At 37.2% G+C, this 62730-nt stretch overlaps 5 protein-coding genes across 7 annotated transcripts in view; 2 read left to right on the top strand and 3 right to left on the bottom strand.

Annotated features, from left to right (window-relative positions):
• The first annotated feature begins 1183 nt into the window (after positions 1–1183).
• On the top strand, positions 1184–14509 carry pptc7a (protein phosphatase targeting COQ7 a). Its single transcript, XM_081348224.1, has 6 exons — positions 1184–1688; positions 4894–5073; positions 6920–7118; positions 10645–10768; positions 10856–10985; positions 12173–14509. The coding sequence occupies exons 1-6, from the start codon at positions 1487–1489 to the stop codon at positions 12229–12231; spliced, it is 894 nt and encodes a 297-aa protein (XP_081204350.1). The 5' UTR covers positions 1184–1486; the 3' UTR covers positions 12232–14509.
• Positions 14510–18490: 3981 nt separating this feature from the next.
• Positions 18491–30166, bottom strand: rad9b (RAD9 checkpoint clamp component B; the record flags this gene model as incomplete). The annotated part of the gene is made up of 10 exons (XM_081348561.1): positions 18491–18818; positions 20023–20320; positions 22836–22937; positions 23051–23115; positions 27456–27562; positions 27925–28031; positions 28673–28772; positions 28994–29108; positions 29347–29484; positions 30155–30166. 10 exons carry the CDS (start codon positions 30164–30166, stop codon positions 18642–18644), a joined length of 1221 nt encoding a protein of 406 aa, XP_081204687.1. The 3' UTR covers positions 18491–18641.
• Positions 23624–33944, top strand: srrd (SRR1 domain containing). Of its 2 annotated transcripts, XM_081348227.1 has the most exons (8): positions 23624–23669; positions 30998–31113; positions 31345–31385; positions 31465–31628; positions 31713–31811; positions 31880–32031; positions 33410–33455; positions 33568–33895. In XM_081348227.1, coding segments are annotated over exons 2-8 (699 nt in total). In that variant the 5' UTR covers positions 23624–23669; positions 30998–31111; the 3' UTR covers positions 33763–33895. The 2 variants fall into 2 exon arrangements, with proteins under 2 accessions (XP_081204353.1, XP_081204352.1); XM_081348226.1 differs by lacking the exon at positions 23624–23669 and having other exon boundaries at positions 30731–31113; positions 33568–33944.
• Positions 33945–33980: 36 nt separating this feature from the next.
• Positions 33981–57169, bottom strand: LOC308680212 (clustered mitochondria protein homolog). Its single transcript, XM_081348225.1, has 26 exons — positions 56966–57169; positions 53361–53470; positions 53001–53172; positions 51586–51717; positions 51313–51467; positions 51063–51217; positions 48424–48546; positions 48216–48348; positions 47250–47342; positions 44799–45496; positions 44069–44142; positions 43857–43961; positions 43192–43292; positions 42561–42713; positions 42415–42477; positions 41512–41747; positions 41340–41424; positions 40160–40313; positions 39949–40088; positions 38372–38452; positions 38150–38275; positions 37950–38059; positions 36922–37015; positions 36712–36837; positions 36226–36299; positions 33981–34644 (listed from the first exon to the last, which is right to left on the bottom strand). The coding sequence occupies exons 1-26, from the start codon at positions 57009–57011 to the stop codon at positions 34170–34172; spliced, it is 4014 nt and encodes a 1337-aa protein (XP_081204351.1). The 5' UTR covers positions 57012–57169; the 3' UTR covers positions 33981–34169.
• Positions 57170–62170: 5001 nt separating this feature from the next.
• dhx37 (DEAH (Asp-Glu-Ala-His) box polypeptide 37) overlaps positions 62171–62730 on the bottom strand; it is a 22374-nt gene continuing 21814 nt past the window's right edge. The window contains exons 28-29 of one of the 2 annotated variants that reach the window (XM_081349381.1): positions 62584–62633; positions 62171–62480 (exon numbers count right to left, since the gene is read on the bottom strand). In XM_081349381.1, the coding sequence (XP_081205507.1) occupies positions 62250–62480; positions 62584–62633 (281 nt within the window). In that variant the 3' untranslated portion in view covers positions 62171–62249. Of the gene's footprint in view, positions 62634–62730 lie in introns of both variants that reach the window. The other variant, XM_081349382.1, reaches the window with a different exon arrangement.

The following is a 62730-nucleotide window of genomic DNA, read 5'->3' on the forward strand; positions in this document are numbered from 1 at the left end:
AAATTATTTAGTCAAAAGAAACAACATATTAGACTTTCCAGGCATTTACAGTTAAAATACCAGCATTTGCAGGCCTACACTGCTGAACATTATAGCAAAGTGATACAGAAAAAGAGAAGAGTATCTAAAATATTTAGTCACTAATTGATGTTCAAATTATTTTTTAACACCATTTCAGCAGCAGGAGAACAAAATCGAGTATTAACAAAAGTTGAATAATTAAGATTAATGCAAGAATTCAGATGACACTTTAAATACATCAGTTATAATAAAAACGTTGACTACATAATCTTTTAATCATCTGATAACATTCTGGTTTGTGTCAGCTAATTAATCTCGTTTGTCTAAAGCTGCACTGCGCCAGCACGACCACTAGATGGCGGCAAACACTTCATTAGTGAACTCATCTGTTTCATAACACCAGCACTCCACTGGAAATAGACCGAACTCAGTATTATAAACTACAAGACTTAGGCCTGGTTCCACAGACAGGATTAGGCATGGTTCAATTACAACATTTAAGTAGCTTTTATAAACATGCCTAAAAAAACTTTACTGTTGTGCATCTTGAGACAAAAAAATTAAACTTTTTAGTTAAAACAGCTCAAACATGCATTTTAGTGCAGGGCTTGGTGTAAGCCTTGTCTGTGGAACCAGGGGACATTACTGACATCATAAGGTTTAATTGAAAGTACTGATGCTAGTTTGGCATATGTGTGGTCTGAGAGCTGCAGAAACTGGCCTGTGGCCAGAGGTTAGGAAGTCCATGTTCTCGTACTGACTGAAACCACAAGCTGTTAACATGCATTATCCCTCCAAAATTCTCTATAAAACTCCTAAAATGCTCTATTCTGAATCATAAATCCGTACTCAGAAATATGATTGTTTACAACCAGATTCTGAATATTTCAAGTGGAATCTTAATGTTTTTAAGCAAGAAAGAGGCTGCAATGGGCCATTACATGAAGCTCGTTTTTTTTACCTGCATCACCACAAAAACACACAGTAACCCATTTATTAATATTCATGAGTCAAAATACATTATATTTGTAAATATTCTATTAGTTCACTGGTCCCCATTAAACTGTTATATATATATACTCCATTAAATGTACACGGTTGCGTAACGGCGTCTGACGTCACAGCAGTCACAAGACTTCAGTCGCGCGCCGCCGCGGCCTTCAGTGCACGCGCAACAGACACGTGAGCGCGCAGCGATGGGGCTCACCGCGAGTAAAAGGAGTTTTATAAAACCCGGTTCGACTCGGATGTTCTGAATCACATCGGATCGGTCACTATGGAGAGCTGAGTGCGATAAATCGGTGATTGATTCGTAAAGGAAGCGAGATTTTGGAAGTTGATGCCGTTGTAAGGTCGTTTAATAACAACACTGTGGATGCGGTTGCTGTGAGTGACACCTCCAGACGTCATCAAGGGCCGTGGATCTGTTGTTAGTACTGAGTCTAACTAACGTTAACCGGGGGTGATGCTGTCCGTGCTCTCGTACGGTCGACTGGTGGCCCGGGCGGTCATCGGCGGACTCTCTCAGACCGACAGCCGGGACTACAGCCTGGTGTCCGCCAGCTTCGGCTTCGGGAAGGACTTTCGCAAGGGGATTTTGAAGAAAGGGATGTGTTATGGTGACGACGCGTGCTTTATAGCCCGACACAGATCTGCTGATGTGTTAGGTATGTAATGGCTAAAACCATTAAAGCATATTCGTGGTGTATACAAAGATAATGTGCTTGGAAGAACTGGTTTAGGCAAGTATCATCGTGCTTAAATCGCTTCTGACGTCACAACCGTCGCACATCGGCACAACAACAAAAGCCTTTGCAGTGTGTAGCCTATATTTATATTTTAAAAATCAATTAATTAAATCAACTTTAAATAACACTATTTTAATATTAAGGCAATTTTAATGACATGTTTCATAATAGTAAACATTCAGTTTAATTGGCTGCTTTAAAATATCTCCACTTAGCCTAATTTGTTGATATGTATTTGAGTATAGTGGAATAAAGCTTGTACTTTTTACTCACTGCATAAAAAAATAATCCAGAATTGCTTCACCTGTCACCAAACAATTAAACAATTAGCCTAAAGAGTATAAAATGAGTGTGAGCCCGTTTCTAATGTGTTGGTGCTCAACGTGACTGGAGGGAATGAACTGTTATAGTTATTGTAGGCAAAAAGCAATATACAATGCTTTCTATGGAGTGTTCAGAAAGTGATATGAGATTATTTATTAGTCTACACAACTCAGCTCAACGTAGCTTGTATTTAAAATTAAAAAAGTGGGTAGTATTTAATGTAGCTCAGTTATATCGCTGCTAGAATTTGCAGTGGTATAATATTCCATAATCATATAGACCTGTTAGTAACATCAACATTGCTTCTAACCCGAGAATGGCAACTTTTGGGGGTTAACGAGAGTGCACATTAGTTTTAGTGTAACAGAAAATCCATTGTCTAGTTACAAGGAAGTACATCTGAAAAGTGTGGGTGCAAAATAATAGATGAACACTGAAGGCCACACTGAAGGCCACAGACCTGGGTCTCAGTCTTTGTCTTGAAAGCAAATCTTTGCTTGGGAATAAAATTGTGTTTTACAAGGAAATAATATTTTTAGATGTCTCTAAAGAGTTTTTTAGATTTCAGTTTGAAGATGAAGCAGATTAGTCCTTGTCCTGCACCAGTTTCTTTGTCATTTAAGCCACTTAAATGCCTACAAATTCAAAATGTCAGATGTTAGAAGTCCTGCTAACATGTTTCTAAGGCCTACTTGGACAGCTGTACGTCAAAGTCAAATCAACCTGGGATCTAAATCCTCTTCTACAGCTCAAACACATGAGCAGGGTTCTGTGATGGCCCAAGAAGCGAAAAACCAACACTTCTCAAGCCTCAAGCCAGCAAATCTATCTCTGGAAATCCCAGTGCTTTTAAAGGCGACATCACAAGAGGATGCAGGTTGATGCGAGGGGACTTGCCTTGCCTTGCCTTGTATGGTCACGAACTAGGGTTCCTGCTCATTGTCAGATAGGAAGCTGGGAGGGTTTTGTAGGGAAAATTCCCTGTCTGTTGGACTGATTTGGAAATGCATGCACATGACATCAATGGGGTGTTGGCAGTAAATGTTTGCTTGCTTAATATTCAATCAAGACTGGTGCATCTTACAATCTACAAATCACTTAATTTACTTGAGCATAATTCTGGGTTCCCACACCTCGGTTAACTTCAAATTCAAGGGCCTTTCAAGGACTTTCCAGGTCTAATAGCCTCAAATTCAAGGACTTAATGTGGGGACGTTTGTTGTTGTTGAGGTGCCAAACGCCATGGCAATGTACAACACAAAGTACCTCACGTGGGAAACACTTAACATAACGCGTAAATGCGCGTAACTAACGTAAATCAAGCAAGCTAGTGTGCATAGACCACAAAAACACATTAGTGGACCAGAGGGAATAATATGGATTTTTTTTTCCAGAAAACTTCTTGCACAAAATAATTTCAAGCACTTTCAAGGACCTGTATACAGTATATGCATGTTCGTTTTCAAAAACTTTCCAGGGCCTTGAATTTTCTTTTCAGATTCACAAATTTTCAAGGATTTCAAGGACCCGTGGGAACCCTGATAATTAGTGGTTGACAGATGTGGGGTTTTCAATGGTAAATGTGCACAAAATCGCATATTAAAGTGAAATTAATTGAAACTTAGGCTACTCTTTTCATCGTTAAAGCATATAGGGGTGTCATCTAATTACAATAATCTCAAAATGGTCAACCGATAGCCAACATATTAGTCTATCACTAAACATAAGCATTTGTGCATCATATACAGTAGCAGCTTAGAAATGCTATTATCCTACATAATTTAGTGGGAAATGAGTTTATTGTCACTAGACAGTGTTCTGACACAGTTCATCTCAAATCTAGACAATAAACTAACCTACCTGTTTTCTTTAGCATATTGATCTCTATTCTTAGGTTGGTTTTACTATTTTTATTTGAGTCTGATACTGTTTTGCTACTCTGGTTTTAAGGTTGCTCTTAGCTTTTGTTGCTTTTATTTGTGTTTTATGTGTTTATGTGTTATTTTTCTGGTTGTTCTGTAAAGCACTTTGGTCAGCCGAGTGGCTGTTATAAATGTGCTATATAAATAAAGTGAACTTGAACATCTCCTTGTTAACCACTTTTTACTTTTCAAAGTCCATTTTCGCTTGTGGGTCAAGAAGTTTTCCCATCAGATACGTTCACTTTACCTCTTGATCACCTCTAAATCCTACTAGATTGTTTGCAGTTTGACCTTACATGATTCATTTTATATTATGGTAACACAATATAGTTATCCTTTGATGAAAACTCGACTACGGTGTATTTATGTACACTACCATTCAAAAGCTTGGGGTCGGTAAAATTATTTTTTTTATTTTCTTATGCTCACCAAGGCTGCATATATTCAATAATATTGTGAAATATCAGTACTACTACAAATGATTATTTTTGGCTTTATTTATACCTGTGATGCAAAGCTAAATTTTCAGCATCATTACTCCAGTTTTCAGTGTCACATGATCCTTCAGAAATCATTATAATTTGATTTGCTGCTCAAGAAATATTTCTTATTAGCAATGTTGAAAACTGCTTCATAATTTTTGTGTTCTTTGATGAATAGAAAGTTAAAAAGAGCAGCATTTTTTTGGAAATCAAAATCTTAATTACATTATAAATGTCTTTACTGTCACTTTTGATCAATTAAATGCATCCTTGCTGAATAATAATTATGAATTTCTCTCTGTAGATGCAAAAAAGCTGTACACAAACATTACAGCTATTGGAAGTTGTTTTGTCGCTTGTTAACCATTTCTAAAATTGTGTTTCTATCACCTATAGGTGTGGCTGATGGAGTGGGTGGCTGGCGGGACTATGGGGTCGACCCCTCTCAGTTCTCCGGGACGCTCATGAGGACGTGTGAGCGGCTCGTCAAAGAAGGGAGATTTGTGCCAAGCAACCCAGTGGGAATCCTCACCACCAGCTACTATGAGCTACTTCAGAACAAAGTACCGCTATTAGGTGAGCATATTCATCTTTAGATTATGGATTATGAAGTGAATTCATTTCACAAGTAGAAACAGAAGTGTGCAGTATGCTGTACAATGGAAGTCTCTCTCTCTTCACATGAAAGTGTCAAAAGGAGAGAGCTGCACAGAAAAAGCATTTGCATTTTGAATAGCCTATATTTTCATATTTCAACATTTTTCAAATCTAAACTGTAGAGACATTAGATCATAATGTGTTTTGGAGGCTTCGACATTATGCTCTGGCTTCAATTAAGAAGGGGCGATTGTGTTCCGTTCACTTCCATTCAATTATATTTTCATCTTTTGCTACATACTAAAGATCAGTTTTTCTACAAAGTAACTTTAGCATCAGACTAACATTCATAACCTAAGGTGTTCATAACCTAAGGTGTTGATGTGCAATGGCATGTTAACTATGCATGCACTGACATGTGAGACAGTACACACAGATATGCTATAAAACTGAGGACTGGATGTTCTGGGACAGTAAAGTTTTATTTTTCCTCACTTGGGAACGAAATGTTTTTGGGAAGGGCCTTGGCTCATTCTTCTCAGGATAAGATCAAAGCCGTAACTAAAATGTAATGGACTGAAATGAGTCACTTGTACAGTGTGCTGCCCTCAAAAACACACTGTGGGCTAGATGAGTCACGGACAGAGAGTGTATTGGGTCACAAGATTGGATTTTGTTATTAAATATGCACAATTTCAAAGCTAGTACAACTGAAAATAATGTTTATTTAATAATCAATTAATCATCTTTATAAAAAACTTAATGTAATTGTTTCTACTCCAATTCATTGTTGAAATGTAAACATAAAAAAAATAGTTTTCATGGCAGATTTATTCAGGCATAAACGTTAAATAATAAATGTCAAGTAAAAATAATGACCAGTAATATAGTGCATATATTTAGCAAATTGTTCTTTACAGGGTTTCTGCAGGGCATTAAAAAGCACAATATGTTTTAAAATTTAGATAGTTTTGAAGAAAATTCTATATTATCAATTTATTTGAATAGTCTTCATAGTTAATCATTTTTATTTGCTGTCGCAAAATATGTACATTAAGTGTGATAAACATGCGGAACCAGTTTGGTAATTGCTTCCGGTTTTTAATCGATTGACAGCACTAATATACCATCTATATCTATATAGATATAGATATCTGGTTACCGTGATTAGTCATGGGTCATGTATGGCATTAAAAATGTAAAAAATGGCATTAAAAAGCATTAAATTTAATTTGAAGATACCTGCAGAAACCCTGTGCTCTATAGAGTCCTAATGAACAAGCTATAGACACTGAATGGCTTTCCTGAGGAAAATGTAACATTACATATTGTACTCGAGCTGTTTTATTGAAGTCTTTTCGCAGTTGAAACACGAATTGAGCGATTGCATGAGTCATGATACATTTCAGTAAGTTGTACTTTTTCTTTCAACACTTGATGTTCACTCATGTTTATTTCATACAATGACTAGTAGTGAAGGGGAAGAGATGATCGGGTCACGTGCCGTTGGAACTGAGACACTACAGCGATCTGTCACCACATTAAAGAGTTTTAAAACGACATTTATTGTTTGAATTTCGTTAGAAAATAGACGATTTGAAAGCTGAGACTTATTGTGATTAATGGATGTTTTTATACAAATAATGTTTTGTTCGTGCATCAACTGAAAATAGCATAGACAAAAACATGTCGGTTCATCAAAATGAAGATTAATTAGATTTTAGGCTGAATGTTTTCAATTCAATTTTGGTGCATCGCTAACTTAAAATTGTTATGCTTTAAATGACCTATCACGTGACTGATTGAGCATCTTTCTCTACTTTAGGAAGCAGTACAGCGTGTATCGTGGTACTAGATAGGCAGAGTCACCGGCTACACACGGCTAACCTAGGAGACTCTGGCTTTCTGGTGGTTCGAGGTGGAGAGGTGGTGCACAGGTCTGATGAACAGCAGCATTACTTCAACACCCCTTTCCAGCTCTCCATCGCCCCTCCTGAGGCAGAGGGCTCCGTTCTCAGCGACAGGTGAGACCCTCACTCCTCTAGCTTTCTGATTATGCAACAGCATCGTGTCCCCAACCTAGACGCAAGCGAGACGTAATCCCCTGGCTGTCAGTGTGAGAGCATGATTAGGTCCTCACTCTGAGAGCCTGGTTATTAACTCGACTGGATAATCAGTTCCTCCTGGAGAGAAATGTGTCACTCTGTGTGAACACTACAGCGTCTACTCTACTGTCTAGGATACGTAATGATCTCTGTTCTCCTATCTCAGATTAGAACGGCTTTATTTGTCAAAAAACTACATTTCATAATTGTGCACCAAGCTTAATCTATCCTAAAAAATGGATAGGATTTTGAGCCGCAACTTATATTAAAGGGGTGGTATAATGCTCTTTTCACAAGATGTAAAATATGTCTCTGATGTCCCCAGAGTGTGTATGTGAAGTTTTAGCTCAAAATACCCCACTGATATTTTTATATAGCATGTTAAAGTCACTTTTTGAGGGTGAGCAAAAACACACCGTTTTGTGTCTGTTCCTTTAAATGCAAATGAGCTGCTGCTCCCGTTACAGGGGGAGGAGCTTCAACAGCTTGCACTCACACACACATGCACTGAAAATTTCAAACACTTTTAGCCTTTTATGGTCAAACCGGATTTAGACAATGACGGAGAGACTCAAGAAGAAGTGACAACATGTAGAAGCAACAGGACATTTCTGAATGTTAGTTGATGAATTTATGTAGCTTATGTGTAGTTATCTTCTAGTCATTGATTAGCATATTTTGTCTTGATAATCTATAAATCGTGTTCTGGGGGCGGGGTTTATGTAAATTCTAGGGTTGGTGATGTCACTAACCCTGGAGGAATGTGGTGTAGTCCCAACCAGCCATTTGTTGTAGTCCTTAAAAATCTCCCTTTGCTTTGAACTTTGAGCGTTGTAACTTTGCAGATGTTGTTTATGCTCAAACAGCAACATTACACACTAACTAAAGTTAGAAAAGTGAAATCATATTCAACCACCCCTTTAACTTTTACTCTAGCCTCCACATTAACACAATTTTTTGCATTATCTAGATTTATTCTCAAGCTTTTTAAGACATCATGTTAAGGCTGTTTTAATTATTGATCATTAATAATATAACTTTATATTCATAATTCAGGGTGTGCATCACGCTTTGATTCACAGAGCTATGTTGACTGATTGCTGAAAGCACTGAAAAACAAGTGCCTCTTCGGTTATTTCAGCAAATTGAAAACAATGACTGCAAAGATTACATCACTAAATTCAGAATTCAGCTCCTGGTTTAGACGTTCCCCATTATGCTTTTTCGAATATTACCTTTCATGTTTGTGGATGTAAAAGGTCTGCAAAGTTTCAAGGCTCAAAGTCCACGATAAATGGAGTCATCGTCTCCCAAAAGAATAGATTCCGAACTGCCTGAAACGAGACGTCAGCAATTCCAGTCTTTATTCCTGCATGAACCTACGTAGGTTTGTAAAAAATTTGCATAATGCCGCATACATACTGGGAACTATATTCTCAGAAGGCGAAGCACGGCTACTTGGGCACTGCTACTTCGGAGAATATAGTTCCCAGTATGTATACGGTTATAAGATGGCTGTGTCTCATGTGACCTTGTTATTTGTACACGCTGTGACTATACAAATAACAACATGTAAATAGGAAAATGTTGGCGTTATTTTGTCGCTTATTGGGAGCAGTATGCTAGCTGGAGCCATTTACCTCCAGTCTTTGTGCTAAGCTAGGCTAGCGGTGGGTGCACGCACGGAGATGGCACGCACGGAGATGAGAAGGGATACAGTGAATAAGCTGAAGTCCCGTGTTCCTTTAATACAAGTAGAATGCTTATTTAATAAAATTACCTCACTTAAGGACTTATTTTGTAAGATTATACCTGAAAAGGTTTTAATCATATGTTGATTTAAAAAAATCTTGTATTATATGACTTGCTGTTTTTGTTTGTTTGGTTTTTATTGTATTTATATGATATTTGTATTTTTGTAATTGAATTTGTGCCATGAAAATAGCTTTGAATGCTGACATGGCACTAAATAAAACAATCTGAATCTAAATCATTGGCTGCCCTCAAACATCTATTTTGACCCACCCTCAAACTGTAGTTGTAGCTGAGACTGGAAGAGTTCGGTTCATGTGGTCGACATGTCAAGAAAACGCAAATCTACTTTTGCATGCGCTTTCAAAGGACTAGACTTGCTCTCGAATTGATACGATAAAACTGATGCAACCGTTATTGTTTACATCTCTGTGTAATATCACAGTATCGCTGAGGAAGAGCTGAAACTTAGCTTCGTTTTCTTTGAGAAATTAGGTGATGTGCTATGGATATTATCAGAAAATGTAAGTGTTTTTGACCTTGGATGCATGTAAACCTATTGTCTAGCCATTTCAGTCGTATCCAACTCTTGGTGATTCTCTATAAGCCATCTCTCGCAATAGACTCTCAGCTAATTTTCTTAGCGATTATTTTGTTTCAGAGTAGGTCGCCAGGTCTTTCCCCATTATATGACTTGGGATTCCCTCTCTGTCTAGTAAACATGACCCTAAGTCAGTGATTTACAGTGAATTTATCACGGTTAAGCGGTGGTGTTGGGCTGTTTCTGCTCTGAGCTACATCCAGTTAATTTTAATCTTTCCAGACACATGACTTGGCTGCCAAGCTAATGGAGACAACCTTAGCATGGCGTCAGTTAACCCTGACATTAGCTGGGTTCTCTTTGACAGATGAGCTAGTGGAAGTAGTTCTCTGAGGCCAGTTTGCAGGTCTAAATCTCTAATGCTGTTCCATTTTATAAACCGTTTCCACTTCTTAATTCTCAGAATTTTTTATTCAAACTAAGTATCATGTTTAAACCGCATGACCCGGGTCACGGCGCAGACGGAGGGAATGACAGCCAGTGTATTCGTATCAGTGGGCATAATGCCCGCTACTGAGTTCCTGGAACAGAACACGACACTTCACTGCTGATCTGTATGTACTGTAATGAGGATCAAGCTAAAAGCTTCTTAGACTGAAACTGCTTTTATTCTTTTCAACTGTGCTTCTAAATATGGTCAGCAAACAGCAACGCTTACTGTTTATCAGAGCTACAGACATATTTCAACTTGGACGGCACAGAATGTGCACATAGTTGGTTTTGATGGATTGTTGAGGTGACCTAAAGACATTGAGAAACATTGTGAGAAGTGAATATTTAATTTCTTTCAAATATGTCAACATTCAGAATGGGAATATCACATTTCATAACTAAACTATTGAGTTTACTTGCATTCAAACAACAAACACGGTCCTTGTTACATATGTTACATGTACTTACTATAGTAGTAACAGTAAATTATGCATAATTACATGCAACTAACCCTCAACCAAACCCTAGTCCTACCCTAACCCTATAGTAAGTACATGTAGTTCATTAATATTACTCAGTACTTAAATATATAATTACACTGTAACAATGACGCCTTAAAATAAAGTGTAACCCAATTTTGTGTCCTCTTGTTTCCCACAGCCCTGATGCGGCTGATAGCTCATCCTTCGATGTCCAGTTGGGAGACATTATACTCACAGCTACAGATGGTCTCTTTGACAACATGCCAGACTACATGATTTTGCAAGAACTCAAAAAGCTCAAGGTACCGGAAACATCTACGTACTGCACTTCACTGTCCATTTTTTTGTCTTCCAGCGACACTAATACGAATTGTGTGCTCTGCTTTCAGAATACCAACTATGAAAGCATCCAGCAAACAGCCAAAAGTATTGCTGAACAGGCGCATGTTTTAGCATACGACCCCAATTACATGTCTCCTTTTGCACAGTTTGCCTGCGATAATGGCTTAAATGTCAGAGGTGAGATATACTCTTTTAAATATGACTAAATTGTTATTTCATTCATTTTGAACAAGCTACAACTTTTCCTTTTCCTGATTTACTTTCTCTTTACAATATTCTGAGATGCTAATGTGTATACACTTGCTCTGAAATCAATTACGTTTAAATTTATGCATTTGACAGATGCTTTAACTGTACATTGAAGGAGTTTACCAGTTCAATGCACTATAAAATTACATAAATTGTCACAATTTAGTTTTGGTTCAGTTCAAGGTTATTATAGTTACCTAAAACGTAAACAGTTTGTTACTTGAAATAAAAATAAAAAACACTTTTGTTACTTGAAATAAAATAAACGTTTAATAACGTTTTTCATTTATTTAGTTGATTAAAACTAAAACAGAAATAAAAATGAAAACTGTATAGACATTAAAAAACAAAAACACTATTTCACAAACTTTCTACAAGTTTAAAATTAAAGTGGAAAATACAAAAATAATAACTCAAAATATTTAAACTGCAATTAAAATGGCATATCAATTATACTAAAATAACATTTCAATTTGATTATTTTCGTATTTTCAAAATTGTGACGACACGAATGTCTGAAGTAGAAAATGCATGAACTCATAAAAATGCATACTTTAAATGCTTAAAATTAGCTTTGGATGAATGCAAAGTGTCGGATAAATGAACGCAGGATCATTGTTAGTTGGATTATTCCACTGAAAATAGGTCAAGAATTGCATTTTGAATGCAAAAATGAATGCATAAAAAAATTGGGTAATGTGGTCATCTTTGTTATCCCTTATCAATGCATTAAATTCATTATCAGGTAACACTTTACAATAATCCATTTGTTAACATGAACTAACATTGAAAAGTACTTCTAAAGCATTTATTAATCTCGGTTAATGTTTAATTTAACATTTACAGTTAAAAGAGTTACATCTGTTAATATTATTTAATGGACTAACATGAGCTAACAATGAACTATTGTAACAAATAGTGTAACAAATGTATTGCTCATTGTTAGATTGACTAATGAGACCTTATTGTAAAGTGTCACCCATTATCAGATTGATGCATTTTTATTTTCCTGACTGACATGTATTCAACGGCACACGTGAACGTTGTAGATGTCGAGTAAATATGTAGGGTTGATATTTGCCTGACAACGTTCCCTCTTTCTCTTCTCTCCAAAGGAGGGAAGCCAGATGACATCACTGTTCTGCTGTCGATCGTGGCGGAGTACACAGACTAATGTTTGCAAGGGCTGCAAAATGCTTCTCTTGTTGTCTTCCTCTCAGTCACTGGACTGGCAGATGTTTCCTGCTGGCAGGATCGAGGGCTGTTGGAGTGTTCTGTTTCTGGCAGGGACTTGAAGCCCACATCTGTTCCCTGGGTTCTTCAACCTCACTAGACTGTACTTCTGATGATGTTGCCTGCAGGCTCAAGTAAAAGATCACCTTGATACGGACTGAGTTGTGCTTTGCAAGGGCTACGACAGGTGTTCAACCCTTTTCTAGTACGTCTGAAAGAATCACCCGTGTTTCTGCCGTCCAGTGATGATGATGTGGATGAGAGTTGGAGGGTTTAGAAGGTAAAAATGGAGAGAGAATGAGAGAAAAGCAAAGCAAAAAGAAATAATTTGATTAGGGACAAGTGTACCAAAAAAAAAAAGAAGAGAGTTTCCGTATCAAGTAGAAACATTAATGCCTGGTTCAGATTACACAATTTTTTTTTTGTCTGTTACGATAGTCACTGTGTCAGATTACTCGATTTTGACTCCTAAAATCTTGTGTCGTGGATAAGAAACATGTCAGACTACACGTTGCTTTCTGACCAGTCATCGTGTGCCGTCTCACACACACACTTTCACTCACACACATACTCACACGCACACTCGCTCATTCACAAACGCTCACTCACTCACACACACACACACATTTATATACACACACGCTCACTCACACTCGCTCGCTCACACATTCACTCACACACATATATGAACGCACGCACTCACTCACACATGCTCACACACGCTCACTCACGAACTCACTCACTCACACGCACACTCACAAACGCACTCACTCACACACACACTCACGCACACACACTCACTGTCGCTCACTCACTCACACACTCGCGCACACACACATACACACACACACACACACTCTCGCTCACTAGCGCACACTCACTCTTGCTCACACACACACACACGCTCACTCACAAACGCACTCACGCTCGCTCACTCACACATTTACTCACACACATATACACGAACGCACTCACTCACACGCACACTCACAAACGCACTCACTCACACACACGCACACACACTCACTCTCGCACACACTCACTGTCGCTCACTCACTCACGCACACACTTGCGCACACACACACACTCACTCTCGCTCACTAGCGCACACTCACTCTTGCTCACTCACTCACACACTTACTCGCATGCTAGTCTTTTTATGGTGATGTCGTGAAGCATCGCAGACGCGACGCCGGTTGACGCCCACTATTACACACTTATACAAGATGAAATGATCGAATCTTGCGTCCCGACGCCCGTTGTCGTTTACGAATCCCCACGACACCCTATGTCAAGCGGATCGTGCCAAAATCAGGCTAAAATCGTGTAATCTGAACCAGGCATAAGATGGAAGCGTTGTGCCATGGGATTCTTTGACTTTGCAAAAGCCTAAGGGAGATGCCCTCAAGTTACATGAGTCTTGAGATGGCACGTTTTGCCTGTTTACTTTCTATTTTAAAAGACACCCGATCTGTATCCTCTGGACAGACGTCAGCTGAGATGTGAGGTTATTAAGCAGCAGTGACTACTACAAACTCTTCACTAGCAAATGGACAGTTTGTCGTCAGTGTTGCGTAACTTTACGATACTAGATTGATTATGACGCTTAACCTCATCAGAATACTGTCCGAGTTAATGATCAACAATAGAAATGCCTTTCCTCTGAGATCTTAACTGATGAAAGACACTTTTCTCAAGACAAGTTCTCATTACGTAAAATAAAAGAGTAGGACGGGTGTTTGTGTAAGCAATTCAGTACAGGGCAAATTACAGTTCTTGGGGAGGCGGAAACTTTTCACTTCATATTTATTAATTTAAAACAGTATTGAGTTTTTTAATCAGACTGCAAGGGATTGTGGGATGTGTTGAGAGGAAAAAAACAGTCCCACTTAAACCACTTTTAAGAGGTTCACATGCATGGTAGCGTGTGTGTGTGAGAGAGGAACGTTTACGATCTGTAGATATATTTGGAAAACCGGCTGTATATTTATGTATGACATGTCTGCATTTGGAAAGTGTAGTTATTACACATCAGATGTATATGAGAATATATTTGATAATTGTGTGGATTCTGTTATTAAAAAAAAATTTTTTTTTGTAAAATTTAAATTTTAAAATATCCCTCGAGGTGTTTACGCACAAAGCTAATGCTAGCATCTGTGAATGCTTTCAGTGGGTATGTCATGATCACATGATCTAATAAAGTTATATTTTTATAACTTCTGTAGGTCGCTGTTTTTCATTTCCCATGATGCATTGCAGTTATATACTGTATAATCAACTAGGTCTCCTTGCAATATATACATACTAAAACTTTAACTTTACAAAAAATAGTGTGTGTGTATAGCCTATGTATTAGTGCTGCACGATTAATCATATCGCAATCGCGATGTCAAGCCTACGCGATTATATGACGCAAAATGCTGCGATTTTATATTAAATAAACAAATTAGCGCTGTTAACGCAATTAACGCAGCATCTGTTAATTTTTGGCATCCTTTGGCTAGTGTTACATGATCCCGCTCTTATTCATGCAAATGCTTTTAAACCATTCATGCGCGATAAGACAAAAATGAGGGCGTTGAATGTCCTGACTGTGACACACAGAAAGACTCGCGCTAATATCGTGCGTGCGCACAAAACAGCATGCCAGAATACAGCTCTCTTTCGAGCTTGAACGAACAATAACACACACAATTATGCCAAAATGTCTTTTTGTCGAGTATCTTCATAACATAAGAGTAGTCTTATGATGAAAGTGAAGAGTTGTGACTCGTGAGAGAATGAGGCGCGTGTGAGATCCACGTCTCTGACAGCAGCGGCTGGTCTTAAAAGGACAGTACACAGTAGCCACTAATTATATATGTGGCTAAAGTTAATCAAAGAACAAAGGGAACAGAGAAAAACACTCACTGCTCTTGACCTAAATAACTTTTTTTCTTTAGGCAGATTATCACTAATCTGTGTGTGCATATATTTTCCTTGAGAACCAAGCAAGTTGACTCATGAAACCATTTGTTTATTATATCGCATATCGCAATCGCAATATGACATTTTCCCCAAATCGTGCAGCCCTAATATGTATGTATTTATATAAGTATATATAAGTTAAGTAAATTAAGTCTTGTATTTTTCTCTAATTTTCATTTTAATGTGATTCATATCAGAGCTGGGTGTTTTTTACGTTTGTCATTTTAGCTTTATTTTTAGTTGTAGTATAGTAATTGTGTGACAAATATTTGAAAAGCAAATACTGCATGTAATCTCTGATTTAATATGAGCAATTCATAAAAGCAGCATGTATAATAATTATAGAAGTATATAACAGTCTTAGATGAAGCATAGCATGTTACACTGCAGGAGACCGATGTCTTCTACCCACACAAACCGCAATGCTCGTTTCAGCTATGGAGCTATTCTAATCACACAAGCCATTTGCACCCTGATGAATTAACTGGGTTACAGCGGCGGATGAGTCTTCAAGGCCACCCGCAGAAAGTAGCTGTCATACATCTAGTTCTGTAGTGATTTTAAATTTGTTGAAGCAGAAGTGTCTAATTTTATTCAATGTTCAATAAGTCGGCTACATGTGAACCATTGGTAGATTGTCTTCCTGAAGAGAAATGAAAGACTAAAGCCCCTTTCACACAGCGCGTTGATCCAGGGAAATTGCCGTAAAATTCAGTAGCACATCACTGCAGTACACGAGATCCAGGGGGCGGAGTTGGATCCAGATCTAAGGGGTGGAGATTGGTAGGTTTAGGGGTGGGTTTAGGGATCAGGGGGTGGAGATGGGTGGGTTTAGGGATCAGGGGGTGGAGATGGGTGGGTTTAGGGATCAGGGGGTGGAGATGGGTGAGTTTAGGGATCAGGGGGTGGAGATGGGTGGGTTTAGGGATCAGGGGGTGGAGATGGGTGAGTTTAGGGATCAGGGGGTGGAGATGGGTGGGTTTAGGGATCAGGGGGTGGAGATGGGTGAGTTTAGGGATCGGAGGTGGAGATGGGGTAGGTTTAGGGGTGGGTTTAGGGATCGGGGTGGAGATGGGTAGGTTTAGGGGTGGGTTTAGGGATCGGGGGTGGAGATGGGTAGGTTTAGGGATCAGGGGGTGGAGATGGGTAGGTTTAGGGGTGGGTTTAGGAATCAGGGGGTGGAGATGGGTAGGTTTAGGGGTGGGTTTAGGGATCGGGGTGGAGATGGGTAGGTTTAGGGGTGGGTTTAGGAATCAGGGGTGGAGATGGGTGGGTTTAGGAATCGGGGGTGGAGATGGGTAGGTTTAGGGATCAGGGGGTGGAGATGGGTAGGTTTAGGGGTGGGTTTAGGGATCGGGGTGGAGATGGGTAGGTTTAGGGGTGGGTTTAGGAATCGGGGGTGGAGATGGGTAGGTTTAGGGATCAGGGGGTGGAGATGGGTAGGTTTAGGGGTGGGTTTAGGGATCGGGGGTGGAGATGGGGTAGGTTTAGGGGTGGGTTTAGGGATCGGGGTGGAGATGGGTAGGTTTAGGGGTGGGTTTAGGGATCAGGGTGGAGATGGGTAGGTTTAGGGATCAGGGGGTGGAGATGGGTAGGTTTAGGGGTGGGTTTAGGGATCAGGGGGTGGGGATGGGTAGGTTTAGGTATATGTAAGGTGGGAGGAGATCTGGATCCAACTCCTCCCCCTGGATTTTGTGTTCTGCAGTGAGGACCATCTCGTAAAATTGCTAGAGTGCCTTCTGTGTGAACGCAAACACGTCCCGGGATTGATGCCAGGATGGGGACATTGCCGGGGTCAGTCCCGGAACGCGCCCTGTGTGAACAAAAGCCAGGACCAATGCCGTAAAAGGGTATTTTGTTGCTTTTATTGTATTTTGAATTTTGAAGAAAGTTTGTGTTCGTCATCAACAAAGAAAGAACGAAAAAATGTCTGCAAACTGGAATGAAGCAGAGACCAGGAGCTCCTTACTATCCGCGCTGAAGCTGAGATCGTTCGCCAGCTTTGTGGAACTAATTACGTACCGTTAGTGTACGACCGAATCCGGGAAAAAATGCTCGAGCGTGGTTTCTCGAGATCGAAAGCGCAGATTATTAGTAAACTTAAGTCAGCTACATGTGAATCATTGGTAGATTGTCTTCCTGAAGAGAAATGAAAGACAAAATGACACTCTTCAGCTTTAAGACTTTATACAACGTTAGTATACGACCAAATCCGGAAAAAAATGCTAGATTAGTAGTAAACTTAAGATGCTGCGTAAAAAATCCACCAAGTGCACGACTACAATGAAAAGAGCGGTAGCGGAAGATTAGACTGGCCTTGCGTCACGTGTCTTTACGGGATGTGTGTGAACGCACTCACAGATTCCGGAAAATCACTGGCAGTGTGAATGAAGCAAAATCAAACAATCCTGGGACAAATCCCTGGACACATTATCCGTGTATTTTCCGGAATCTCCATGTGAAAGGGGCTTAAATGACACTCTTCAGCCTTAAGGCTTCCATTTCTTTGCAGTTCAATGTAACTGCAAGTTTTCCTACATTTTGTGCTCAATTTAGGTGTAAATTGCATGAGAGTCTGAAATAGTGCAGTCAACAAAACCAGTAGTTATGGTCGTGATGCTGACGTCATGAGCATGAACTAATGTGATAGCGATCAGTTGAACAGTCACATTAGGAGCTCAAATGCCTCTTCATGGGGAGCGAAATTAAGTTATTCTGGTTTGCCCGGCTGTCAAACTTAAAAAAGTAGACCAGTTTAAGCTTCTCCCTAACATATTTTTTCAATTCAACAGTTGAGCGAAAAACACAAGGATTTCTCTGTATAATGCGGCGAGGTATGTTTGCAATACCAGTAATTGCTGCAGGCTTATATAACAATGCTTTTTCAAGCAGCATTTTAAAGCAGTGAGTCAAATCTTCCTCTGACTCATTTGGTGGACACAAAGAACATGGAGTCCTTCAGTCCTTGAGAATGTTGTTTGTTTTAAAAAGTTTTCACTTATCTTCCCCACAGTGACGAACTCCTCTGAACTGTGTGTTTATGTAGGTAGACATTCCTCAGCAACAGAAAGTGAATCTTGCCCCACTTTGCCTCTCTGAAACTTTACTGTTGTCACATAGTTTTCCTTTTATCTCTCCAAGAACAGTTTGAACACACAAAATATGTATTATACATTACAAAGATGTTCATGTAAGAACCAAAAACTAGCTTGCACACTTTTACACACATTAATAAAATAATACAAGTTGTGCATTAACGTGCCTTGAGGAAGCCCTTCCAATTGAACATTTATATTAAACTTTGAACTTTTTTGTAAAAGATAACATATAACCACAGAAAATATGCTGTTTTGTCTTCATAATGTACTGGGTTTATGTAGGCTACATCCTGCAGTAACGTCCATGCATTCTCTGCTTCAGATTAGCTGAAGGTGCTACCTGTGTCTCCTCTGATCCTCCGTCCTCCTCTGTGTCACTGCCACAAACCAGGCTGGGCAAATCTGCAGTGTTACCGTCCCCTCCATCAGTCAGCACAGCCCCGAAGAGCAGGGAGCGCATCTAGAATGAGACCCTCAAGTTGTAAATGCAAACATCTGAGGAATTTTGACCTAAATGTAGCTTGATCATTCGACGAAATTGGTGTTTTGTGTCCCTCAGTTACATACATGTAAATAAATATATATATATATATTGAACCTAGAAAGACTTTTGGTTTGGACACACTTGACTGACTGAATCTTCCTGAAACCGTTTGATCTAAATGCTTCTGCTTTTTACCTGAAATTAATAGTTTTGCAGACAAATGTGTTTTAAAAACATTAACTTCTTTAATGACTAAAAACAAAATTACTATTTTAATTTACCCTATAAAGCCAAAGACCTTATGTCTCTAAATTATGATTGAAATGTTGCTGTAAAAACTGCAGCACATAATCTTCTACATGCCTTCTGTAATCTGATTGTTTATACTCTTTTACCGAGTAAAAAAACCTTTTAGAATAATTGTAAAAACGTCCCCCTTCAGCTTGTGGTTCATGTGTTTTTTTTGCTATGAAATCTTTATATAAGGATAACTTTTACATTGTTAGTAATATTTTTTAGAAAAATCGTGTTAAAATGTGAGTATCAAATATGATCCATCAGGCCTTTGAGGAAGAAGGTCTGATCATTCATCTCTCAGTCATCATTGTATGTATGTTTTGCCTATAAAAAAAAAACTAGAGCTTTGATCATAAAACTAAGCATTTAATTATCAAATATCATCTTACTAAGACTTATTATTGGTATATACTTATTATATACAGATATTTACATGCATTTTATGTAAGTAGTCTGCTATCCTGTTATAAAGATCTCACTAATTTACATTACAAGCATCAGATTTCATCTTATGTTTTGGCCATATAAATATCAGCAATTGCACCAAATTTCATATTTTGTTTCTCAGTTTGGGAAACTGACGTGTGTTTTTTGTTCCTCGAGTCTATCAGACTATATGAGCCATGAAAGCCTGATGCATCAAATAGGACACATATGACAAAACTCTAAATGTAAGAAATAGAATAAAACAAAAAACATTGATGAGTTGGAGCAGGTTGTGAAGGAAAAAAATTGTTGGTCACTACATAATTTTCATAATTCCATTAGTGCAACTCAGTTTTAACGATTTTGCTATTATTTGAAAATATGGAATTAGAATTTAGGCTATAAATCTGATAATGCCACAATGCAATTTATTGTTTGTCTGCTAAAAGACTCTAACCTTAAATGTGGCTGGTGTTACTGGTGTAGTCAAGGCCGATTCAGGCTCAAAAGTGGGTCTTGGCAGGATCTCTCCAGGTGCATGAAGCTGAATCATCTTCCTCATGTGAAGGGCTGGATTGAACACTTCACTGCCCTGGCTGGAGACCACACGTTCCCCATCAGCAATGCACACTTCTGCTTCCATGGGGCCTTCACTTATGGAGACTTCAGCAATGCACACCTCTGCCTCCATGGGGCCTTCACTTGTGGAGACTTCGGCTGTGGAGGTCTTTGGGATTGTAACAGGACAGTCATCCCTAGAACACACAAGTCAAGTCAACTCACATTTATTTATAAAGCGCTTTTTAGTTTGTTGCTGCTAAAACTATGTTTCAATCATTTAAACATGCCCGTTGTTTGTTATTCTTTTTCATTTTTTTCCAAACAAGCAATTCAACAGAATAGACTCTCTTCTGCCCCCACCAGCTCTGGAGCATGACGTTAATGTGGTGTAAAGCATATCAAATTGACTCTCTGAAGTTTGTTGATGTTTGTTAAAGCGTAACTCTCGCCAAAATGCAACCTAGGGTCTTTTTGTGAATCTACCTGAGGCAAATCTTCATTTAAAAGCATGATTAGGATGGAAACGCCACTTTTAAGATTGACCGTATTTTCGTTTTTGGTCATATTGCCTTTGAATGGGAGTGCTTGGGGCACGACTATGATAGCATCAAAATCGCTATTTTTAAAACACTAAGAAGGCTCGACACAACATGAAAATTTGCTCAAAGTATCACCAGGGGCTCTACACGAACTCCAGCATTGAGAACATTGTTTGTGTACACAGAGTTTACTAAAAAGAAAGATTTTGAACAACTCACTGTGTTTCCGTCCGCCGGCATTTTGTCAGTCAAAAATAGTCGATCTCCGAATGCGAATGAACTGACTCTGAATTTTAGTATTGCTTCTTATATGAGGATCCTTTTTCAAATACAAGGTCAATATTGATTTTCACTAATGACAAAACAACAAATCATCCATGAATTTATATGGAACTAAGCTTTAGGAGCTTTCCATCTCCTCCCTGTTACGTTGCATTCGGAGATCGACTATTTTTGACTGACAAAATGCTGAAAACTGACAATTTGACCGAAAACGAAAATACAGTCAATCTTAAAAGTGCCGTTTCCATCCTAATTATGCTTTTATGCCTCGGGTAGATTCACAAAAAGACCCTTGGTTGCATTTTGGAGATAGTTACGCTTTAACTTGGTTGAATTGCAATACCCAAGAATTTGTATAATAAAACATCCGTACAACTTTTTTATGTGTGCCTGTAAGTAAAGAGTTTGCAGCACAGCCTGAGTGATGTAAGTGCTATGGGTAAACGAAACACGTGCAGGAATGTGTGAGGGACAGCAGAGGCAACAGAGAAAAGGGGACGAATCACACAGTGACAGTGGGGGAGTGTGTGTGAAGGACAGATGAATGCATGTCTCTGAATATGTGAATTGCTCCACAGGGGGCAGGGCTATACTATGTTCAGATTTGTCTCTGTACCAGAACTAAGGCTCACGTGACAAACGTTCAACTACAACAACTCTTTCAACTTACTCAGGAAGATCTGTTTATCTACTCCACAATGAGGGCACTGTTTAGTCAAAATTATTTAATTTAATCAAAATGAAAATTCTGCCATCTTTTACTTGACCTCATGTTGTTTCCAAACTCGTACGAGTGTCTTTCTCTCTGCTGTCTGCATCCATTCAAATATTTATGGTGTCATTTTGAGCTTAAAAGTTTCCTCATTCAATTCATTATATGTTAAAGAGTGGCCTTTTGTGGTTCATAAATTCCTATTCTATTCCTAGGATGAATTGTTCCTTTAAAAAAATCATCTCCTCGTGATCAGTCCCTTGTTTCTCCTCCTTTGTAAATTGCATTAGATTAAAAAATGTACTAAATAAATGTATGTGTTTTTATATCATTATTATTATTTTATAATTATATAATATTTATCTTTATTATATAATTTTTTTTGTAGTGTTCAAATAATTAACAATCATTTTCATCCAAACAAGAATCAACATAAATGGCCTTGTTGTTGGATGGTAGACTTTGTCTTTACACTAAACAGCTCTGTTGACATCTAACATATGCAAATAAGCCCTTTGCCCTTTTAAAATCAAGAGATAAAAAAAATCAAGACTAGTTGTTTATTTAAGCTTTCACTAGCATGAATTATTGCACGTTGGCTGTATAAACAGTCAGCGGTGACGTAGTAGTGCACGCAACAGTTGACCCAGATGTTTGTTTCTGCTTGAGACTAACACACAGAACCACTGACACTGATACAAGCACAAACTCTACAAGGAGGCGGGCAAATTCAGTGACATCACTGCCCAGACTGGAAGAGTTACAGTGATAGATTAGAGAGAGACAGGCCAGCATGTATATATGTAAGCCGAGGTAAACTAGAGAACTAAAGCCGTCACTGAACTCGGCTGCTGTCTTGGTGCTTATGGACAAGGCTCTATGTCTCAGTGGTTTTGCATTTGCATTGCACCTAAAATTTGAAATTATAGGAAAGAGACTGTATGAAATAAGGTTACGGGGTGGAATTTTCTTGCTATTTGGGAGGGCCAGAGTCTTCTTAAAAATAAATGTATATTCTGTTTCAGAATTTAAATCATGCAGGTTTAGAACAACATGAAGGTTAAGTAAATGATAAAATGAAATGTTCCTTTAAGAACATCAGTCCATCATGAAAATACAAAGTCTGTTGTGAACGTACAGTATATGCATGTGAATATGAGGGTTAAAATGAAATACCCAGGTGCAGGTTGAGATGGACTTTCGAGGTTTGGATCCGTTAAGGTGGACAACACAACATGGGCCTCCAGCGTCATGTCTTTTACAGAGAAGGATACAGGCCTGAAAGCGTTCAGAATCATTCAACTAACAGCTATAGTTGGTTAGTAGCTAAAAATATGACTTTATGCTAAATATATGTGGGTTTGGTATTGAAAACAAAATAAAAGACTTACTGTCCAGCAATACCAAACTGACAAGATATTGGTAGACCATAAGCCTCAGCAAAGGACAGCAGCCCCTAAAAGCAATTTAATAAATAATTATTTTCATTATATATATATATATATATATATATATATATATATATATATATATATATATATATACATACTATACACACACACACACACACACACACACACATGCACAATACTGAATAATTAAGACCTGCCCAAACAGATTTGTACAGCGTTTTATACACCAGGAACACACTGATCTGAACACACTGATCCGAACTGACCCCGTTTAAGACTGCATGAGGAGAAGGTCAGTCATGTGTGTCCAGACCACAGTGTGCTGTCCAGTGCTGTAACTCTTTGTGACAGGTTATCTGGTTCGAATCCAAGCATCTGCCCCACTGCATCAATGACTGACACAAATACACTGTGGCCTGCCAAGAAGTTACGCCACTGACACAGCCAAAGCGCGTACGTGAAAGGGGTCGGTACTATCAGGGCATAATCCAGTGCCACGAGATCTCCCTGGATATCAAGGTCAAAGGTTGAGCTTAGAGAATACAAAATTAACTTGTGTTTATAGTTTATCTTGGATACATTACAATTCCAAAATCACGTAAGTGATCATCGAGCATGATTGTAGTTTCATGTTTTGTCTTTTTTTTTTTTTTCAACGTTTCGTATTTTTTAGAAGTGTGTAATCCAACTATTCAACTAACTAATTATTTTATTTTATTTTTTGAGAAAAGTAATATTGCTGATTACAGTTTTTTCCAATTGCTAACACACTAAAATGACATGCACAGCACAGTTATTTAAACTGACACACAGAGAGCAAAACCTCTTCTCAAGTCTCCAAAAGTCTAAACACATTTTCTGCTTTACACCAAGCGGCAACCTCCCCGTCTCTCTCTTGAAACCAACACGGAAGTGAGTTAAACTGCAATTCATTGACTGGCCGCTTGGCCTGGCTGCAGAAGTGAGTCAAATCTGTATCTCCCTCATGTTAAAATTACCAACTTTACAGCAGAAAAAAATATGTTTACAGCCTGGATCTCTATGTGGCTTTGGTCTATACAGCTAATTGTGCCCTTCATAACAACTGTGAGGGGTTGAATTATTTTATAACTCGTCCGTTTAGTTGATTAATATTTAAATTTAAGGGTGTGGCCAGTGGCCACTTGAGTGACAGATGGATTGCCGCTGTCAGTGCTAGCCGTTTGTCTGCTGTTACTAGCCGTCACCTCAGCAATGTTAGCTGCTGAACTTGCCATCTCTGCTGTGTTTGTGCTTTTTTTCGGGATTATTTCATACAATTTAATACTTGGGTACAAAGCCCACGTCTTTGGATTTCGTCGTTATCGTTCGAGACAACAACCAGCGCTGTATTTCAGTTGTTTTCCTCCGTGAACCTGTACTAATGGATGTCTGACAATTTCGTTGCTTTTGGGGGTTTTCAAATTTAAAACGTCAATACATGCTCGTTCGTTCTGCTCTCACGGAACAGATGGATTATAATATGCTTATGTACCGTCAGATGAAATCATGCGGGCGTCAGCGCTTTCTCCGTCCATGCAATAAATGCACATGAATGAGCGCGGATTTTCTAGCGCATTTACTTGCTCTTCAAAGGCAATATATCTATGGTTTAACCCATTTGAGAGACGGCCAAAATCAGAATCTAAAATGGACTGAATAAGCTCTCTACGAACTTGAGTGATGCCGCGCTGACGGACCATGAAAGAGTGACGGACATGTATGCACATAAATCACTGTCACACACAAACACTCTCGAAGTAATACACAGTCTCACTTGTAGCCATGTCTTTTAACTATTATAATATTTCGAAGGGCAAAAATAGGAACGTTTAATTGGCTTTACATCATCAGCTAACTCGATCACGTCGAGCTAGGTGATTTCAGATAGCCAGGCTCCTCAGCTCCACTCACGCCCCGCCTGTTTGCCTATTTTCTGTTATCCGGGAGTGACGCAAGGCCAAGATGGCGACGGCCGGCTCCGCCCACTTTAGGCTTCGCCCTGTCCCAAATGGCGCACTTCATGCGGACTTTCGGTCTCGTGGACTTGAATTGCGCGTGCTCGCTGAGTCTACGAGTCCGTAGGCTGTCCCATTCAGCATTTTACCGCTCTGAAGTGTGCTCAGCAGCGCCCCCTTTGTGCCCTTGAAGCGGTCTTCCGCGAAGCCCGCATAGATGTAGGCTTCACGCACTTTAACTACCCAGGAATCCTTGCGAAAGGCCAATCAGACAACAGATGGGAGGAGATTTTACTCACGGATAATTGTTGACATGGCTGAGAAGAAAATATTACGGTTTTTATGACCTAAATGCACATTTTACCAGTTGTTACCTACAGTTTATACAAACATTATGGTCATTGACCAGTGGTTGATGTCTCAAACATAATAATAGTGCGTTTAATAATACGATCGCATTATGATTCATTAAATAAATAGATCCGAATGTCAGGGCTTTACTGAGTCATATGTAAACTTAGTATTAAATATTGAAACCTGTAAATTGAAAAAAATTATGTTTAAATTATGTTTTAAAATTGTAAGTTCAAATGGAACATTATGTAGCCTATTATTACAACTGTATACATCATTTAAATAAGCATGATATATCTATTTTTTAATGCCCTGGTGATATGCACAACATCAAAATATAGAACTGTAAAATTAGGCTGTGTAGTTGTGATGGAGATAAGACGTCGGAGCGCAAAAATGTGATTTCTCCTGTCCAACAATAACCAGACTATTATTTCCGGCGTGCCGATCGAGTCTGTCCCAAAAATACCTCTCAATGCGCCCTCGTGGACTCGCGCCAAGGGCCCTATAGGTCTGCACTACATGACGTCACCAAAGTGTGGACTCTGAGGAAGTCCACAAGTCCGGAGTGTGCCATTTGGGACAGGGCCAAAAATGCTCTTCAGAAACCTACGGGTGACGTCACGGACACTACGTCCATATTTTGAATTGAGGGGTTTTGCCCATTGAGTGTGTTTTTTTATTTGTGTGTAGAGTTCTGAGAATATGAGGCATGCTTTCAGAAAATGTGTGTAAAAACTGTAGTATTATGGCAAAGCATACTAAAGATGAGAGTGCTTTTCATAATGCCCAACAGTGTGTAGTTAGTTAGACACAAATCTGGTAATATGAATGAAGTGTGCGCCATTTCGTGCAAAAGTTTGATTTTGATAATGCTATGTGTAGTTTTGGTTGCAGTGCTTCATTTTGCAGGATATATGAGGTATTTTGCAGTTTGGGTGTGTGGTTTTGTGAATTGTGTTAAGTATTTTGATAAAACCAGCCTAGTTTGCAAAATTGTGTTAGCAATTGGAAAAAACTGTAATGCAGATTACCACAAAATAAATAAAATAGCACACCTGGATGCAAGTAAAGGGGGCCTTATTATGCTTCTTTTTTTTTGTTTACATGTTCAACTTTCTTTAGAGTGTAATGATGCTGTTTGTGCATGAAAAATGTCTGCAACGTTACAAAGTCACTCCAAAGTGAGTTATTCTCTATAATAACTGAACTCCCTGAAACGGCTCCATTGTAGTCATGAGTTTTCTTCCGGGAACGAACATTCGGTGTTGTAAAGTTTTGTGCTCGTGCACGGCTGCACGCAAAGTCAGAGCTGAAGAAAAAGCTAGCTCAAAACATCACAACACCCTCCCCCTGTCGGTGATTGGTTGGAACACTATTTGTTTTGGTTTTGAGTGTTTGGCTAAACCATTTGTTTTTGTGTGCAGATCTCAGAGCCTAGGCTGCCTACAGAGACGCGTTTTTTTGATGGCATGCTTATGGGGCGGGCAGCTAGCGGATCGTTAGGAAAGATTAGATGAATGTGATAAAAATATTTTTGGGCCTGAAATCACTGATACCACCTTTAAGGGACGGGAAATTTCAGAAATACACTCGAAGTGGTTGACCAATCACAACACACTGATCCAGCCGACCAATCAGAGCACTTTGAGCTTTTCGGAAGGAGGAGCTTCATAGAAACATTAACTAAACAGAGCATTACTGACAGAGGAGTTGTAACAATGTAAAATATGTGAAAATATTCACATTAAAAAAATATTCACCCAAAAACAAAATCAAGACTTTGAAAAAAGGTCATAATAGCTCCCCTTTAAAAGTTGGAGTACGTTCAGTTCACATGCATGACACACTTTCTGTGAACTCGCCTGAGTGAATATGATCGCACAGCGACTACATTGCAGGACAGAAATAAGTGGCAATAAATACGGAAAGATCCTCATGCACTGATCAGATCACACATCATATAAAACATTCTGGCATGTGGACACTAACACCTCACCTCGACACATATCCTGCGTATTTAAGTGGTAAAACATGTTGTACTGGACGCTCACCCTCAGTTCTTTTAGGCAAAAGGTCACGGCTGAATCCTCTCCAACCTGGAAATAGTCGAACTCATCTGGGTGCAGCATCAGCTCTGTGTTCATGCCGTTAATACAACCTGATATCAAACAAACAAGATCTAATTAATGCAGGAACACAATGTTTAAACATCTGAGTATACAGGAGCTCTAGTATACATTAAGTCTAAATACATGTAGGTTGCATGCAGATCTGAATTTATGTAAATTAATCTCCTCTCCATCAAATATAAATGTAATACTAGCTAACTGAATACCGCAGATTATTTAGATAGTAAGTGAAGCAATGAAAAACACACCGCACATTTACTTTAGTGAGTGTCATCCATTAAATGGCTACTTTCATTTGGTGTTAAAATATTTTAATACTTATATATTTAAAATTAATGTTAATGCTATATACTGCAAGAATGGTAGTATACTTTTAAAAACACAGCCTTACCATTTTCTTCCTCATAAAAGGTCTTCAACGCTACTTTATAAGAGGAAATGGAAAGAGTGACCTCTTCTTGTGAGATCGGGAAATGCACTACAATGTCGCCTAAAAGTCTGACACGAGAACAAAAATGGTTTGAAGTCAGCTTATGATTTGGACTATCCTACTAAAAATAAAACGTTAACAATTTACAATGTGCTTGTTAAAGCATTAGCTAACATTAACTAACAGTTGAGTAATACATTTGTTACAGTATTGCTAACGTTATGATTGTTAGTTCATGTTAGTTCAGGTGCATTAAATAATACTAACAGATGCAACTTTTGATTTTAGTAGTAGGTCATGTGTGTGTGTGTGTGTGTGTGTGTGTGTGTGTGTGTGTGTGTGTGTGTGTGTGTGTGTGTGTACTTGTACAACTATCTTTGTGAGGACCAGTTTGAGTTTTAGACCATTGGAGTGAGGACAAAGAGAGTAAAGTGAGGACATTTTGGCCGGTCCTCACTTTCTGAGAGCCTTTAAAGGCCTGTTTGAGGGTCAAGACTTGGTTTTAGGGATAAGGTTATAATGAGGTCAAGGGTCAGGGTTCGGGTTAGGCACTTAGTTGTGATGGGTAAGGTTAGGGTAAGCGGCTAGAGATTGCATTGTGTCAATGAATGTCCTCATAAAGATAGATGTACAAGAAATGTGTGTGTGTGTGTGTGTGTGTGTGTGTGTGTGTGTGTGTGTGTGTGTGTGTGTGCGTGCGTGTGTTTACTTGGACTGGGCCTTCAGGACATTTGGACAGAGGTGAGCTGGGAACACGGCCTGCAAAGCTTCACTTTCCTGATACCCCAAATTATGAGTCTTGGTTATTCCTAAAATACACACAAGTGCCAACATCTTGATTAGAACAAATGTGATAAGTTGTGATGAATTATGCAATATGGAAATGATTTCTAGCATCTCATCATCACAGAAGAGAGTCCAGTTGAAGTGTGCTGACACCCTGTGACTACAACCGCCAACATCAATCTGTTCATCCCTCTGTCAACGCATTACCAGCTTCAATACATATTTCACATGCAAATGAACCAACCGTGTCTGCAGTGAAACTGAAATATCACCCTGCAGTCTGGGATATTGATGGTTATCTCACATCTATCCACACTTCGCTCTCTCCACGCAACACAGCGGAACAGGGGAAGAACGCTCTGAAAATTATTTTTTAAAAGCATACAGTAACCAGTAAATACTGTGCATGAATAATACTGATGGATATGAGGGTATTTATATCACCGGTTATAATAATGCTTTATTTTAAAACATGTTATTAAATAACATTCCATATTGTGTTGTTTTGTTTTTTGCATTTAACAGAATACAAAAGATGTTCAGTAATAATAACATTGACCAAACCTTCAAGACTTAAATTAAACTTATGTTTAGTACCTTTATGTTTAGTTTACATTTTACAGCATCACAATCTTTCTGGGTGTCTGGATCTGGAATATACTTCTGGAAGAACAGAGGAGTGAAGTAGAAACAGGCATAAGCCGACTGAGATGAGTTGACTGTCCTTACAGCCAACTATAGATGAGAGAGAGAGAGACAGAAAGAGGGAGAATTAGAAATGACAGACAAAATAAATAAGTTAGTAACACTTTTAAAATAAGGTCCCAGCAGTCTGCATGAACTAACATTAACTAACAAAGAGAAATGCATTTGTTACAGTATTTATTAATGTTGTTAAAATTAGTTATTAAAATACAACTGATCATTGTTGGTCATGTTAGCTCAGGTGGTCCATTAAATAATATTAACAGATAGATTAGTACATGTTTAAATTAACATTAACTAAGATTACTAAATGCATTAGAAGTATTTTCATTGTTAGTTAATGTTAATTAATGCCAACAACTGGAACTTTGTTGTTAAGTGTTACCAACAAGTTTACACACTAAAAGATTGTGTCTTAAAACCTGCCTAGTGTCTGATGTCTAATGTGTGTGTGTGTGTGTGTGTGTGTGTGTGTGTGTGTGTGTGTGTGTGTGTGTGTGTGTGTGTGTGTGTGTGTGTGTGTGTGTGTGAGCCTAACGTTACCCCTTCCTCCAGTGGATCCAACCATATTTCTTCACCAATTCTTGACAGAGCATGAACTGCTTTTCCAAATACTAAAAACAGTAACGTTAAACAGAGGTATTTATAAACAAATGAAACGGGGAGATTGTAGATAATATCGAGTAAAAATGTGTCATACCTTTAATGCCATTGCCTTCAATGATACACTTCATTTTATTTTCCTTCGTTCAATAACTTATTTACCGCAAGAAGATTAGACACGAAACTACCTAATCTCATTATTCATATAAAGCAAATATTCTGACAGGAAACATTGAGAATTTAGAGAATAAAAACTATAAAACGTTTTTCCTCAGATTTCCTCAGTGCTTGCGAGCGGGAAAGAAGCGAGCGCGCGCCATCTAGTGTCCGACAAACACGCGCGCGCTACTGATGATCTCAAGTTTATTTAGGATTTTATTGAGTTTAATAATATAATATAATATACCTGAAAACGTTCAACAGGGAATAAATACTAACCTTTCCACAAGTTACAAAAAAAAATAGACCATCAGAACGGAAAGTAGTGGACGTGTGCATAAAGATTCACAAGAATAAACCAACATACAAATGTATCATACACACATGTATCTCTTGATTAGAAAATATATATATATATATATTTTATTAGCGTCTTAACAATTTGTGCCATTTTAAAAATGTGTTGTATAAAGCATAGGAACTGTATATATTGAGAACAACGGCCGACCGGAACGATTAAATCGTAACACATAACACTCAAATGGTTGTCTGAATCATAGATATCATATGATATCTATGTGTCTGAATGTACATATGAACATCTCAGCTGCTATAAGTTTATAAGAGAGTCGTTTACACTATTCAAATACAAAATGTGTTCATATGGAAGCCGACTGATCCTCACTTAGTTTGATCACGTATTGCGTGCAGTCTGACCGTAAATTGTCTTATTCTGGGTAAAGAGGTTTTGACTGTTATGGCTTGTAATGATGAGTGGCAGGTAGCAGGGCGTCGTAAAGGAGCTGCTAGAAGAGGACAACATCCTTCAAACCCAAAACTAGACTCACACCAGGTGTCTGACTGCAAACTGGACAAACAGAAGTTGACAAACGCCATGTGAGAGTTTATCTGTCATGTCAAATCCAAGCAGTGACTCTGTTAGACATTTATACCATTAGGCTATATTCTTTTAAATACATTGGAGTTCCATGTAAATAGGAAAGTACATTAATCTGGTAATCAATCATATAACTATCTGATACCAGTACTTTTTTATGTTATGTAATTATGTTAAGGTTTGTATTCATATTGTCTGCAAGCTCTCTGAAAAGTTCTACTCCTTCACAGGAATGAACTGAGAGGAGAAAACGTCTGGATGGAATGGAGAGGTGATGTCGAACTACTGCAGTACGGGCCATACATTTAAAAATAATATACTAATTACCACATTCGCATCTCCACCTCCAGATCTCCTGTCCAAGCGTCTTCTTTCCAATGCTTCTGGGTCTTCAGATCTGAATGGAGATGCGTCTCTTCAGCACTGTGTGTGTTATGGTTTGGGTAACTTTGCTTCTTGTGTATCTGCCCGATACCAGCTAGCAATGTTGTTACTGCTTCTAGAGACGCTCCAGGTATACAATTTTCATTTATATGATATGATATGTCCAATTAAGCATTGTATTTTTAATGCAATTAAGTTTGTAATGCTTTCTCAGATTCCAGTGGGCAGTTGCAGTGTGTATGATCCGGTGTTTTCTGCGTCGGAGTGTGATGCTCTCAAAAAGCTTGGCTTCACCGTGCTGACTGAAAATGAGGTGCGTCACACATACTGTCAATATAGTTTTGTTCTGCTCTCAAGTTTATAGCATTGTTTTCCTAACAGGAGGGAAAGCGCCCAGTTCATCAACCCACCCTGTTCTACCTGATGCATTGTGGGAAGGCTCTGTACAACAACCTGCTGTGGAGAAACTGGACGCCTCAGACATTGCAAAAAATTATTATAATTGGCAACCGTTTTCATGGCATTCAAGAAAGGTAGGTGCCTAGACTTATAATACACACGTCCTCACTATTTCAGCTCTCAGCAAACCAGGCTCTTGCCCAACATCAGTGTGAGCATAAATGTTTATTAAAACAAAGGGTGAAGCAGCTCCTTGTTAAGGCACATGGTTTTACAATTAAAGGGATACTTCAGCGATTAGCATTAAGCTTTGTATCAGTAAAACCCGGTAGTATTTTCAAATGACCGTGCTTCCCTCCCTCATGTCCCCCTGAGACGAGAGATTTCTGTATTGTGTGTCTGGAAAAAAAAACTCAGATGACGCAAAAATCGTCATTTATCGTCATCTGAGTCTCTTCTGTCCAGAGGCGAGAGACTCCAGCCAGTAGGAGGAGCTCGTCCCGCATGTCTTCAACCCGCCCATAGGGGGATCTCACGATAAAACACCGTCTTTTCAGTGTCAAGTCGACTAGTAGCCTAGTTATATCATTTCTCCCGATACTGCCCTCTGTAACCGGTAGGCGTGGCTTGGGCGTGTCCTCGTAGGGCAGCGAAGCAAGTGCATTCTGGGAGTTGTTGTCTTTCATCCACATGAGCCAAAAATAAATTTTCAGGCTTTTCTCAGTCTAGAAGGCACCAACTTCTAAAATAATTTCACATTTCTACTACATAAATGACCCAATTTAAATACACATTCATCTTTCCAGCGGTGAAATATCCCTTTAAATGTTCAGCAAGCACTTTATGAGTGTTGCATTCGGCTGTCCACACACTGCATCTCATATAAATCTCTAACTACAAGATTATTATCATTAACTAAAACCATAAAAAAACATGCTATGTGCACTTGATATAAAATAAATGTTAACTGAAATAAATAAAAAAAACTTTATTCCAGCTTATTGTCAAGGTAACATTATTCAGTTCTTGATATACTAAAATAACTAAAGCTGAAATTAAAATTAAATAAATCAAACTGAAATTAAAATTTCTTAAAATTAATGTATTAAACTAACAAGCAATAAATTTGTTACAGTATTTATTAATCTTTGTTGATAAAAATCCAGCTTTTCATTGTTTGTTCATGTTAGTTTACGAATGTTAACAAATACATCATTTAATTTCCATAATGTATTAGTAAATGTTGAAATTAACATTAACTAAGATTAATAAATACTGTTGGAAGTATTGTTCATTTTTAGTTCATGTTAACTAAAGTCAACTAATGAAACTTTATTATAAAGTGTAATCAAACTATTAAATAACACTATAATAATATCATTTATAGAATATAAAAAAGAAACACTGCTACAAGTTTAGTATTTACTACTTTATGCTGCTGAAAAGGCAAAATTGTGTGTATGTTTAACCAACCGAGTGTTTTATTCATGATGTCTGTAATTTTCTTCTTAGGATGCTTCAGAGAGAGTTTGAGAGAGACTACAGCTTCCTTTCAAATGTAACTTTGACTTTTATTTACAGTACACCTTTACAATTCATGCATTTTTATGAAGAGAGAATTGTCTGATGAAATGTCAATTGAATGTCTTTGTTCTGTTCTTTCGTTTTAGGTGACAAGTGTGTGTGACGAGACGCCGCTTCCCTGCGCACCGCGCTTCATGGATGTGTTCAATGACACGGCGCTCATTCAATTCCCTCTGGAAAAGCTGAACAAACTGCCAGAAACCATGTGGATTGAGCCTTCAGAGCCACTGTACCAACACTGCCAAGATCTCGAGATCATCCAGAGAGAGAGAAAGAGCTGAAAACATCACTACTTTAAACATTGCTTATTTTTGTTACATTTTACTAGTTCGTTTCCAGTTTCTTCTTGTATATACATTTGTTTTTTTTATTCAAATAATAAAAATAAGATTTTTTTTTTTAAGTCTTAAAGAGGAACTGTGTATTTTTTGCACCACTAATGTCACCAAGATGGCGATGGGGGAAACTACGAAATGAAGAAAGCTCAATGCAACAAATGTTCACACACAAAAATTAAACTTTATTTAGTCAAACATTTTAATAACTTCAAGACAGACTTGTCTTTGGGCATCATCTTGTCTCCACACTTCTTTTATGGTTTATTAATTGAGACCGTTGTACAGTCATATGTCAAACACTGTGATCGATCTCATCATATCTCACTGAACGTCTGAGCTGCGGTAATGTCTCACTCTGTCTCAGCCTGTTTCTCCAAATGACCTGAACCTTCGTTCACAACACACTCTTTACCGTTTACCACTGCTGATTCTGACTGTGCTTCACTGACTGATGTCATAATATTACTTGATTTTGATTGGCTCTCAGTCGGGACACCATTTGTGATGTTTGATTGGTGTTCCTCCTCCTCCTCACGTTCCATTTTTGAAGCACAATCTCCGTTATGCAGGTGGGACTCGATCTGGCCGTTCATCTTTGAGTGGTCTGGTTTCTCAGAAGCGTCTGTTTGGCCTTCTGCATTTCCATCTGTGGCCGCTTGCTTCTGTTCCCCATTGGATGTGGCCTCCTCAGTAACCTCTCCGCTATTGGTTGGTAGTTCTGAATCTTTGTTCTCATTGGTTGATTCAGAGTTCTCCAGCGTCTTTTCAGCCTCTTCCACTGCTTTTCTCTCTTTCAGTTTCTCTTTGAACTCCATCATTTTTGTGCTTAAGCAATGACAATAAAAGCAATCAGCTATGTTCCCATTAACTAAAAGTGCATCATATTCAGAATCAGAACCGAAAAATTCTTTGGAAATTGAATGAGCATTATTTACCAATTTTTACACCCCTTATTTTTTCGTTTTGCCTCTTTCAAAAGTTAATTATAATGAATGATAGTAATAACCCCCACTACCAATGAGCAGGGATTTTATTTTTATTCACATTATTTTTATGATAACACATTATGTAAAGCAGAAATAAATATTAATATTAAACATGATTGTAATATAATTTTTTCTGTCTTTGATGCTTTTTAAAACTGAGAATAAGTACAAGTATGTCAAAACTATTAATCACGATTAATCACATCTAACTAAAATATGTTTATATAATAGATGTGTGTGTGTGTGTGTGTGTGTGTGTGTGTGTGTGTGTGTGTGTGTGTGTGTGTGTGTGTGTGTGTGTGTGTGTGTGTGTGTGTGTGTGTGTGTGTGTGTGTGTGTGTGTGTGTGTGTGTGTGTGTGTGTGTGTGTGTGTGTGTGTGTGTGTGTGTGTGTGTGTGTGTGTGTGTGTGTGTGTGTGTGTGTGTGTGTGTGTGTGTGTGTGTGTGTGTGTGTGTGTGTGTGTGTGTGTGTGTGTGTGTGTATATATATATATATATATATATATATATATATATATATATATATATATATATATATATATATATATATATATATATATACACGATATAGAAGAGTTCAGATGCAAAAGCCTCTAAGTGCCATCTGATATTTTCTTCTAGAATGATCATTTTTATGAAGCTCGTTTAAGTTCAGTAATTTCACTTAAATGGGAATGAAATTACCTATTAGTTGTCATTTAAGTGAAATTTCTGAACTTAAATATACAAGCTTGATAAAAATGATCATTCTAGAAGAAAGTTTCAGATGGCACTTAGAGGCTTTTGCATCTGAACTCTTCATATATATTATATTTAGGTCTGTCAAAAGATTAATCGCGATTAATCGCATCCAAAATAAAAGTTTGTGTTTACATAATATATGTGTGTGTGTTCTCTGTATAATTATTTTGTATATATAAATACACACACATGCATGTATATATTTAAGAATTATTTCCATACATATACTGTATATATTTATATATAATTTATATTATATATAAATATAATTTTTTTATATATAAATTACACATTTTTCTTAAAATATATACAAGCATGTGTGTGTATTTATATATACAAATTTAATTATACACAGTACACACACATATATTATTTAAACACAAACTTTTATTTTGGATGCGATTAATTGCGATTAATCTTTTGACAGCCCTAATTATATTATATAAACACACACGCACACAGTATATATACACACATACGTATATAAATAAACTTTTATATTAGATGCAATTCATGTTTTGCTTTTCAGTCTCATTATTCTCAGTTGTCATTAACTTTTTAATGTGAATTTTAAAATGTATCAATTAAAGACAAAAAAACAAATACTACTAAAGGTTTGGGTCACTAGGGTTTGTTTTTGCGAATTTCAACTAAGCAGTGCGATCCTAAAGTCTCTTCACCTGTATGAAGTCTTCAGTATGCCATTGACCAGAGCGAGCTGCTCCAGTGTTATGTCCTGAGAGGGAACCAAACCCTGCAGAAGAGAAACACAGCTCATGTTTAACAAAACTAATGCAAGTCTTCACATGTCGGCTCTATTAGACGGCGGTTTCAAGCTAAGCTTACCGCAAGTCGAGTCACATTTATTTATATAGCGCTTACAATACAGATTGTTTCAAAGCAGCTTTACAGAGATAACAGGAAAATAATGCAAAAAAGTTTGTTTCCAGAAGAAAATAGCGTCACAGTCCAGCTTAAGTAAGTTCAGTGATGTTTCATTTTTGTTTTAAAAAAGTTATTAATTTAGTTCATTTATATATATATCCGCTTTGGAGTAAACCGTGATGTCATCGTCCAGCTCAGTTCAGTTCTTGTATAATAGTGTCAATGCAGGCAGATCAATAATATTGTTGAATATTAAATTAAATGTTAAATTTAAAAATCACCTCAGGCAGTGTTTCAGAAAGCTCCGCGCCTCCCTGACGAATCGTCCGCTCTACACGCACAGCCTGCTGGGTAATGTTCCTCAGGAAGTCAGAGCTGCATTTGGTTTGAGGATGGTCTTCACCGCACTGTTGCACCACACACACACACAGGCTCAGAACACCATTACATTTTCAAAGATAAAAACTCAACTCACAAGCACGAAATCTGACCTTGTTCTGGAAGATGCTGTAAGCTTCCTTTTCATGATTCATGCCTCCTCTGTAGTCGCCAGCCACACACAGTCTCTGAGCCAGCAGATGGTGCCTGCCAAACAATACAATATCCTCCAGCAACTTTAAACAGGTAACACAGGTAACATAACTACAACTTTAAATGAGTTTGATTACTTAAGCTCTCTGATCCAAACCTTAATGAGCCGCCTCAGTGTCTAATCTCACTTAAGGAAACAAAAATTAAACCTCATAAATCAGTCAACTGAAAAGCTCTTAATTGTTTCATAATTGTTGTTGTTGATATAAATAATTGTCTAATATGTCTAATGCTTACTTGAATACAAAATACTTTATTTATGACTTATTCATTTACTTTGTCTATATAGGCTACCTGTTTGACTTCACCCTTGTTTCTTGTGTTTTTTTCTTTCATTATTGTTTATTCAAACTATGTGTATTTAATGGAAGTGTCTTATAATGTTGGTTGTTCCCTGTCTTGTTATATACAATCTGCAGTTTTACTATATATATATATATATATATATATATATATATATATATATATATATATATATATATATATATATATATATATATATATATATATATGTGTGTATATATTAATTTTTTCATACAAAATCCTTTAATTATTGGAGTCTAATGAGCAAAATCAAAACATCTGGATGCATTGTGATTTTAGAATTAAATGTCATGAAAACAATGTCACTAAGCAAAATCTACTATTTTCTATAAATGCTTTTCAGTATTGAATGACATTATTTCCAAAATTGACAATTCCCTTAACTCCATACATTTTGGATGATTTTTTTCACTGTGCTCAATCTAATGCATTGTGGGACTGCTTCATCCGTGAAGGATATATGTGACCACAATAAGGAACCCTATATAGGCAGCTCACTAGGGTTTGGAACGGAGCCTTAGAGCTTGTGTTATCTGAACAGTTCATTGCATGATTCCTATACGACTCCATCTATTTTAAGCATAAGTAAAGCTTTTGGTCTTACATCAGAGCTGTTGTCAGGTCAGTGTCTCCTTTGAAGGAGCTGTTGAGTTTCAGTGCGCTCTGTAGATACTGTAATGATTGTTCTCTCTGAAGAGCCAATCCCAGAGAAGCCTGAGGGAGAAAAAAAAAAGATAAACATCATCATTCAGACCAATACTTCTATATGGGATCTGTGATGACTTGATTATGCTTGATTTTTACATCAATGACTGCAGCGTAAGGATGATCTCCTCCGTGAACCGTCAACAGAAGAACTTTGGCACGATACAGGCATCGCTGAGCCAGGGCGGTTTCGCCTCCAGCGAACAGATACACAGACAACAACACCTGGTACAAAAGAAATAATTGCATTAGATGATTATGATCTCAATGCATTTTAAAAAGTAGGTCCGTCTGTTTTGGTTTTGTGAGAACTTGGCTTACGTATTGCTGAATGGTGTTGGGATGATCGAAGCCCAGAACCCTTTCGCTGATGACCACGACCCTCAGCTGCACACTACGAGCCTGCAGGGGACAAGACACACATGGGACAAGGTGAGAAATGCTATCAGATCAGAAAGCAGTGGCAGTTTCAGGTGTGTTCGACATTTTAATTGAATAATTCCCCCAAAAATGTAAAAAAAATGCAAAAATGCCTTGAGCCAAATGAATTGTAATTGATTCTCACGGTCTCATGACAGAACGCAATGCATCATGAGTGTGTCAACATCTGTTTGTATGTATCAAAATTAAGTTTTTGCTTAAAACAAGAAAAAATATATCTGCCAGTTGTGTCAGAAAAATAATCTAGTTTTTCCTTTGAATTCAGTTCACTTTGCCAGATTTTTTTCTTGTTTTAAGCATAAACTCAATTTTGATGAATGTTTTATAAAACTAGACTTAATATCTTAAGTATTTTTTGCTTCACAAGTAAACTGGAAACCAGACAAAAATACTGAGGAATTTTTTTTGCGGTGTAAAAAAAAAAAAAAAAAAAATTATATATTTATATATATATATATATATATATATAATATATACAAAATATTTGCTGGGTTAAAAGATTAGTTCACCTCAAAATGAAAATTTCCTAATAATTTACTCACCCCAATGCCATCCAAGATGTCCATGTCTTTCTTTCTTCAGTGGAAAATAAATAAATTTTTTTGAGGAAAACATTTCAGGATTTTTCTCCACACAATGGACTTCAGTGGCAACCAGAACGTTGAAGTTCAAATCAATGCCGTTTCAAAGGGTTTTGCACGATCCCAGTCGAGAAATAAGGGTCTTATTTAAAGAAACGATACGTCATTTTCTTAAAAAAAAAAAAAAAAAAAATGTATATACTTTTTAACCACAATTGTTCGTCTTGTGCTGGTCTGCGACGCGCCACGTCGTTTTCATGTCATCACGTTGGAAAGGTCACGGAAAAGGTCACGGAAAAAAAAGAAGAAAATAATAATAATAAATTAAAACAAAGATGTCGGACGATTTTGAAGTTGGAAGAGAAAATGAGATGGAATTTTTCACCCTTCCCTACCTTTTTGAACCGGAGTACACAGACAAATAACAAATAACTAAGATGACGTGACTCGTGACCTTTCCAACGTGATGGCGCAATGCGTGGCGTCTCGCGGACCAGCACAAGACGAACAATTGTGGTTAAAAAGTATATTGTTTCGCTAGATAATCTTGCAGAGCCCTCTTAAGCACTTCAGAGCCCTTTGAAACGGCATTGATTTGAACTTCAACGTTCTGGTTGCCATTGAAGTCCATTGTGTGGAGAAAAATCCTGAAATGTTTTCCTCAAAAAACTTAATTTCTTTTCCACTGAAGAAAGAAAAACATGGACATCTTGGATGGCATTGGGGTGAGTAAATTATCAGAAAATTTTCATTTTGAGGTGAACTAATCCTTTAACTCTAATGCTTACTTGTCACCTAAAGGTCCTATTATACAAAAAGCAATCTATTAAGCCACGGGGCAGCAAGACACACTGTAGATAGTACACACAATCACACCTCAGCAGGATGGCCCTGTACATAGGCCACTTTTGCCAGCAGACTAAGACACTGGCAGGCTTCAGGGTGAAGGTCATCACACACACGACTGAAGAGGTACGCCGCTTCTTTCAGCTGCTCGTACGCCTGCTCCAGTAACCCTACGAGGAGAAGACGGTCAAGCGAGGCTGTTCACACACGACTCAATTACTGCCAGCTGGTTCGTAAATACCTTTCTGAAGACTGTTCTGAGCCACCTTGAACATGTGTGTGGCGTCGGTGGTGGACATGGTTATGTGCTTGACGATGGGTAGAATGTTGAGCACATCGTCCGGAGAGATGGCCGCTTTGTTACGGTTGTCGAGACTGTATTCTCTGAGGCGGAGCTGCGGGACATTCACAAACAGAAAGGGTTTTTCTATGACATATGAGAGACACCCTACAAGCTATCAATCAAGATTAACCTCTCTCGCTCACTAAGGCTGCGTTTATTTGATCAAAAATACAGTAAAATTTGTAATATTGTGAAATATTATTACAATTTAAAATAACTGTTTTCGATTTTAATATATTGTAATATGTAATTTATTCCTTTGATCAAAGCTGAATTTTCTTCAGTGTCACATGATCCTTCAGAAATCACTCTAATATGATGAGAAACATTCTTATTATTATCGATCTTAAACACTTCATATTTTTGAGGAAACCATGATACATTTTTTCAGGATTCTTTGATGAACAAAGTTCAAGAGAACAGCATTTATTTGAAATTGAATCTTTTGTAAGATTATAATTGACTTTACTGCCACTTTTGATCAATTTAATGCATCCTTACTGAATAAAAGTATTAATTTATTTTAAAAGAAAATCTTACTGACTCTAGGTAGAACCTGAGCTGCTTTTTAAATAAATTTCGTTAAAAACAATGCTATATATTATTTATTTGATAATTTATGCTATATGTTCCTAGTTATATGTACTAATAAGAATGTACATTTGCATTTGTTCTTTGTTCATGTATATTATTTTGTGATGCTGGCTTGGCAATAAAAAAATAAATAAAAAAACATTTAACTAGTGTACATCAATTGTTCCTTTTTTTCCAAATTTTCACAAGATAACAGAAGCTACAAATTATGTCTTTTAAGACATAGATATGTCTTTTATTTGTGCTTCAAGATATGTCTTTTATTTGTAAATGATCTGTTTATGAATGACATGTATATGATTTGTTATTTTAATTAGTTAAACCTATGAGATTAACCTGCTAGCCAAGCATACCCTAATAATTTTTTACATATATATATATATATATTAATTACGCAATCATGACAAACCTTATCTTCCAAACAGATTGCAGAAATATTATTGTGTTCTTTCAAATTTAGCCATTGCTTGGTTCAACGCAGTACCTGAATACCAGTCTTCAAGCACATCTCTCTCAACAAGGACATCTTCTGGAGCCCGTACTGCTCTACTAGGTGGTCCACATTTGACCTGCAAAAACAATTTGACTACATGAAGTCAGTACACTTCACACGAACGGGTTAAACAGTAGGAGAAGAGCGAATGTTCTTCGCTCACCCTAGTCCTTCTTTAAGTCTGTATGTTTCTTGAGCATCTTGACAGATGTGACTCCAAAGTTCATTCCCGCTGAGTGAGGTCCATGCCGTGCTGTCAGAAGCCCCTCCCCCTCCACGGCCACGCCTCCTCGAGCGCTTCTTAGACTCCTCCCCATTTGATGCTGAACTGAAGTGAGGCACCAATAAGCAGCAGAGGAAATGACTCGCAGCCGCTGACAGGTTAGACGTCTCCACTCCCTGTACAGCACAACAGACACAATTTGTTACTTATTTAATAGATTGTCTGTATATAAATTTGGATATATAAATTCATCCGCATACATACAGAATAGTTGCATGGGGCGATATACAGTATGCTTGATGAATAACTGCTTGATTGCTTTTATCATAGCAAAATGTAACTATATTATTGCCCAGCTCTAATCTGCTAAATGTGACTATAAGGCATGAACATTAACATAATGATTTTCTGTAAAGCTGCTTTGAAACAATGTGTATTGCGAAAAGCGCTATACAGGTGAGACTCGAAAAATTAGAAAATCATGCAAAAGTTCATTTATTTCAGTAATTCAACTTAAAAGGTGAAGCTAATATATTATATAGACTCATTACATGCAAAGTGAGATATTTCAAGCCTTTATTTGTTATAATTTTGATGATTATGGCTTACAGCTTATGAAAACCCCAAATTTAAAATCTCAGAAATTTTGAAATTGTTCATAAGCTGTAAGCCATAATTATCAAAATTATAACAAATAAAGGCTTGAAATATCTCACTTTGTGAGTAATTTTCTATATAATATAATAGTATCACCTTTTAAGTTGAATTACTGAAATAAATGAACTTTTGCACGATATTCTAATGTTTTATATAAATTTGACTTGAATAAGTAAAATGAAATACCTGAATGTAGCCACTGAAGAACCGTTGTGCACAACGCACTACAATCTCTGCAAACGCCAACCTCTGAGAGAGATGGTAAGATAGGATTAGGACAGTTCACATTTAAAATCTACCCCAGTATAATGGATTTAATATCATTTTCTTACCGTGATGTGTCTCAGTTGATGTTTGAGATCTGATTGGCTGATGGACAAGATCAGGTGACCCAGATAGCGGAGGTTTATGCCTTTCTGATGGAGAGCTTGTCGTAAAGTAGCACCATCCATCGGTATGTCAGAGCCATGAATGCAGTCGTTCATCTGAAAGTACATGCTGATACTTCAGTGCACCGTTTCTCTCACACAAATACACATGTTTTTGATAGAAGTCTCATTAAAAACTGTAATATTGTGAAATATTATTACAGTTTAAAATAACTTTATGTGAATATATTTTAAAATGTAATTTATTCCTGTGATCAAAGCTGAATTTGTCTTCAGTCTTCAGTGTCACATGATCCTTCAGAAATCAAGAAACTTTTCTTATTATCAATGATGAAAACAGTTGTGCTGCTTAATATTTTTGTGGAAACCGTGATACCTTTTTGTTCAGGATTCTTTGATGAACAGAAAGTTCAAAAGAACAGCATTTATTTGAATTAGAAATCCTTTGTAACATTATAAACGTCTTTACTTTTGATCAATTTAATGCATTTGTGATGAATAAAAGTATCCTTTACTGTTAAAAAGATTGGGGTCAGTAAGATTTTTAGTGTATAAAAGCACAAAATACACTCACGAATGCTGGTATTTGGTCATTAATGATGAAAGACGCAGCTTCCTTCAGTAATCTCTTCTGTAGCTCCACGGCATCACTCTCTGAGCTGGGAAACTGCACTCCTACCCGGAGAGAGAGAAAACAATATTAAAGGTCTCTAACTTAAGCTCTAGTTACATAAGTTATGATGTTTAGATGTAAAGATAGATGATTTCTGGTCAAGACAAATATGACGATATTAGCTGTTCCAGAACCTAGTAAAGCTGCCAATATAATGGATTTTAAAATCATTTTCTTACCGTGATGTGTCTCAGTTGATGTTTCAGATCTGATAGGCTTGTTATGTCAAGGCATTAATATTATGTTTTTTTTAATCATATTTATTATTTGATGTTAAGGTTTTAATATTATTATTATGTTTCTTCTTATGTATCCTACACAAATTCTCGAAAGCATAAAACAGTTTAAAAAATCCTATTAAAGACCAATTTATTATATATTTCACCCAATCTTATATGCGTTTGATGTCATCAGCATAGAAACATGATGAGTCTCACATGAGCATTTAAAACTAGTCTCTTATTAGGCTCCACTTCATTGGATACTGCCTAAATAGACAGTATATAGCAAAGAAACTCAATGGAGTTTGTTTTGGTGCATATTAATGGATTTGAGCTTTTCCTGACCTGGGGAGAAGATATTAGGGTTGAAACGCATCTCAAAGATGATGTCACTGACGGATCCGACATCTTTGCAAGCTCTTCTTACTGCATCTCTGTTTGGAGAGTCACCTGACAACACACAAATAAACATATGATCATTCCCCTAAAACAGATTTATATCAGACACCTATTCCAATGTCACATGACAGAAAATGAACACTTCTTTTCGTTCTCACCAGATTGCATACTGTCTTCCAGTCCTCCGTTCTCCCTCAAGTGAGCCTTCACTCGCTGCGTGAACTGAGAATATCTGTAATACAAAGACAGAATGTGTTCGTAAGGATGTGCACGAATAAACAAACCTAAAATATCTGGCTTGTACATTTAAATGTAAAGTGTGTCAGTTAAAGGATGTTTAAAATCCTTCTCTTATCCAAGCTTAACATGCAAACTTTTGTGTATGTATATATATATGATTTGTTTCTGCCCACATAATGAGATTGTGTGGAAAACTGGCATTCTGGGAGTGTTTGATTCATGCATCGATCATTATGCATTATGCAAGAAAACTGATTTATTGATTTACTCATTTTTTTCATAAGGTAAATGTAAGAATAATTTTTATATTGATAATAACATACACTTGCTGGACTGAAGCAACCTAAGTTTACTTGATTATCCATACATCATATTTTAGAAAAATCATGTTAAAATGTGAGTATCAAATATGAACCATCAGACTTTTTAGGGAATATTGCATTGTATTATATGTATATGATCAAACTACAGAGATTGATCATAAAACTAAGCATTTAAGTATTATTGGGAAATATAGAGCGACAATTGATATTTATATGCATCATCTTTTTGGCCATATAAATATCAGCAGGCTCAACCAATGGCATGAATGTGGGGCTATCTGTTAGCTTGACCAATGGAAGGACTTGGTAACCCATCAAAACTCACTTGTGTTGAATGAACGCCTTCACTAACTCTGGCCGTAAGCGACACAGAACGTGAGGGTAACGTCTGGGAAAACTGCCCTCCTTGGGTTCTGTTTCTGTTCCTTCTTCTCCGTCTTCCACTTGGAAGTTGGCATCAGCAGGCATAGTACGATACACATCCAGCAGGTAATATCGGCCATCGGCCCCCAGAATCCCCTGAGCATCTACAGTGGTGAACAGGGGCAACTGATGCCCGGTCTGCCCCAGAACCGCATGTCTTTGCAGAGAAAGAGCCTTTGCCGACTGAGCCAGCAGCTCTAGGAGTTTCCGTCTGGATGGATTTTCCAGTGGCCCTGCGCTGAAGCCGTATAAAAGGCCATTGGGAATCTCAGCCTGCTCGGGGCCCTGAAGACCAGGGGCCAGGCCCTGCGCGGACAGTCGAACGCCTCGGTAGTCGGCCACCGCGGTGGGGATGGTGTGCAGGTTCTGGAGGTCTCCGTCCAGGTCGCTGTAAGCCTGAACACATCGCAGCTCGAGACGCTGAGCGGCTCTGGGACCGCGTTCTCCTGTAAGCCAGTCCTCTCTGTGTGTCGGCACACTCATGAACACCCCGCCGCATAGGAACGCCGGGTCCTCGGGAGAACCATTGACCGGGTCGACAAAACCATCGATCACCTTCTCTGCTGCCTGAGCAACAGCCCACACAAAAGCGCTGTTCACCTGCCGGAACAGACAATCAGAAGTTAAGAAGTGGTGTACTTGGAAAATACGGTTTGCAATGAAATGCACTGCAATGAAATAAAATGCAATGCAATGTTATGGTATGCAATAAAAAATAATGAAATTAAACAAAATAAATATTAAACAAAATGTCAGGGTTCTGTCACATCGGTCTAGTTTACTCTTGGTTTTGAGCCCCGACACTCCTGTATTGTCTTGTGTTTGTGTGAGCACGTGAGCTCTTCGGTCCATGCAAGTTGTTTTGTGTGTGGTCAGTGTGGAGCGTGGTGTTTGGATCCCGGCACTTCGGTCTAGTTTGGTTTCGGTTCTGTGTCGGGATTTGGACATTCAAGCTCCGAGTGTTTGTATCTGTCGCGAGCGCGCGGAATGTGAATTCGCTCGTTCTTGTGCGCTTTTGTCTTGTTGTGTGAGTTCGCTCAGGCCGTATGCTCTTCTGTCCGGGTGTGTTGTTGCGCTCGTGTTTACATCGGACGCATGCTTTCATGTTATGTTTTATCTTGTGCGGTGTTGCACGCTGCTTGTCTTTTACACTAGCCGTGTGCTTTCATGTTGTCATGTTTTGTGTGAACACGCGGCTTATGAGCTCTCATTGGCTGTTGTTTTGTTTGAGCACATGGCTTGTGTTTAAGTTTACTGGCCATGTGCTTGTGCTTTTGTTGTGAACACATGGCTTGTCATGCATTTCCTTGTTCCATGTGCTCTCCTGTCTATTGTCTAAACCCGTCCATCTTGTTACCTGACTATTGGTTCAGCCCCACCTGTCCTCCCTCGTTACCTGCCTTGTTTGCTCCCTATTTATTCTCCTTGTGTTTGCAGTCCTGTCCAGATCATTGTCATATGTTACCCGTTGACTGTTACCTCATTCCCTCTCGGGGTAGTTTTTGTTTGTTTTCACACAATTGTGACCCTGGATCACGTCACCAGTCATAAGTCGCACGGGTATATTTGTGGCAATAGCCAACAATACATTGCAAGGGTCAAAATTATCAATTTTACTTTTATGCCAAAAATCATTAGGATATTAAGTAAAGATCATGATGATTCATGAAGATAGTTTGTAAATTTCCAACTGTAAATATATAAAACGTTTATTTTTGTGAGTGAATGCCGCACAATCGTGAACATAAATTAACAACTCTAAAGGCGATTTTCTCAATGTTTCGATTTTTTTGCACCCTCAGATTCCAGATTTTCAAATAGTTGTATCTCGGCCAAATATTGTCCTATCCTAACAAACCATACATCAATGGGAAGCTTATTTATTCAGCTTTAATATGATGTATAGATCTCAATTTCGAAAAATTGACCCATGTGACTGTTTTTGTGGTCCAGGGTCACAATTGAGTCCTTGCTTCATCCCTTCACCCAAACCTGACATAATTTATATATACATTTAGCCGTGAATATATATTTAGTCCATATATATATATAAATATTCAGTGATGAATTGTTAAATCAGTTTTCTGAACTGATCCATCTGAACAAACTGATTCGCTAAAAGGAACTGGTCTTTTGATTTTTAATCATGTTCAATATAGTGTGACAGACAAACAGTGATGAAGATGCTTGCTGGGAAACACTGAGAACAGCTGAGCTACTGTCAACTCTACAGTAGTTAAGTTACACAGTATTGTTAGGATGTTTTGTGTTATATGGTCTGTTTAGTTTGTGTTTATTTAGTTATACTTTGAGGACCGAATAGTCTACATAAGTTAGATAAGTGCGCTCAGACCTGCAGTAACGCTCGGTCCCTCTGAAGTCTCTCCTCCAGACTTCTCTGAGGAAGATCTCTGGCTGCTTGAAGTTCCTTATTCCAGTCAGTGGCCTAAAACCCACAGAAGAACACGTGAACATGACACACACACACACACACACACACACACACACACACACACACACACACCACACACAGACAGACAGGAGGATAACTATCCCATGCTTCCCTATTCAAAACAGAACAATTGCAAATTATAGCAAAATAATTGCACAAGTCTTTATATTGTTTCTACATGTTAATATAACTTATTTTTATTTTATTTATTTTTTAATTATTTTTTATAATAATTAGTATTAAATAATATTAAATGTTTCCATTTTTTAAACTTTACTTTATTATCTTTTTAAATATAAATTTATAATAATTAATAAAAAATATTACTTTTCATTTTATTTCCTTAAATATGAATATTCATTTATAATAATTACTGTTAAATAATATTAAATTTTATATTATTTTAATTTCATTGCAAATCCCATGAAAACACTCCAATACTTCACTACAAAATCAAAAGAATAATAATATTTTGTATTAATAATTTGAAACCTATTTTAACACCTTTTCTTTTTTTTCTTTTTTTTGCATTGTGACATTATTTTCATGACAATTAAGCACATTTTCCCCAAAAAATTCTCACTACAGTAATGCATTACAGTTTTACTTTAAAGCTTGGTGACCGATTTCCATCTAAAACAGTAAAATTGCTGATGTTAATGTATGTTAATATAATATAATAAAAATAATTATTTGTTCTTTTTAAATTGATTGATAATAATTCATATCAACATTAAATAGCATTACATTTTATATAAAGTTTTTTTGTCAGCTTTATTGCAATAATGTTTGCCACACAGTCATGTCAAAATAGAGCTTTGTAACTGTGCACTGAAAGATGTGTGTGTGGGACAGGTGTGTGTGTACCTGCGCGTTGAGGTCCTGGTCCAGACCCAGCCGGCAGCTGAAGCTGGATCTGTGTGAGTGAAGCGAGGAGACGCCGAGCCAGCTGTGTGTGCGGTACGGAGTGGACAGCATCTCTTCAGCCGGCAGAGAGGGCCTGTATGAACAGAGACGCTCAGAGAACCGCACTGAAGAACAGATGAGTGTTGTGAGACGAGTGTGTGAGGGTCACCTGTGCCGCAGCGTGCCGAGGTTGTGTTTGAACTGCGGGCTGATGTGGGACAGCAGGTCGGTCAGACAGTGGCACACTGGAGTAGACTGAGCAGGACGGGGGTCAAACACATCGAGGGTCGACCTGAAACAAAAATACAGCTTGGTTTCTAGAAAACTCTCCTTCATTCTGTCTATCTAATATGTCACAAACAATTATGATGTCATTTATTCCAACATAGGATGAATCTCATGAGAACATGGAGACATATAGGTTTTTCGTATTGTAACATTTTCATGATATTACATTTTCCCACAAAAATTCTCATTACTGTAATGCATCCAGGCACTATTCTATTCTATTCTATTCTATTCTATTCTATTCTATTCTATTCTATTCTATGTGTCTGTGTGGTAATGTTTTATATTTTTGAGATGCGTTTTGTTATTTTTGTCTATGCAGCAACTACATGTATAACTCCATAAAGTATACTTTTATCTTTATTTTTGAGTTTTTTTTGTAATTCCAATAATTCAGTTACATTCTCAAACCAGCAGTACAGTAAATGTATAAAAATAACTGCAATTAAAGTAAAAAACAAAACAAAAAAACAATATAAATACATCATTATTAATCAGCATAAATTAAATATATCAAAATATATATACCTTTATTCTATTACAGTAATGAAAATTACATTTTTGAAAAAATATGAATGACATTAAAATAGCCTTAATTTTCTTTACGCAAAACATAGTATATATTGTGTGATGTCTACTACTGTATATTTTAGAAATCATATTCAAAACAATATGCAATGATTAACATTTTATACAGTAGTATACTACAATTGTATCACATGACCTTTACATTACATTGCAGTTTTCGAAAATAAATGTTATTCCTGTTATTTTGCTTTTTTATTCTAGTTTTGTCTAGAATGTAACTTAAAGATCCCATGGCATGGATTATTTTATTATTTTATAATGTGTCCTGGGGTGCCCTTAAAATGTTAGTATGTTTTTTAGATAATTTTTTTTCATAATTTAGAAATAAAAGGCAATTTTAGCCTCTGATTTGAACGCTCTGTTTGAAGGGGCGTGTCTGCTGTAAGACTTCAGTGTAAACGCCCACTGCTGTGATTGGCTGCTGTGAGACTTCAGTGTAAACGCCCACTGCTGTGATTGGCTGACATGCTTGTATATGAAATAGCTAGAATTACATGTGGAACTCTCTCGAAAACTTTTACTATCACAGCTATTATACATTTTTACTATTTACAGCTATCGAGATTAACAAATCGTGAGAAGTTTCTAAAGTATTTAGATCTATTCCCGTCACATAAAAGGATGCAGTGATGAGCATTGAGCAGATGACAGACAGTCTGTTGATCACGTGAATAAAGATCTTATCACTGCAACGCAGTTTCTGCACTCTCACTAATGCTTTCACCAATGCAAACATGATGTAAATACAGTAATAGCTTCATTGTGCAGAGTAACAACGTCATTGATTTCATAACGAGGTTTGGCAAGTGTCCAGATAAACTCACGCTGTGTGATTGACAGCTTGTGCGATTAGAAAGGGATTGTTCTTTGATCACAGTTTATATAAGATTATTTTCATCCTACTAAGAGAAACGACGTGAAGTTGATCGTTTAGTCACTGGCTTGATTTACTGGTGATGCATCAACAGTTTTGAACGATTTTGAGAGAAAGATTATCTGTCTGAACTTGAACAATTACACATCAGAAATTCACATAACCCACTGGTTCTTCAGAGGCTCGGATGAAGGAACTAAAAAAATTAGGGCTGACTTCTAATAGTCGAGGATTCGACGATTCGATTCGGAGAGGTCTGATTCGACTATGAACCTCATGTGAAAACGTGAAAACGTGAAAAACGTGAAAACCTTCCTAACGTGAAAAAAGCTTTACGTGGTTTAATGTACCTATAAACAATGATTACCAAATTTCCCTCTCATATTGCTCCTCATAACCACTGAAAATGGTCAAAAAAAATCGAACCCAGAGTCCAATTATTATGGACGTTATCTGACATTAAGCGTTTCTGCTTCACATTTTCAGCAGGGCAGCGGAGCGGCTGTGAGTTGACTCCACACGGTTCTCATGGGCGTGAAAAAGCTTTACGTGGTTTAATGTACCAAAACAACGATCACCAAATTTCTCTCTCATATTGCTCCTCATGTTTATGAAATGTTATGATATATGTGTGATATGTTTTGTTCATCTGGCTTTAAATGAATAAAAGGTAGCCTATTTTACACACCATGTTTTTCTTTTAGTTTTTTTAGCTCTTTTGTTTGAAATGGAAAAAATCTAGCTGCTTTAAAAAAAAAAAAAAAAGAGTCGACTATCAGTCGACTACGGCAAAATCTAACGAATCTGATTCGACTATGAAAATCCTTAGTCGAAAACAGCCCTAAAAAAAATACTTTTGTGTTCATTTGTGCATCCAAACACTGAGCGACTGCCTGAAACCTTATAAAGTGAAATTTTCAGGCCATGGGACCTTTAACAGTGAGATCAAGAAACAGTTGTTAAAAATCATGGATTTTGCTTCCTATTCAAATGCAAATAATTTTAATAGTATGGTAGCATGCAACTACAAACACTGTCATAATAACACACAGTCTTACCTGTTCAGGTAAAACCCACGTGGGCAGGAAGTGATGTCACACTGCTTGCCCTCCAGGGTGTGGACACTGATGTACAGGAAGTCGCCCTGCAGTTTCCGGAAGCCAGGGGGAGGGTTCCAACAGCTGAGTGACAGGTCGAGCAGGTAACTGGGAGCCTGAAAGAGAATCAGTTAGTTGCGTTTATTGTGAGAGTCATAAAAAACAAAGTCAAATGCCTAAAGGTTTATTTGTATTGTGTTATTTGTCGTACTTCGCTGTGTGTGTTGATGGGCAGCAGGGTCGTCAGAGGAGGGAGATCTGAAACTCCAGGGTGAATGTAGGCAGGAGGGGGCGGGGCTTCAGCTGGCTGCTCTGTCTTACTATTGGCTCGTCTGTTCTTTGATGAGTGCAGAGTGGGAGGGGCTTCTAATACACACATAAACACACAATTAGAGAGTCTCACTGCCATGGGCATACAAATAATGAATGCATTTTAAATTATTTAGAGGCAGTACTGAATACAAGCGTTTTATCTATTTCTTACCAGGCGTTTGGGTGAGTGTGTTCAATACAATGGGTGATCGGCCCTCCATCAAGGCATCTTGGGGCCCGGTAGTTTTCAGCATCTCTTGCACACGTGCCAGGTGAGCCTGTGCCGACCGCGGGGAGTACGGCTCTATAACATGCACACAAAACTCACTTTATGATCCCAAAATCAGGCCTTTTCTCCAGCTCTATTGATCGGCTGAATTTCAATGCGTCTCATCTTGCAAGACTATGATTATTTCCAATGAGCAATAACATCATCTATTCAATCATCTACTTTCCCACATTACTCATATTGAGTGCCATGTGACTCACTTGGCTCTGAGAAAGGTTTCATTAGTTTGTCATCAAAAGGGTTTGCAATAAAATCAAGAAGTTGCAAAACCTGTATAGAAAAGAAACCCATTGATCCCTGTGGAAAATCTCGCTGAAACCAGCTTAAATTGGATCATGGTAGCTGGTTTCTAGCTGGTCCAAGATGGCTGACCAGCACAACCTGCCTAGACTGGACAACCTTGGACAATAAACCAGTTACCAGCTGGTCTCACAGGTGTTCAAACTGGATTGTTACACCAGCAATAAACCACATGATTTCCACAGTTTCTGACCAATGAATTTTCATGAGGTTTATGATCACTGGATAAGCTAGATACTGGATCAGTGCTGTTATTGTTAACTAACTGTTTTTCGGTAATTGAAATAAAGTGTAAATTTACAAAAATATAAATATTACTATATTACTATAACTATTATTATAAATAAAAACACATACATACATACATACATACATACACACATACATATATATATATATATACACACATACACACGTGTATGTATGCATGTGTGTATGTATGTATGTATGTATGTGTATGTGTATATATATGTATACACATGCATATATATATATATATACACACATATGTGTGTGTATGTATGTATGTATGTATACATATATATATATATATACATATACATACATGCACACACACACACACACACACACACACACACACACACACACACACACATATTATTTATATATCCCATAATCGTATATAAATAATTCAAAATTCAAAATGAGTTTGTGACCAGGTTCAACTGATTCATTCAAACTTACTCAAATAAATGATTCACACAAGTTTAAGGCTTGTGAACAGGTTTTCCTGTAAACTTGAGCAATATCTAGCCAATGAAATGTTTTATAACTACAAAAAAAATTGATTTACAATTGAAATCCTTGAATCTCCACAATTACCTTTTCAGGCCAGAAAAACACAACATTCCCTGATATTTCCAGGTTTTCTGTGACTGTGGAAACCTTATAAGGACCTTATATCCATGTCTAATATATGTAAGTCTATTAGAAGTGAACAAAAGAAAACACTCCACATGGAAGATCTTGCAGTTTACCTTCAACTAAACGGAGAGTGACTCCAGCTTTGAAGCCCTTGACGCCCTGGAGCTCAGTCATGGGGTCAAGGGTCACACCTGAAAGGGCCAGAGCGATAGATGTGCGAGGTGCCACCTCCTCTCTGCCCAGTACAGTCATGATGGCATCCTGGACCAGCCAGAATCCATGAACCTGCAGAGAAAACACACTTTATCCAACATTTAAGCATGTGCTTTGCATATTTTGATGTTCTGTTGACATATTTGAAAAGATTTGCATTGCTGATCAACACAAACTAGACTACTAAATTTGAGGTTACACCCCAAAACTCACTTTACTCAGGGACGTATATTTGACTAGCGCTGATGATGAAAGCTCACCTGCAGCTCGAAGGACTCGACACCTGCACCCTGAACCTTCACAGGAAATGACCCGTCATCAACTTTTTTGCTTCCAGTCGCTTTTCTCCCGTTCTCTGAACATGAGACATCTGCAGAGTGAAGGGGGGTAAAGCATTCTTCACTTTGAGCTCAAAAATGTGCTTCAAGCCAAAACAAGAGTTACATAAGACTAAGAGAGTTAGGAAATCTGTTCAAATGCCACGAAAGAAACTGAAGAAAGAACAATAAAGGTTTTCCATCCTAGAGTCCACTGACTCAATAGCTCCATGGTACTACCATGTTTTTTAGACATGGCAGTACAATGTTTTCTTTGTACCATAATAACACCACTACAGGTGAAACTCGAAAAACTAGAATATCGTGCAAAAGTTCATGCATTTCAGAAAATTCTAATTAAAAGGTGAAACTAATATATTTAGTATATCTAACTATATACATATGCATGATTATACTTTTCAGAAGGCCGACATTTCTGTGTTTAAAATCTTTTTTTTTTCAATTGATTTCATGTAATTTGAATGTATTTTTCTGAGATTTTCATAAAGCTGTAAACCATAATCATCAAAATGATAACTTTTGCACGATATTCTTATTTTCTGAGTTTCACGTGTTTAAGTACCTTGGTGTACCATATACATACATTTATTACAAGTTTACTTAATCATTTCATCAAGTTATCATTTTATACCGTTGTATGCAGTGCTTGTGGAGTGTGGACATAAATATTCAAAATTAAATTAAATGAAAAAGATTGGTTTATCTTCCTGTAAAAATATCAAAACATCCTTAAAACAAGATGCAATTACTTGGGAAGCTAAACTGTTTTTGTTTTAAACATTTTCAAGATGTGTTTCTGTTTTTATTTTTCATCTTCCGTTTTTTTTTTTTTTTATATATATATTCTGGATTTAATTATTGTTCAATTTTTGAGTAAACAAATTGAAAAGAAAAAGCCAATAAGGTATGAAAAATTAAATGTCAATGTAAAAACTAGTTTAGTCATTTATACTGATAAATAAATATATACACAGATAGACAGACAGACAGACAGACAGACAGACAGACAGACAGACAGACAGACAGACAGACAGACAGATAGACAGATAGACAGATAGACAGATAGACAGATAGATAGATAGATAGATAGATAGATAGATAGATAGATAGATAGATAGATAAGCAAATGTTTAAAAGTTTTTGTAAAGAAATGAATACATAATAATACATAATCAATTTGTCTACAAAACTAATTTCAAGTATTTAGATTTTTAGGCTCATAAGAAACCAATTCAAATCATAGGTTTCCTAACTTTGACTGGTAGAGTATATCAAATTACCACAGCACTATCTGATGTGTTACAGTAATAGTACTTCTAAAGGCTCAGATGCACGTGACTGAAATCATATAAAACCCCACAGATTTCTCCATCCATTCAAAGAGTCAAAGCTTTGAGTTTCTCTTGTTGGATTTGTAGGCAAGTCAAAGTTCTCTAATAACAGCAAGACTCGGCTTGATACGACATGAGCTTGTCCAGACATCTTCCAAATCTCCCCCTGGCTAGTGAGAGCAGATAACAAGCACTGGATGAGTGGCTACTACTACTAGTACTAATACACACTTTATCTGAGCTCTGGAAACTCTTACAAACATCAAACAGCTCGATCATGTCACGACGGCTTTCAGGATGAGATGCATCATCGCTCTTCTACAGCACAAACACTATTGTTCAAGCTACGGGTCATGTGTACTTCAAAGGTCATGGTAAATATAAAGAAAAACCTTTTGTAAACCAACATTTGATCTGTGGTTATGAAGGAATGCATTTAACCACAGTGAAATGTGTTAAATGGAACTGGGTGTGCACTTTTACCATTAATCAAAAATATGTAATTAACAAACACAGTATGGTTGGGTCATGCGTGACATTTTATGAATGACGATTCAGCACAAAGTCTGTACGGACCTGTCACTCAATTTTACGATAATTAGCTTCTAGTAACTAGTCATTTAGTAGATTGTTGGAGAGTTCACCTGGAATAACCTGAGGTGGAGCATCTTGATCAAGCGTATGGAAGATCTGATGATTTCCGCAGAACTGGAACATCCGTTATAAAGTTCTGCACCATCCTTTGTGTTTATCAAACATTTGAGCTAATTTAATTAGTGTTTCAGCTACCAAAAAATGCAATGGTCCCTTAAATAGGCTTGATTTTTAAGGCCCAAAATATCTCATTCTGACTATACTATTATACAATACATATACTAGGGCTGTCAAATTGAGTATTCCCGATTAATCACACCTAACAAAAGTTTGTGTTTAATGTGAGTGTCTATATATATATATATATATATATATATATATATATATATATATATATATATATATATATATAGAGAGAGAGAGAGAGAGAGAGAGAGAGAGAGAGAGAGAGAGAGAGAGAGAGAGAGAGAGAGAGAGAGAGAGAGAGAGAGAGAGAGAGAGAGAGAGAGAGAGAGAGAGAGAGAGAGAGAGAGAGAGAGAGAGAGAGAGAGACAGACACTCACATATATTATATAAGCAAAAAATTAATTGATTTGACAGCACAAAAAATAAAAATAATATATATATAACAAATATATCACAAATTTATACTGAAAATAAATCCTAAATTAATAATTTACATTAAAAGAATCATTCAATTATTACTGTAATGTGGAAAAATAAAATATATAACATATAAAAATATATAAAAAATCTGTTACCGCATTTAATTTTTTTTAGTAATTATAAAATTGTGTTTACAATTGTCATGAAAATAGTGTTAAAATGGCAAAAATCTTAATGGTTCTATTCTTGAGAAAAAAAAAAAGATTTAACATGTGTGTAGTGGGCTACTTTTCAGCTTTTTTTACTGTTTAAACTAAAAAATAAGATACACCCATGCAGGATTCAAACCTACAACCTTTCAGTTGCAACCCCAGATCTCAACCACTACACCAAGGAATGATTTGAAAAGGGGATACAAGGGCACGAGTAACAATAGTTGGGTAAAGAAGCACAAAAAGTTATGATGAAGACCCCCCCCCACACACACACACTCACTCTCCTCCTCCTCCTCTCTCTCCCTCATCAAGCAAAGTTGCCTCGAGAGTGACGCGTTCATGCATTTGCCCCGAGAGAAACGCGCTCGCGATGAAAGACAGGAATGTGTGTGTGTGTGAGAGATCTGACCCGAAGCCATGAGGAATCTCACAGATGAGCCTCTTTAGCTTTAACACGTGTGTCAGTGAGTGAAAGAATGACAGAAGGCATGAAAAGTGGGAGGACGCATATATCAGGAGGTCAAGAGTGAAGGTTGCTGTTTGTTTTGCAGCGAGAGAAAGTTTCATTCTAAAGTGCAGAGCCATAAATTTAATCAGTGTTTTCAACAAGTTGTTTTTAATGCATTATGTCATTTTTCTGACTGTATGCACGAGTCATTTCGGACAAACCGCAGGAGGAGCAAAAGAATGCATGATCCAAAGCGCCAGGACAATGAAGGAAACATCAGGAAGAAGTTCAGAGGGAGGAGGCAGGACTGAATCAGAACAAGGCAACTCTTACCCATAGTTTTCTTCTCTCCGTTTCCTTTCTTCACTGCGTCCCTCATTTCTCCTCCTCTGGTTCTGGTTCTCTCTCGGTAACTGTTAGCTGCTGGTTTTCTCTTCTCGTCGGGTCTGTGCGGTGTGTTTGGAGAGCTGTCAGGTAATGACTGACTCAACACGTCTTTTTAGTTTCTGCTTCTCTCGAGCGGCCACTCCCTCCTCCACTAGAGCTGGCAGTGTTTCCCACCACTCCTCCCACAGCAGGACAGACATGTTTCACTGGGCGTGGCGCTGCTTCACTCCATTTTGCACGAGATTAGTGAGCGTTACCCTCCCCCTCTGACTTCCCTGAGGCCAGGGAGGGATCCCACTCTCACAGACAGACAGACAGACACACACACACACACACTTGTTTTATATCTTTACATTGGCTCTCAATAGCCGTAATGTTTTTTATACTGTACAAACTGTATATTATCTCCCCTTACACTAACCTTACCCCTAAACCTACCCATCACACACAACTTTAGCATTTTTACATTTTCAAAAAACATCACTTAGTGTGATTTATAAGCTGTTTTCCTCATGGGGCCCGACGAAATGGCCCCACGATGTCAAAATGTTCACATTTCCTTTGTGGGGACATTTGGTACTCTCAATGTAGGTTAAGCAAGAACACACACACAAACCATTGAAAACAGAATTACATACATGAGTGAAGCTCACTAACCATTTAAAAAGCTTACAGCGCAAAATAAACATAGAAATGCATAAAATAATTACACATAGCAAGTGCATACAAAATGAAGCCAGTAAGTCTTTTGACTGTCAAATTATTTTCATTGCAAATAAGTGCGTTTAACCTCCAAATTCTCATTACTGTGTGTGTGTGTGTGTGTGAGAGAGAGAGAGAGAGAACATTTTTGTGAATTTTTTTTTATTAATTTATATAATTTTAAATATAGCCTAGCTGGAAAAATATATAGGCCTATATATAAATATTAGATGAAAAAAGTAAACTAAATGAAAATGTTAGATTTTGGCTTAGCAACTAATTTAAAAAAAAGTTTATTTTTAAGCAGTAAAATTATAAATGGAAATAAAATGAAAATAAATAAAAAACTAAAACTGAACGAAAAATACATTGAACTTAAATTAAAATGAAAATAAAAGCCAATTCAAAATATTAATAAAAATCTATAATAGTATAAAAATAACACTAAAATAGCACTGATATACCCCCCCCCCCAAATAACAGTAATGAGTACATTCTGAATATAATTTATGAAAATAATAAAATGTAAAAAATATAAATAAATCCATGCTCCTAAACTGCAAACTTTCTTTCTTAGTATTTTTGTCTTGTTTAAAGTCCAAATATCTAAAAATTCTTAAATCAAGATGCATTTGCCATACAAGTAAAATGTCATGTATTGTTTTCTGAAAAAAAAAAAAAAAAGTTTTTGCTTAAAAAAAGCAAAATGATCTGCCAATGGGATAAAGAAAAATCATTTTAAATCAATTGGAAGCAAGATTAATTTTCTATCTTACGTCATTTTACTTATATCCAGTAAATGCATCTTGATTTAAGAAAATTTAGATATTTGAACTGAAACCAAGATTCTTACAAAATGCTGAGTAAGAAAAGCATTTATGCTGTGTAAAAATAGGTATTTAAAAGAAAAAAAAATCCTCATCACCAAAAAAAAAAAAAACCTTGGTATTGTCATGAAAACAGTGTCAATGCAAAAAAAATCTTAATGGTCCTAAAAATAGAAAGAACACAATTTTCTTGAAGAAAAAAAAATGAAGGTTGTGCGTTGTGGAATATGACCTAGATATTTTTGTGAGATTCTCGTAATGACTCAAAATGATGTATAGTCAAAGGATTTAGCTACTTAAGGAGAAGTGCATGTACTTGTGTGTGTGTGTGGGAGTAATTGATACACGCCTATCGCGGTTCAACGAAATCTCCAAGCTTTTTCTACTTTATTTCAAGGCCTCTTTGTACTGCGTCCTGCAGGAACACTCAGTGCCAGAGCTGTAAACCTCAGGCTCTTCATGCACACCTCACTTATGCAACATCTCCGCACCTGCTGCACAAACTCTTGCATTTTTTCATCCCCCAGCAGCAGAAAGTTGTGAAATAAAATCTCAGCTGAGCAGATAAGAGCAACAAAAGCAGCACTTGAGTGGAGGGTATCACTGCCGTCACATAACAAGACACTTAAAAGTCAATCAGAAACAATGGCCCTTAGTAATTCACTTTCAGCAGCGCTCGAAGGAGGGGCCGCGATTAGGAACTCACTTGACAAGTACAGAAATATTCAAGAGATCTTGTCTTACTCCCTACATGACCTCTAAGAACATAGTTTCCTCAGGTGAAAGAGAAGACGAGTGAAAACAGCCATTAATAGTGAGAGTCAGACATCATACACTACATGCAGGCTTTTAATCAACTCTGAGGTGTGTATATACTGTACACATATTATATATATATATGTAAATATGTTTATACATGTGTGTATGTGTATATGTGTGTGTGTTTGTATGTAGTATATATACATATGTATAAATAAATATATATATGTGTGTGTGTGTGTGTGCGTGTGTACGTGTATGTATTGTATGTGTGTGTATATATATATATATATATATAGTAATGAGAGGTTATGTAATTATCATGAAAATAATGTCAATGCAAAAAAACATTTGTGATTATATTTAAACAATACGGTTTTTATTGTTAACTAAAACATTCTAATGACTTGGAATACATTTTTTTAATAAAAATAAAATATTAAAAGATATTTTATTTTAGCTTGTTGTCAAGGCAACATTTCTCATTTTCATTTAGTTTAACTTGATATACTAAAATAACTAAAATTAAAATGAAACTATAAAAACTAGACATTTAAAAAAAACTAAAATGACAAAAACACAAAATTACCAAAATATTTACTAAAATCAATAATATCTTTAGTCAAAAAGGAAAATAAATAAAAAGATTAATAAAAACTATAAAAGCATCTCAATGAAGATAAAATATCACAAGGCAAATCATTTTCTTCCTCATCACCAAATGGAGAATCTTACACAACTACATGCAGAGTTTTATCAATGATGATCATTCTTTTTAAAGGCTTGATTACCAATATTATAAATCTACATTTACACATTTGTCAGATGCTTTTATCACAAAATATTTTTTATCCTACTATCTGAGCTGGATGAATGCTATAATGTTTATAATCTATAATTTATTTTTCAAGGATAGTAATAAAACAATACGTATATTTCACTGTCACAAGCACAATTTTGTGGAAGTGAAATAAGAATTACACAAATACAGATCACAAGATGGAAAAACCAAGCTTGGTCAATTTGTAACCAAAAAAATTAAAAATTAAAAAAGTGAAATTGTGCATCATGGTATTTTTTTCACCACCTGGGTTACATTTTATTTATTTATCATATTTTATTTAAATGGGTTCCACATTATTTTAAGGTGTCATTGTTACAGTGTAGTTATATATTTAAGTACTGAGTAATATTCAGTAATTTCATGTACTTACTATAGGGTTAGGGTAGGATTAGGATTTGGTTGAGGGCTAGTTGCATGTAATTATGCAGAATTTACTGTTTACGGTAAGTACATGTTGCAAGGGCACCGTAAAATAAAGGGTTACACTTTATTTTAAGGTGTCATTGTTACAGTGTAATTATATATTTAAGTACTGAGTAAAATTAAGCAACTACATGTACTTACTATAGGGTTAGGGTAGGATTAGGGCAGGGCTATTCAATTAGTTTCATTCGCGGGCCGCATTATCAAATCGAAAAGTTGAGGCGGGCCGGTGGGTTGGTTTGGGGGTTTAGCTTATTTATTGAAACAACATTTTCAATAAATAAGTTAAAGTTACCCTAAAAAATGTGGTATTTACTTGGAAATGTGGTACCCAACAGTATGCAAATATATAAAACCATAATAAATAAAAAAACTTGATAATTTACAGCTGTGTACAACTATTTTCCTTGGAACAAATAAATTATTTATACAAACGTATAGCTGTTGGTGAGAAATAATAATTATTGTATTTATAATTGTTATGCTTAAATGAAAATATTCTGACAGTGAGACTTGTTACCCACAGGCTACTCGTTCCCACTGTATAAAAAATGCCTAAACACAAGTTAAAAACTATGCACCTTACAAAGAAACTGACATAATTTCATAACAAGCATTAATTATATATTCCTCTACCCACCTAATAAAACTAATGCAATATAAATCACTATATTTACTATTATACTATATAATATTATAGTATATATATTTACTATATTTATTTATTACTACATAGTATTCAACATAAATATTGCACATTTCTGCCCAACCATGGTAAATTACTACAGTACATTCATGGTAAATGTTTGTAAAGGTGATTAGCGGATTTAAAGTCTTCTAATTTCGTTCATGCCACAATGTTTCTCCTGCTTTCCTCATCAGTCTTGTTGGGAACGTTGAGGCTGTTTCATCCGATTTAATACTAATTAAATCATCGAGTGATTTGTGGTTTGTAACAGAGAGGTTTCTGTCACGCTTCCCAATCCCACTGGTTGTCGCAACGCTGGTTAATATAGTGTCCGGGACCGGGAGTAAACGCAACTCCGTGCTGGGCCGTGTTGAAACAAATAACGTTAGTGAAACAACTGAAAACATCGCTATTTGTTGTTATACTGTACTGAACGAGAAACCGCTTCAGATGATTCAGTGACGGAGCGGTCCGAATGAATCCGAATAGTTTTAGACCGTATGCATGAAGCGCGTTTAGAATCGAACCAAAAGAATGTTTCATTCATGAATGATTGGTAGCCTATCGCTGGTTCAGTCGACATAAATTCGGGACACATATAATAACTGCTGAAATATTCGCACGTAAAACGTTTCTCAGGTCAATCGGAGCGAGTATCAAACTGAATTAGCCGCACCGCCAGGAAAAGAGGAGGAGGGAGGTTGGTGCCGTCGGGCCGCATGGAGATGATTGGCGGGCCGCATTTGGCCCGCGGGCCGCCAATTGAATAGCCCTGGATTAGGGTTTGGTTGAGGGTTAGTTGCATGTAATTATGCATAATTTACTGTTATTACTATGGTAAGTACATGTAACATATGTAACAAGGACACAGTAAAATAAAGTGTTACCAAATAATGCACTTAAAGTACCAGCACACCCACACACACACTTTAATACTCAGTGTTATAGGTTTGATCTCTAACATTATAAGCAACTGACATTACGCTGTTAGCAAACATTCTGTCGCGAGATAAAGGCAAGAAGAGACAGCATGGAGACACGAGGTTGTTTAAAACAGGAATTTATTTGTTCTGGTGTTCTGATCTGTGAAGATACGTCTACAAAAGTCCAGTTTCCACCCAGATGCCTCACGAGGTGCTGACATTCTTCACGTGTCCACAGGCTTTCAGAGTAACCCATCCATGAGCCGTCAGAGAATGAGGCACAAGCAGGAAGATCCTGTTCATTAAAAGTGTCTTACTGTGCTGATGTGCTGGTCCAACATGTGGTCAGAAAGGTCAGAGGTCACTGTGTGTCAGATCGGTGGCCAGATTTTACCGACCTTTGCATGAAGAGACTCTGGGATCCACTGACAATACGCTGACATCAGATCTACAGGGACAAGATAAAGACATTATTGGTGATGTTTAATATATACACTACTTTTTTTAGTGTTTAATGTTTTTGTTTAAGTCTCTTCTGCTCATCA

This window comes from Scardinius erythrophthalmus (genome assembly GCF_964197995.2).
Source record: "Scardinius erythrophthalmus genome assembly, chromosome: 20".
Classification (NCBI taxonomy): domain Eukaryota; kingdom Metazoa; phylum Chordata; class Actinopteri; order Cypriniformes; family Leuciscidae; genus Scardinius; species Scardinius erythrophthalmus.

Excerpts from the sequence above, each read along its gene's own strand:
- pptc7a (XM_081348224.1), top strand. The coding sequence starts at position 1,487 with ATGCTGTCCGTGCTCTCGTACGGTCGACTGGTGGCCCGGGCGGTCATC. Across the intron at positions 7,119-10,644 it reads GGCTCCGTTCTCAGCGACAG|CCCTGATGCGGCTGATAGCT; the intron begins GTGAGACCCTCA and ends TGTTTCCCACAG. Across the intron at positions 10,769-10,855 it reads AAGAACTCAAAAAGCTCAAG|AATACCAACTATGAAAGCAT; the intron begins GTACCGGAAACA and ends CTCTGCTTTCAG.
- srrd (XM_081348226.1), top strand. The coding sequence starts at position 30,974 with ATGGCTTGTAATGATGAGTGGCAGGTAGCAGGGCGTCGTAAAGGAGCT. Across the intron at positions 31,114-31,344 it reads CAGAAGTTGACAAACGCCAT|GAATGAACTGAGAGGAGAAA; the intron begins GTGAGAGTTTAT and ends ACTCCTTCACAG. Across the intron at positions 31,812-31,879 it reads CCGTGCTGACTGAAAATGAG|GAGGGAAAGCGCCCAGTTCA; the intron begins GTGCGTCACACA and ends TTTTCCTAACAG.
- LOC308680212 (XM_081348225.1), bottom strand. The coding sequence starts at position 57,011 with ATGAGGGACGCAGTGAAGAAAGGAAACGGAGAGAAGAAAACTATGG. Across the intron at positions 43,962-44,068 it reads GGAAGACAGTATGCAATCTG|GTGACTCTCCAAACAGAGAT; the intron begins GTGAGAACGAAA and ends GTGTGTTGTCAG. Across the intron at positions 40,314-41,339 it reads GCTTGAAGACTGGTATTCAG|CTCCGCCTCAGAGAATACAG; the intron begins GTACTGCGTTGA and ends AATGTCCCGCAG.